The following is a 72,089-nucleotide window of genomic DNA, read 5'->3' on the forward strand; positions in this document are numbered from 1 at the left end:
CCAGCGCACCGCCTCATGTGTCTTATTCGTGTGCTTGAAATATCTTAGCAAGGTGGCTCTTCTGTCCCCTTTGCAGAGTCCCCCAGCCGTCATATAAGCACCTAAAGAACTGGCTGGATTCCAGCCCCAGTACCTTCTGCCTTTGCTCACACTCAGCCTCACAGTGTCAGCTCGTGTGGTTATTTCCAAAGAAAAGTATGACAAGAAGATAGACTTGTTTGGCGGCTTAACAGGAGGTGAGCTGAAGGCGGTGAGTGTTTAAATTAGGATCCTGCCTCTATATCTGTGCTTTCAGGGAGCAATTATCCTTAATTATTATCAGCAGACCGTCTCTCATTTCATCTAGGTACAGAAACCCCACACTCCAGGCACGGCAGTGTCTCAGTCATGCCAAACCTGCCTTGAGAGCCAGGATGTAGGTGTTCTGGGATCTTCGCCGTTTATTCTTGTCCAGGGCAGTCTGCCAAATGAGTCCTGCCGTGACTGCCACGCCTTCCGATACGCCTCCCAGGCCTGGTGACCTGGAGCTGGACATGGGCTGCTCTTGCCTATCCACTGCTACGTCAGCAACGCCCACTGGAAGAGTGACCTTGTAGGTACTACAGTAGGAGACACCCTTTGAAACCGCTCCTCTCCCGTTCTCCCTCCCCCGCCCCCCGCCCCCCTGCCCCCGAGAGCCAGGTTAAAACCATCAGCCCTAAAACCATCAGCCCCACGTCCTGAGTACAAGCCTTTCCGAACCTGCTGCCAAAGAGCTAGAGACCTCACTCACTGGCATGGCAGCTGTGATCTCGGAGAACCGACTCCTGAGCAGAAAATTCTCAGACTTTGGGCAGGTAAGCCTGGTGGGCTTCCGCTGCTGGGAGAGAATTGCCCCCCAGCCCCAGATGGGAAAGAAGTCTGGGAAATACTGGTATTTCCTAGTTTCCTAAGAAATATTAATTTATTTAGAGATGATGAAAATGCTCAGGATGTCTACTAATGGCACTGTTCTCCGCCCCCCTGCCCCCCACACCCCCCCCCCGCCGCCTTTTTACATTTTTTGTTGCGTTTGGAGGGTGTGGGTGTGACCAGACTTTCAGAGTCCTGGTTGATTTCAGCCAGGCTGGCCTCGAATTCACAGAGATCTGCCTGCCTCTGCACTCCCCCAAGTGCTGAGATTACAGGCGTGCACCATCGCGCCTGGTGAGACTGTCCTTACCAAGTAGCGGGACATCTGTCCTTTGAGGATGCAGAAGTTGGGGATCAGAGCTGCTACCAACACCTGTGTGTCTTTGGATGACTCGTTGGCTCCCTCTTCTGCTCTCTGCTTTATCTTCTGTACCCATCCGGGGGTAGGAGTCCAACCGCATCCCTTTGGTGATATTTTGACAATCTTTTCTTCCGGGTATAGAAACGGCAAGAGTGTAAGGAACTGTCCTTCCTTAACTTCCGGGAGATGATCTAGCATGAAGAGAATTTGGGAGCCTTGCTCAGATCTAAGGAGGGAGAAGATAAGCAGAGAGGAAGGGGTTTTCCCTGAGCCTGAACGTGCCTTGAGGATCATGCTAGAGGTGGAAGTGGTCCACCCTCTCAAGCATCTGCTGTCCTCTCCAGGAAGCTCTCTCAGAACACAGTCTTTGCTGGGATGTATGTTCTTACCCCAAGATGGGCATCATAGTTTGTACACTGAGACTCAGACATGGGTCTGAGGGGACATGGGTGTGCAGGCAGCTGCTGCATGCATCCCTAGAGAAAGGCACAGTCTCCGGAAAGCTCAGCAGTTCAGCACATCAGGAGAGAGGAGATGTCAGAGTCACAATAACTAGACAGTCGGCCGAAATCTGTAGTTGGCAGCACACCCTGGACTAGGGGAGATGCCTCTTTAAGCACCTCTTCTGACAGGCTGGGCGGCTGAGGGGTGGCTGGAGTCAGAGGCTCCGGTGTTGAAGAAGTTTGGTATGAGGGGCAGGCAGGTCGGTCCATAGATCCTGGCTCCAACCTATTCTAGGTTTCTCTGTTGCTGGCAGCATAGGCCCTTGGCCATCTGGGGGGAGCTTAAGCCAGTGATCTCTGGGGTGGGGACCTAGGGGAGGCGCTTACAGCTTTATTTATAAAACATTTAGGTGTTTGTGAATCCATAGATTGTCCCTACCAATAACAGGAGCACTTGAAGAGGGTCCAAACATGCCCTGGGACAGCCTCAGCATCAGAAGCAGAACATTTTCCTTTGAAAAATCAGAATCACACCCCCCCACTCCCATCCATATTCTAGGCTTAAGATGAAAAAAATTTTTAAATGTCTATAAGCATCTTACTACAGCTTCTCCAACATTTGAAACTGTCAGTGTGCGTTTGGCCAAAGCTGATTTGTTTGTTCAACAGAATGTGAGCAGGAGAGACAGACAAAAGGCAGATGCTGTGCCTGGTGTAGCTTGACACACACACACACACACACACACACACACACACACACACACACGGGGGGGGGGGGAGACAGAGACAGAGACAGAGACAGAGAGAGACAGAGACAGAGACAGAGAGAGACAGAGACAGAGAGAGACAGAGACAGAGACAGAGAGATAGAGACAGAGACAGAGATAGAGACAGACAGAGAGTGACAGAGAGAGGTGTCACCTGGCTGAGGATGCTAGAACGCACTAGTATATAGAGTGTCTTCTAGCTCTGTCTGTCTGCAGAAGAGCCGCATTTATGTGTTCTTACGTGTTAAAATGATGTGTGTGAGGAGGTGGGTGTGTGCCATGGCACGTGTGGAGGTCAGAGGACAATTTGGAGAGTGAGCTTCCTCCTTTCAACTGTTTGGCTCCTGGGTATTAGATTCAAGTTTTCAGGCTTGACCACTGAGCTGTCTTGCCAGGCCTGTTTGCATCGCCTAAAAACTTCTAAGCCAGAGAGACAACAGGTATTTGATTGAATGCTAATAAGAGGGACACTGAGGGAAGGAGCCACCGTTTGCGGAAGGCATATAACATGTCAAGGCTGTACCCACATAACCAGCCTGTGGGCGTGAGTGATTTAGCACCTTCATTCACCCAACGGATCAAGAAGCACCTACTGTGTGCCCAGCACGGCAGTGTTTTTCTCTGGTAAAACTACTTTAGTTCAGGAGATAAATGATAAAGGGATTAACAAAATAAAAGCAGACTGTGGTTTCTTACAGAGACAAGTGCTGAGAAGAAAACTCAGGCAGAGTTGATGGATCGGTGAGGAGCCTCTGAGTTAACAAACAGGAGGACAGTGAGGAGCTCAGAGCTAACTAACCAACAGGAGGGACAGGGCGGCCAGCATTGAAATGCAACCTGCTTCCTACCACTGAGCAAGCACATTGCTTTCCTGTAACACTTCCTCCTGTGGGAAAATGCTAAAATGTAGAGACGTGTATCTAAATCCTGCCGTGCAGAGACATCTTGTTTTTCAATAGTTCTTCAATATAGACGTATGCAAGGGAGTTGTGACCACATATATAAAGGCATACGTCTTCTGTAAGCACCAGATCACCAGTATTGGCCTTAAAAACATTTTTGAAAGAGCATATTTCTTGTAAATGTGAAATGTAATTATTTCCAGAGATAGCAGAAGGCATTTGCGTTCACCGCACAGCTAAAGAGAGCAAGCAGCCTGTGTTTGTTGCTGAATGCATTTGCTCGATAATCAAAGTTCCCCCACTCTCTGGTTCCTAGTTCTTTTCCCTGCATGGTTTCTTCCTAAACAGTTTTGGAGCTACAAGTCCATCCATATCCAAGCCAATAAAAATACGTTAAGAAAGAGATTTGCTCAAGGGCCCGAGAACGGCTCAGTGAGCCTGGAATTCAGATCTACCAGGGTCCACAGCGTCTCACAAACACGGAGCTTCCTTGCTTCACGCTTTGAAAAGAAGGAGCTATCGTGTCACTTGAGCCAGAGGAATCGGGACCTGGGTTCAAGCCCAGGCTTTGTTACATGTTGGCTGGATTGCCTAGAACAAAGCCACTTGACCTTGTTAACTCGGTCTTCATTTTCTAAACGGCAGCGGCAGCAGCAGCAGCAGCAGCCCCACAGCCTTTGTGAGGACCGAGTGGTCTCTTCCAGGTAGACTATGGACTGCTGCCAATGATAATAAGCATTGAGCATGAAAGACCCTCATTCGCTTCCTGTAAATAAGTGAACTCGGAACTGCCCTCGTCTAAGGTGGCATGCATTGACATGTATGAAGAACGTCTCACTTTTTCTGCAGGTCAACAAGAGAAAAGTGACCTAGAAACAGGGAAGTCCTTTGTTGTTGTCTCAAGGAAACCAGAACAGACTAGAGGCTCAGTGCTCTCTTCTGGGAGAGGAGACCGAAGCCAGGCTCATCTGCGCATGTCTGGTGGCTTTAGGGGAGAGAGACTTCATGTGATTGCAGTTTGTACAAGTGTGTACGGGCCAGTGGACAACTTTGAGAATCATTTCTTGGGCATCTTCTACCTTATTTATCAAGACAGGTGTCTCACTGTCCTGGAACTTGCCACACAGCTAGCCTGGCTGGCCAGGGATCCACCTCTCCAGTCCTGGGATTAAAAATCATATAGCTGAGCTACCTCTACAGCCCTAGTTAGCCTCTCTAAGCCTGAATCTTTGCCATCAGTGAAAGGCGAGGGGTTGGTGCACAATGAAACCTATTTCCTGGATTGTTTTCAAAGTTAAATGAGATGGCCCAAATCAAGTTCTGGACATGGAGTATTAAAATATATTTTTAAGTAATACGATTTTTTTCTTTTAAAATATTTATTTATTTTACGTGCCTGAGTTCAGAGGCTTTAGATCCCATGGAACTGGAGGTAGAGATGGTTGCAAGCCACCATGTAGATATCAGGAATTGAACCCGGGTCTTTTGTAACAGCAATAGATACCCTTAGACACTGAGCCATCTCTCCAGTGCCAATACATTATTATTTTTCAGAAGATAAAGGACAACACGGTCCAGATAGGGACACATAGTAAGACAATCCTCTAATTTATTTGGAGCATCCTATAAACGAACTTGCTGACAGATTTGGTATTTCCAGCTTCATATAAGATTCTGAAGCTACAGATCTTTTGTCCTAAGAGTCTCCAGTGTTGACAAGCTGATTTTTCTGAATCACCGACAAGAATCTCCGCACCACTGCCTGCTGTCCCTGAGAGGATGGATTATCCACACCGTTACCGTAATTAACTTGCTTACGAGAGAGAATAATTGCTCTTCACGTTTCCTTCTCCTCTTTAGGGATGTGCTGTGTGCTGGCGGGTACACGCAGAGCCTTGTATAATCATTTAAACCTTTAAAAAAAAAACCTGTCTTGGCAAACCCTAGAATGCCGCACTTACTGCAGCCTCGCTGGTTCCTTCCTTGAAGGCAACCATCATCTGATAGCTCAGTACCTTTCTCTCTGTTCTGGTGACTCGCTTCAGCAATGACCTAGCACAGATCCCTGCACATGGGGCAGCTTGATGCTTCTTGCCCAAACCCAAAAGGCCACTGACGTATGTGCACTGATGTTGTCATCACTTTACATTAAACTCTACTATCCTACTTAAAGTTACGTCTTCTTTTTTTTTTTTTAACAGTTGATGTTAATCGGCCAGTACTTATTCTTACTATTATTTTGTAGGTGAGGGAGCAAGGCAAAGGGATCTGCTCAAAATGGTTCAGGTGCTAAATGGATAAGTGAGGAGAACACCCAAGTCTTGGGCCCACAGATGACAGATGTCCCATTTTTAATGTTTTCCCCCTCCACACTGTGTTTCCTGGTGGTTTTTAAAAAGAGATTCTCTCTCCTCCCTCACCTGATCTTCCTCTGAGAATCTCCTGGCTTCTTGTGTCTGCTACTCTGAATTTTGGCCCTGAAAGGATAGTTATATTTATTATAATTCAGATCTATATCTCTCAAAGATACAGGGTAGGGTCTGGTACTAGGTGGGTACACATTAAAAGATGTGGAATTTTTTTGCCGGTGACTAGTGACATCAATGAGTAATTTAAGCTTCTAAAAATTGAAAGCCAACCCAGGAGTGACATTCAGTCTGTCGTTGTCCTCAACTTACTTATTTCTGACCACACTGCCATCTGTGTAGAATACACATAGCTCACTGTGTTCCAAGGCTTAACGAGAAAAGAAAGTTTATGCTTGCGTCTTCTTTGCACGTTTTAAGGGAGTAGTTGCTAGGCTGTGAAAACATTTTAATGAAGTGATCTACTATGCAGGAAACAAGTTATATCGAAGATAACTCCAATCAAAATGGTGCCGTATCACTGATATTCTCACTCAAAGAGGAAGTGGGAGCTCTAGCCAAGGTCCTGCGCTTATTTGAGGTAAGTGCCGTGTTCTTGTGTGTCCTTGGCAATGGCATAGTCAGAACCTTGATGTGTGTGTGTGTGTATGTACATACACACACACACACATATATACATATATTATATATAATTTCTTTCTTGTTAATTCTTTGAAAATTCCATGTAAAGTATTTTGTTGTTGTTGTTTTTGAGACAGGGTCTCACTATGTAACCTTGGCTGTCATGGACTCACTTTGTAGACCAGGCTGGCCTCGAACTCACAGAGATCTGCCTATCTCTGCCTACTAGAGTGCTGGGATTACAAGGCATGTGCCACTGGACTCAGCTTCCTGTGAGAATTTTGATCATATTCACCCTTTTTTGTACTTCACTTAATTCTACACTCCTTTCTTTACCCTTACCACCCACTTTTTTGGCTTACCAGGGCCGTACCCTTAAAAAATCCAACTCTCCCTCTTCTCCCAGCATCCTCAGCTCAGGGTGGGACTTCTGGTCTACCTCCCCTTTCTATGCTGTTATTTTGTCTGGCTTGGGCTTGCCCAGGTCTTGCGCCTGCTATCACAACTGTTTTTGGCTTTGTACGCATAACTGCATGGCTGTGTCTGGAAAACACTGTTCTGTTTTAGTCCATCCATTACCTTTGGCTCTTACAGTTTTCTCATTCCTTCTGCAGTGACTGCTCAGCCATGGAAGGGGCGGTGCAATACAGTTGCCTCATTTAGCCTGAGCATTCTAGTCTCTTATTCTCTGCACCTGGACCAGTGGTGGGTCTCTGCTAATCAGCATCTACCACAAAACAGACGCTTCTCTGATGAGGGTTGAGAGGGGTATTGATCTATGGGTATTAACAACGATAAGTTATTGGAAGTTAGTTTAATATTATGTCAACTTAGCTGAAGAACAGTAGCAGGTCTCCCCTCCACCTCCAGCCCCCCCTCCACCCCGAGCCTATGACTTGCTGACGTACCTTCACAAACACAGCCAGATGCCTGTCCTCTGAGTGAAATAAATACAATTAGTCTGATAATGAGTATTAGCCATCATTGTGAGTAAATGATATTATATACAAGTTAATCAATTATCAATAACAATGGCCTGGTGCAAGGTATGACATCTAGAGTGTTGCACATGCCAGGCAAGGGCTCTAATACTTCAGCCCTATTAGCCCATTTTGAACATCTTAAATTACTCTAGAAAAGTGTAGCATATTTAAAATGTAAAACCTGATTTTCTAAAGTGGTGGTGGTTGCTGGGGGCAGGTGAATGCTCAAGAGCAAGCAGACGAACTGCTCCTGAAAAGGACGATTCTACAAATTACTCCAGTGCACCTACTTAGCCTTTGTGTTAGACAGTCACGTGTTCTTCTTGAGCAGTTACCCCTTGGGACCTAGTCAGAGTTAATGGATTAAATAATAATAAACGAAGAGGCTGTTTACCATCTAATAAATAAACCACAAGCAACAGATTAACAGAACTAGACGGAAAGAACCTGGCGTGCACTCGTGCTTGTGTGTGTGCGTGCGTGTGCATGTGTGCCCGTGTGCGTGTATACACACTCTGGGTGGATTCTTTGATGTATTATCCAAATCTCAATTCCTTGGCGATGTCACTGTACCCATCCTGCAGAGGATGATATGGAACTCAATGTGCTGATTGGTTGGAAGAAGGTTGTTGTTAGTACATATTGATCTCCCACACACAGCCCCCCTGCGTATTGATCCCCCCTCCCCCTGCTGCAAATACCTCCAGCAGTTACCATGGAACACCCATGCCCCATCCTAGCACAGATTTTTTTTTTAATCTGGTAAAAGCATATAGTTAATGTATAGTCCCTCGAAGTAGTGAGTTAAGGGAGAAAGCAAATTCTTTTGCTCATGGCACTACACATATAAGTCAGGCATGAAAGATTCTTTTTTTTTTTTTTTGAAAGATTCTTAGTTTCGTGTTCATGCAGTGCAGAGATGGACGCCATTCTTTTATTGTACGGGTGAGGGAACTGAGGCTCAGCGAGGGGCCGAGTAATTCACTCAAGATCACACAGGGGATGTGTAGGTGGAGGTGGGTGTGAATCCTGGCAAGATCACACAGGAGATGGGGAGGTGGAGGTGGGTGTGAATCCTGGGTCTCAGGCTTCCAAGCCGGTGATCTCTCTGTGACACCACACTTCTGCCAAACAAAACGAGCTTGGCTGATGAGGGAGAGGAGGAAGGAGCTGAGGTCAGAGGGCGGGTGTGAGCTTGTATCCTTTTAAAAAAAGATTTATTTATTGTATATGAGTGCTTTATCTGCAGAAGAGGGCATCAGAGCACATTATAAATGGTTTTGAGGCACCATGTGGTTGCTGGGAATCGAACTCAGGACCTCTGGAAGAGCAGGCTCTTAACCATTGAGCCATCTCTCTAGCCCCCAAGCTTGTATCTTTTATGTACCTTTGTGCTGTGGCAGAGTTTCTGGACATAAAAAGTGAAATCAGAAGGAGCAAATGACGACACAAAAGAAAGGATCTCAAGTACATTAAGGGGGTATTTTATTTTAAAAAAAATTGCAGCAAATTGTATATTGTTAGAAGAGAAAGCCCTTCTATCTCTGGATTTTGGAGAGCGGTAGTGCACACCGACACGCGAAGGGCTGGGAAGCCTGCAGTGCGGTAGACCTAGTCAACATTGTCACACTTTTTACTTCTTAAAAACATTTGACCTTGGTACCTTTTTTTTTTTTTTTTTTTTTAGCAGAGATCTATTATCTTCTAGGTTCTTTAGATGCACAGTGGCTTAAGCTTTGAGCTTGAAACTGTCAGCAACAGCATGTGTTGTGTGAAAGACTTTCCCTGGGGACAGACAACACACCTCCACAACAGACCAAAATAATGATGGCAACAGAGTCCAAGCCAGTGGACCAGTGAGTTTTGACCGGGGTCATTATAAGAAGAATACATGGGGTGTTATTGACAGGAGCAGGAAAATAGGGATGGCATCTCCCACCCCTCACCCCCAACCAGGACTAGAACCAAGTTAAAGTGTTTACTGTTTAGAGCCAAAACTCAGTTGTTCGGCCTGTAACTGAGATGGCTGTAAGTCAGTTGTTCAACCTCCTGGCTCAGTTCCCTCATTTTCAAGGTGAAGGTAAAATACGCCTATTATAGGGTTTCCACAAAAATCAAGCCAATTCATTTCCAAAAACTAATTAGAACAGTAACTGTCATAGAGTAATACCTCAATAAATGTTAAAAAAAAGAAACTTATTTCTGTGTAAAAAGAAAGTACAGGCTAGCAGCTTCCAAAATGAAAACAAAACAAAACAAAAAATATCAGAGACAATTTGCTACCTGAGCAGTCACTCAAAACTGCTCACATATCTATAATGTTAGATATGTCAATGTCATCACTCCATGGGATAGTTAGCTCCAAGCCAACGCCCCATCAAAGAATCACTTTGCCTGTCACTGGCCTTACAGACCTCAGCTGTTAAATACATCAGAATGCAAGCCAGTGCAACCCATGTTTATAAAAGAGACATAGATTGCTGTGTTGGTGTATGCTTGTTGTTGAGTGATGGTTAGAAATGAGGTAGATGTTCTGGTAATTTATTGTCTAAACAGGAACATGCTCAAACCTCTGCTTACTGGCCTATGATCGACCACTGTCCTCGGTAAATTGTTCCCACTCTTCTAATTCTTTATGCATTAATCTAAACATTTTCCACAGCACTCTGTTTTTAGCCCCTCTAGCCTGTATCCCATGTGTCTTACCAAAACAGCCTTACTCACAAGACGCTTAGTAGTGAATCATAAAGTCAGACGCAGTTTCCTTTGGGGGAAGGTGCAAAGAAGGCAGTTTTCCTTTCTTTTCACCTGCCCATGAATTCCCAGGGAAGTGACTAGGCAAACAAACAAACAAACAAACAAACAAAAAAACAACAACAACAACAACAAAAAAAACAGGAGAACCAAGCTCTGAGTTCTGAGGCCACCTCAGACATTCTCTACAAGCCCCAACTAGACTGTTCAACTGGTGGAGACGAAGTTCTTCAGGATAAGCAAGCTGCCCACACCTGGATAGGCACAGCTGGATATGTCTTCCGAATTTATACTCCACTTTCAGGAATATGCTTCATCTTTTAGAAACAACGGAAACTGTCTACTTTTGTTACATCCCCTTTCTGTGCCCTACCTTGGCCTGGGGAACACGTTCTTCCCACTCACCCACTGTTCTGTGACCTCATGCTCTCTCACTACTGTCTTTGGGGTAAATACTCCTGTTAGGGCCTATACAGATGATGGAGACACCGAAGTGAGCTAGGCAGCCATCCTCTGCGGCTATAGAACTCGTAGGCTCTTTGCTACCAGGCAAGTAAAACAGAATTATTGTTGATATCTTGCATTACGAAAGCTGTGACCATCTTGCTTTATAGGATTTCACTGGATGACTGTGCTACCATCCGTTTAACCATTCCCCTGCTGAGGGTATTTAGCTGGCTTACAAGTTTTGGTGAGAGACTTTGTGAATTTTTTATCCTAAGTTAGATTTCCAGTATTATTAAAAATAAATGGCGTCATGGCATATAAACTGTTCCGTGGTTATTCCCAAAGCAAGGACCTGAAACTGCATCCCTCTCCTTCTCCTCTTCTTCTGCTCCCGATTCCTCTCTCCTCTTCCTTCTCTCCTTCCTCCTTCGGCTTTTTTAGTGGGATGGTATCTCATTATTTAGCCTTAGCTGTCTTGGAGCTCAGGATTGGACCAGGCTGGCCTCAAACTCACAGAGATCCTCCTGCCTCTGCTTTCCTAGTGTGCCAACACTTCTGGAGAGCAAGGGGGCTTCTTGGAGAAAGTGGTTACTTGCAGGAGGGGCTGTTCTGTGGATGGGTGATCAGTCCCCCTGAAGTGTGGGTTGCATTTTGGCATTTTCTTCACCCTGTGCATATACCTCCTTGCTCTTCTGTCTTGTCCGTACCTTCTCAAATTGTTAGGTAAATACATGCTCTCATCTTGGCTTTACTATATTCTTCATTTTTTTTTTTTTGGCCACATAAGTGAACTCTCTTGCCTTTATTTATTAAAGTTTTCATGCAATCTATTTTGATCGTGCTTTCCCCTCCCCTAACTCCTCCCTGATCCTCCCCACTTTGCTCTCTTTCTCTTGAATTTCAACAGAGGTAGATAGCAGGGAGGGATTACACATTCTCTTTCTTCCCGAGCCAAGAAACATGACCTTGCTTTTTTGCTTTGTTTAGAAAATGACCTCTGTTTGCCTGGGAAACCTTCGGAGTTCCTGCTGTCCCTCTGGTCTGCCCTCCTGCAGGACTTTTCTCTTCTTCTACTCTGGGCTTTCCTGTGGGCTTACCTGGGTGACTTGTTCTCTGTGGCTGATGCCGTGACCAGTGGAAGCATCTGAGGACCCCAGGGCTTATGGAGAAAAGTCAGCATGGAGAAAGCCTGTGTTGGGTTCCTTAGCCTGTTCCTTGTACTCAAAGATTCTGATTCTTTTGTGTTTGACATAATATTAATGATAATGAAAAAGCTGACATTTTAAGAGTACTTACTCTATCCCTGAATGACAAGGCAGTGTTTACAAAAAACAAAAACAAAAACAAAAACCAATGAATTTGCCACAGAAAATTGTGCTTTCTGCATTTCTTTTTCACACCAAAGCATTTTCATCTATGCTTTTAGTGTTTCTCTTTCTTAATTTCCTCAAGGACTAAAGAGAAGGGCCCATAAAAAACACCCTTAACCCAGAAAGTAGTATTTGAAAGCAGAAGCTGTCATCATTGTACTAACATTTGTTCTCTTCAGCAGTGTCTCACTTATACCTGGGCATGCATTGCTTTAGCCACAAAATTGGTGAATTTAATTTTCATTTTAAATTTTAGAGCTGTTCAAGTTACTGCATCTGCAGGACAAGTTTTGTCCATTTACTTTCTGTTTTCCTGCATCCTTTGAGACTATTGAGAAAATTTCTTGCGTGAAGATAATTAGAAATCGACAAGGATAATATTATCTCGCAAAAGTAATACACAACAGATTTAATATAAATTTGTAAATAAATACAACTGATCAGAAAAGGTATTATGAAAATGTCATGAGTCACAAAGGAAAAAAATGACTAACAACCACAAGAAAAAGATGTTTAGTTTTATCAGCAATTGAGTAAAATGAATTATAAACTATTTTCACATATCAGGTTAAAAAAAAAAACACACTGGGAGTCCTGATAGTTGGTAAAGAATGTAGGCTCTCTCGTGGAAGGTAGAACAGATGAGTGTAGCCCTTTTTGAGAGCAGTGGGGTAAGACACATACAGCGGCTTCAGAGGGTGAGTACTTTTTGGTTCACTCATGAGGCCTCAAGGCATTTATGCTGGAAAATCATCTAGGCAACTGGGGAAAGCATATAGATAATGCCAGCCATTATTTCTAGTGGCAAAACATAAGAGGGAGCTCACGTGCCTGTCACTAAAACACTGGCAGTAGAAATAAAGGCACTCCCAAACAATGTGCTCTAGTAAGTGCTGAGAAATGGCAAGACGGGGCCTGGCACACTGCATCAGAGGCAGAAGGTGTTCGCTGGCAAGGCTGATGACTTGTCTTTCTCTGGGATCCACAGGATAGAGGGAGAGCACTGGCTCTTGTAAGTTGGCCTCTCACCTCACACATGCCTTATGGCAACTGTACTCAAGCGTGCTTACACACACACCACACACTACATACCACACACACACATACACAAACACACACACACACTACATATAAATAAATAACTCAGAAATGGTGTGATTAAAAACAGATATGGTAGGAGTGGCTAATGTCCAATGAGAACTTCCTTGTTCATCTCTCTAGCTTTGCTGTAATATTTTATCAAAGAAGAAACTCTAGGGAGAGTGTGCGCGCGTGTGCGCGCGCATGCGCATGTGTGTGATGAACTCTCAGCCGCACAGTGTGTCAAATTGGAGGGTGGAATGGAGTCTTATGATTCCATTTTTATTTTGCTATCCACCAACTCCTCTCTTGGTCCTTATGATTTTGATCACTGGGGCCATTACATGACGTAGCAGCTTGTGACTCTTCCTGCCATTTTTTACACTCGTCACCATGGCTACCACTACTACCACATCCCACTGTGATTTCAGCAGTGACTGACTTCTCTGCTGGACTTGGCTGCTCTGTCAGGTCTACAAGGTTTAGTTTCAACTTGGAAGTCAGGTCCATCATGCTAAGACTGTGAGATCAGGTTGTTTGTCACCTCAAAACCTCATAAAGACCCCTGTGTCTTTCAGAATCAAGGCCACCACTCCTTAAAATAATTTGCATAGCTGTCTTTGATCTTTGTGGCTATTCTGACTTATTAGAGTTTTCTTTTTATATATTAAAAAAAACCCCTTCTTCTAGGCTGATCACACCATCCCCATGGTCTCTTTATGTCTATCAACTCCTTTAGGATGTTCATATGTTTTGTTTTCTCAAGGAAGCCTCATGTGCAGAACCTGTTAAGTACTAGAATGTACCCTAGCCCTACCCCAGGACAGATCATCCATTTCATCTGCTCTGCCTTGTGTTTATTTTTATCCCTATCATTATAAAATCATGGATAAATTAGTTGTTTTTTACAGCTGTTACCTTTATTCCCTCAACTTGAATGTAAGCTTTAAAAAGAAAAGTATCTAGATTCATTTTGTTCATTTAAAGAGTGTTTGGCATCTAATGAATATTACATATATATATTTATAAGGTTATATATGCATATGTAATAAAAGTATTATGCATACCTTTATATATAGCACAAATTATATATTTATACACAGTCATTGAGTGACTTAAGGGAACATATGATGATATTAATAGCAGTTCTGCACATTATGTCTGACTCACCGGAGTGTATGTACATGTTAACTTGTCCATGATGCCCAAAGAGCTCATGGAGCAGGTGTCACTAAGACCACCCAGGTGTAGATGGGGAAAACAGAAGGATGTGGAAGCATGAAAGGAGACCATCTAGCATTTCACAGCTGATGTAATCTAGAGCTTATAAATGCAGGGCCCATGTCCTGGGGGCCAATAGTCAAGGAAGAGAAAGGTTGTGTCTATATTATTTATTGAGATGCTATGGTATCTTGTTGGGTGAAAGGGGGGCTTTCCCGTGTTCATATCATTACAACTGTTATCTTAGACATTTCTTCCAAACCCAAGGCCTACACAGGCAGCTCTAGGCTGTTAGTAGATTTCCACGTGATTAAGTTCAGAGGCATTTGACTTGCTCATCCTACTGAAAATTTAAGGGCTTCCTTATGCTCATGTTTTTAAACAAATCCCTGCTCTTCACCTCTAGCTTGTTGTCTTAGGTTCTGTTCTGGCTCTGAATATTTGGGTTGTGGTAGTAACCTATAATTTTCTCTTTTAGGAGAATGATATCAACCTGACGCACATTGAATCCAGACCATCTCGTTTAAACAAAGACGAGTATGAGTTTTTCACCTATCTGGATAAACGTAGCATGCCTGCCCTGGGCAGCATCATCAAGAGCCTGAGGCACGACATTGGTGCCACTGTCCACGAGCTTTCCAGAGACAAGGAAAAGGACACAGGTGAGAGTCTGAAGAAGCCTGTGACCTAAACAATAACACAACGTCTCCATTTAATAATAGCAGGGATAACAACCTAAAGGCAGGCACAACAGAGAGAAACAGAGAGGAAGTAAGCCAAGGATCTGTACTCACGTCTAGCATACCATGCAGACAATTGTCAGCTCCTTTCCCCTTTCTAAGTGTAGCTGTTTCTTACACTCTTATTCTTAAAAGACAAGATATTACATAGACCAGAGTGGTCTCAAACTCAGGAAGTAACTGAGGTTGGTCTTGAACTTCTGACCTTCCCGCTTCCACCCGCCAAGTGCTTGGATTACAGGTGTGCTCCACCATGCCTAGTTTATACAGAACTGCTGCAGAGTCGGGGAGGTATCAAATCCAGTTCATTGTCCACGTAATTTTTATGTATATATTTAAAATATCTGGGTTACCATGCTCTGTGCCGGTGGCATGGCCAGGGTATCAGCCTCATTTCCTTTCTATTGCTAAGATAAAATGATGTGAGAAAAAGCAGCTTAGGGGAGAAATGATTTAACTTACTGTCCCAGGTTGCTGCCCATCCTTGTGGGAAGTTAAGGTGACAGGAACGTGAAGAAATTAGTCATCTAGTCAAGAGCAGAGAGGAAGGAAGTGCACGCATGCCTGCTGCTTTCTCTACTCTTCTACAAACCAGAATCTAAGCCTAAGGGATGGCGCTGCCCACTTTTAAGATGGACTTTTCCACATCAGTTAGCATAACCAGGACAATACCTCCTTTAAGATGTGTCTACAGGCCAACCTGACCTAGAAAGACCCTCACCAAGACACCCTTTCCCAAGTGAGTCAAGTCGATAATTAACCATTTCATACAGTGTGGATTCTATATGGATGTAAAGTTAAAACAAGATGCTTAATTATCTCAACCCCCCCCCCCAACCAATGAGCGTTCCCCCAAATTCTTATAACGTGCCAAACCTTAGATCAGGGGGCACTTAGTTTTTGATCCCGGTGCTTTCGTTGTCATCAGTCATCCATTTATCTTTCCCTTCCACCAAACCACAAGCTCTTGTGTACAGGTAGTCGTTTTTACTCCTGTCAATATCCCCAGGTTATAGGGCAATATGTGGCACATAGCAAACGACTGATGAGTGAGCTAACATAGGCATTGTTAAAAACCTGCTGCATTTCACTACCCTACAGGGTTGGCGTTGGATCGGTTTGGTTTCAAGGCATTCCTTCGGCTTCTGACTCTGAGATCCCTTCTTTGTGTTTTCCTAGAGCCCTTGTTATGAATAAGATCCTAGCAGAAATGCTGCTTAGCATAGTGCCTAGCATATTATAGGGGACTGGCTCAAAGGCAATATGGGGTTGTTACACTTAGCTGTAGCCTACAAAGAATAAGGACAAGCAAGATGCTTGACTGGTTTTCAGGATGCAAAAGTATATTCAGGCGAACTACCTTTAATAGTCATTACTTCTAATTGTACGGAGAAGTTAGCAAAATGTACAGAGAATTCTTATATATCTTATTATCCCTGTTACCCATCTGCAATAATACAGTGCAATTATTTTTTAAAAATGATGACGACCCAGTCGTGATTTATTTCTAGGAAGTAAAAGTCCATAGTTCACATTGAAAACCTGCTCTGTGTTGTGGAGTTTTATTGGCTTTAACCAATGCATGTTGCTCTGTACCTGCCACCACAGCGCATACAGAATAGTGCCAGTGTTAAAACTGCCTGCACTGTCCACCCCTCCTTCATACCTCTTCTCTCTTCTTTAGAGTATATTCCAGAAGCAACATTTTAGATGGGCCTTGTTCACTTTTGACTTTGTATAGCATTTCATTTTTATCCTTGAATAATATGCCATTGTGCTAACTCAGCCCATTCACTTATTTTAAGGACATCTTGGTTGACTCCTATCTGGGGGTTATTATGAGCAAACATATTACGCAATTCATGTATAGGTTTTTGTGTGGACATGTTTTCAACTCATCTCATAGACACTTCAGAACATGCTAGTTGAGGTGAGCTCAGTTTCAGTGAACTATTTTTCCGCTGCAGAATCCAAAGCAGCTTCTCAGAACACCCCATGCTTTGGGTCAAGAACACTGGTACTGAATGGGTCCACAGGTACAGGTCCTAAGCACTAGTAAGATACAAGAAACAAGTCCCTGTGCTCTGGTACAGAAAGATGGCTCTGACAATAATAAACTCTATTCTTTAAAATAAAAGGTCAATGAAATAGAAATGTTTTTAAACATTTGCTAACAAAAATTGATCAATGTTTGAGGGTGGTAAGTACTATTACCCCAACTTCAGCATTATATAATTTACACGTGTATGAAAATAGCACATCGTACTGTCTGAATTCACCACCCAGTCTTCCCTCCCTCTTCTGAGTACCAAGTTCATACTCTTGAGTGTTTTGAGAACCGGTAGGGTTCTTAAGTGCCAATGGAAAGCAGTTTATAAATTCTTCGCTGAAGAGGCAGAGATTCTTTAAAATAAGACAAGATGGCATGTTGTAAAGCAGGCAACAGAAACGTCTCCTGAAAGACAGCTCCAAGACTCTCTGGCAATGTCGTCTGTACCCTCCCCTCTCCTGGGTGTAACTCTGACTGGAAGCCCCATCCCTGGCCTGCCTTTGCCCAGAGTGGTCAGATGGGCTCAGGGCTTGGGAGGGACACTTGTTATTCCTCCTCCTTCAGATCTCTTTGGCTCCTCCTCTTTGATGACTCCTCCTCTTTGATGACTGATTGAGCTCTCCTTCATTTCGGGCCACCTGCTCCCAACAGGAACTTGCAGGCCCATCTGGACAAAAGAAAGGGCCTGCTGGATCCTGGGGCAAGTTTTGCCTCTGGTTAGAGCAGGTGGAGTCTGGACCAGCTGGACTCTGGGGTCGGAAATCAAAGCAATTGACAGGCAGGCAGACAGGCAGGCAGGCAGGCGAGCAGGCGCCACTTGGAGGACTAGGAAGATATATGGAGGTCAGTCGGAAGGCTGTGGCCCATGCTGGAGGTCTTGGAGAGGAGAGAGAGAGAGAGAGAGAGAGAGAGAGAGAGAGAGAGAGAGAGAGAGAGAGAGAGAGAGAGAGAGAGAGAGAGAGTTAAGAGTCCAGTTGCTTGAGCCGAGATATAGCACACTTGCTGTGACTTTGAACAAATTGCTGATGTGGACCATCTCAAACTGCATCCAGAGGGAGAAGCAAGAGTTCCTGGCATTACGGGGTTAGTGAAATGACATCAGCAGACACAGGAAAGTAGAGCGGAGGATGTTCAGGGGTTTCACAAATGTTCTATATTTTTGCCATCATTACCAGTTATAAACATGGCACAGCTACAGGCGCTACAACCAATCCAGCTTGTACAAATACTTTTTCCTCACGGATTTCAAGGGCTGCAATATGATCTCAGAGGTCATGTGGCCCTACAGGCTCCCAAATTTTGCATTGTGAGAACGAAGGCTGCGGCTTGCCTTTTAAGGCAGGGAGGGAATTCTGTGTAGTCATGGGCAACAGTGTGTTAAGTACAACTGAGCTATGTTGGGTACTGTGTTCTGATGGAGAGAAGATAAGAAGAGTCAAGTGCTTGTTCCTAAGTAGCTCACAGTCTGGCAAAGGACACAAGACACTCAGGTAAACACAGGAGAGAGAGTGTCACTGTAAGGAGACAGATGCTATCTATCCCTTGCAACTCTCGGGGCCTGAGAAAGTGAAAAAGCTAATGCTTTCCTCCAGAGGAAGGAAGGTCAGCCGAGCTTCTAAGATGTGAAAAGTAGCACAAACTCAGTATCTTAGGAGGCTGCTCGCTTTATTGCTCAGGGCGTCAGGATGCTAATGTTTGACGTGGGTATGGGCGTGCAGGGGGGTTTGGGAACCACATAGCAAAGAAGAGATAGTCACTACTAACTATTTGAAACTTCTGCCTTGTGACTCTGGTCCCTCACTCACTGGGATGGCTGTTTCCACATGGACTGAACTTATCTGTGACCCAACAGCTGCTGGGGATATGGCAGATGCTGTGGTGACACCTGCAGGGAGAGACTGGCCATCAGGGCTCCAGTGGTAGATTTGTGAGCCCGGAAGTGTACCTTCTGAATGACGCAAGGGTTGCTGTGGGCAGTTGCTCTTTTCTATCAGCCTCACTGGGGGAATGACGAGAGGAAGAAAACCTAGGAATAGACCGGAACCTTTGATTCTTTCTCCGGACAAAAAAATGCCCTTTTTGATGAGGGGCTCAGATCTCAGGGGCAAGTCTGACAGCAGGTTCAAGTGAGAGAGACCTGAACCCCTCAAATCAATTAAGCTAAACCACTTCGCACTCTGGTCTCCAAAGCATTCAACAGCCCGTGGGTGAGAGAAAATGAAAGTCTCTCTGTTTCTTAATTGCCAACGATCCCCACCCAAAACAGCTTGAGGAAAGGTTAATTATGGTGACAGGTTAAAGAAGCCCCAACCTCCTCAAACGCCTCCTGGAGAAGTTGATGGGAACTTAATAGGATTTTAATCCAGAGAGCCTTTTGAATACTTAGTCTATTCTCCTGCTGCCTTCTCTCCTGATGACCTCAAATCCTTCTTCAACCCAACATGAAAGAGCATTAATATCGGCCATCGATCCATCTACTAATCCGTTTACCTTTCCCTTTGAGTCTTCTGCATGACATTGCATTTAGTGGGGGTGGGTGGGAAATGCCTGCATGGAGACAGATTGCAGCCAGGGGAAGCAGACGGACACGGACACAGTGTCTTAGGTAGTCAGAGGGTAGGGGCATGGCCCTTTGAGAGACTTGTCTCTTTGTAGATGCTTCTTAAAAGCAAATGGACATTTATTAGACTTTCTCCAAATGGGGGTTGGTTAACAGGATACTGTGTGGAAACAGTAAGCCCATTTCCATCACTTTCTATTTTGTGTAAAACAGAAAGACTGGCTGACCACTGTCTATCTGTCTGTCTGTGTGTCTTTCATCCATTGACCTGTTTCCCATATGTCTATGTATATAAACAAGTACATATGTATTTATATATGAATGTATCATCTATATATCTATCTATCTATCCATTCATCTGTTTACTCATCTGTCTATGTATATACACAAGTACATATGTTATACACACATATACACACACAAAATATACATGTGTCATCCATCATTTATCTATCTATATACCTACATATTTGCCTCTCCAAATACCTATTATCTATCTATCTATCTATCTATCTATCTATCTATCTATCTATCTATCATCTATTGATTTATTTACATATCTCTGTACTATCTCTCATTTATCTGTCTATCCTAGACCTAAAATTATTGATAGAAGACAAAAACATTATTACACACATTTCTTCCCTCTTAGTCCAATCCCTTATAGAGACTTCTCCTTTCTTCTTCAGCATTGCTACTCTGAAGAGCCATACTGGGTAGGACAGATGCTTTAGGTTCATTTAAGTTTTCTGTGATCAGTGACAGGATCCCTTAAAAGGCTCCTGCTTTCTCCTGCCAGGACTCGGCAAAATGGTGCACATGTCTGCACGCCTATTTGTTTTTAAGACAAGATGAATTTTCAAAGGAGTCATGGTTTCCAAGGTGTTAAGAGCCTTTGGAAGAAAGCTGCTTAGGGCTGAGTGGTCCAGATGGCTGGAGTGTCTTTAGTCTCACCACCTGCACCTCTGTGTCTTCTGTCCCTTTCTCTGTCTATGCATTTGGTTTCCAGCTTCTTCCCCTGTCGATTGGAAACTTTCTCCCATGCATTCTGCTTGGCCCTGTGTGTGGCTTTCACAGCTGTATCTGTAATGTTATGGCTATAGCTACAGATGTATAGCTATATGTACACCAATCTTTGGATTGGTGGGAACTCACAGCTGCATCGTTATTTAAGTCTTCATGTAGATGCTCACTGGATGCACTGATGTTGCTGTTACGTCTTGGTAGCTAGGAAGATGGCTCTTATGTCGCCTTCAGACTGGCCTGCTGAGACAAGCTGGCCCCGTCTGGGTGGATAAGCACACCTAGGAGGAGGGGAGAAATTTTGGGAATCTATGCAGAACCACTTAATGCTGTTGATATTCTGCTTGCTCCCTCAGTTCTCTCAATAATTCATTGGCAAAGAAAAATCTGATCTAGTTGGCCAGGCCACTGAATTCCCCATGTGTACTCCAGACCCAGCTCCTAAAATTCTTCCTCATTTTACTTGTCTCGTTTAATCTTGGCAATAGCTAGAGCAGCCAGAGAAAACAACATGTTTGCCATCTTTAAGCCTCCTGCGTCTCGATTGCAAAGGGAAGGCATTTAATGCTAATGTGTTTGTGTGGGTTACATGATACAATTTTGGGAGAGGTGCCAACATGAAGGGCTTATGCTGTCAATAAACTAATACTTGAATCTTTTTTTTTTAATACTTGAATCTTTTAACAGGATATGAAATGATTCTTATAACTGTTCAGGTCCGGAGTCCCCAACCTCTTTGTAAAATAAAGTGTTCTGCCACATACTATTTGGGCTAAAACTGGGAAAGTTAGAAGGAACAGGCTGAGAACACCTTCTCTCCATGTGACACGTATGGTCCTTAAGGTGAAGGAGGGAATAAGAGGATTCAAAACGATTGTAACTAAATGCCAATTCAACATTCATGCTGGGTCAAGGAAACCTCATAGTGACCCAGAAAGAGCAATACTTTTAAAGTCAAGAACCAATGCTTGGTTCTCTACTTCCCACATGGCCATGTGTCCCCTTTCAGAGGACAGTCCCACTAGCCTTTTCTTCTTCATCTATGAAATACAACTAAGCTCTTCTTAGCATCTGACAAGCTTGGTCCTCGATAGAGAGATCCTGCTGAAACCCACAACCCGAGCCATGCAAATAAGTCCCCATTCCCAAGCCTTCCCGTGTGGCTGTGCCATCTGGTTATATGTTTAGTTAGGAGTAGCAGGGTAAGAGAGACAGGAAGCCAGTCTCTCGTTCCTCCTCTTGTTCTGTTTTCTTTCCTTCTTCTGTTCTTATCCCCTGGCTTTTTCCTATGTATTCCTCCTTCCTTCCTCTTCCTCTTCCCTTTCCTACCAATTCTCACAGCCACTCATCACCCAAACGATGTCTTCTGAGGGAGTGTTTTCATCATCTTTGACATCTTTGCATCATTTGGTACCTTTATCTCTTGTTCTCTAGCATTCTACAGATTATATGACCTTTTCTTTTTAAAATTTCACATATTGTGTCTTTCTTCCCTTCACTACTGTTCTTGACCTTGACTCAAGTTAATGTTCCCACTCTTTTCTCTTTCTTTCTCATCTACCCTCTGACGTTCCTTCATTCATGCCATTCGGGGTTAGCAGTAGGAGGAAAAGCAGATGTGGTACCCAGCATGGTGTGGAGTTATTGCTATACGGCATGATATATGGCAGTTATGGGGAGATATGCTATTCCCAAGGAGTCTCCTTTTGAGTACACCGAACTCGATGTTTGGTTCAGCAGACAAGAGGAGATGAAGTGGGGTCAGCCAAGACCTGGGGTTAGATAAGACATTATATGTATTATGTTTGACCTTAACTTAATTTTTTAAGTGACAGGTCACTTGATCTCTCTGTGAGCACTTAAAAGGCAGGATTGGATATGTGGGGCGATGCAACGGACAACTTGCCACTATAAACCCTCAAGAGACAATTTGTACCTTTGGGGCTGGAAAGAGAGATGGCTCACAGTTTAAAACACCTCTTTCCCTTTCTGAGGTTGGGAGTTGGGTGTCCAGCACTAGGTGGCTCCCAGCTTCCTGTATGTAACTCCAGCTCTAAGGGGATCTGATGCCCTGCCCTCTTCTGGCTTTGGCGCTCACATGTTAAAAATAAAACAAATCCTAAAAAAAAAAAAAAAAAAAAAAAAGAGGTGCAATGCATGCTGGGAGGGACAGTGGGAGAGGAGCTCCGGTTTAGGGACAGGCTGTAGTAAAGGGCCCTACAGACTTTTATTTATTTATAATTTCAATATTCCATTGACATTTCTACTCTTCCTTAATTCATTTATCTGATTCTAAGAAGTTGCTCCTAATGAGCAAACAGAGAAGAGATGCTCTGCTCGGATCCCATCCTTGCCAATGCTGCTCGGTCCAGGGTGCAAAGCCGGGGTGGGGTGGGGGTGCGAGATAGCTTATAAATGCCAGCCAGGCTTTGCTTCCTTCATTCTTGTCAAGACCTTCCTGATGGTTTGTCTTTCCCTAGAAACAAACATACAAGTTCCTTAAAGGAAGAATAAGAGCCCCGAGGTCTTCACCTGCAAGATCTGGCAGCCATCCCCTCTCCCTTTTCAGGGGCTCCTGTAACTCACACAGTAGCTGCTGGGGACCATTGCTTCAGAGGAGACATGGGGGAGCCTGAGTTGGGGTGAAAACACCCTTCTGTTCTGGGTCTCTCAATTGGAGGATTTATTACTCTTCATGAGACAGGCTGGTCCCAGTCCTGGGTGCCTTGTTGACTCAGCCCCCGGGGGCTGCAGAATGTCCCATGGGGGGGTGAGAGCTACAGATTGGGATCTCTCTGCCTTAAACTACTGTGAATTTAATGGGCTTGCACTGACCCACCAGGCAGGAAGTAGGTAGGCTCTTGCCTGTAGGCCGTTTTCTTTGGGAGCACTCTGGAGCCAGTGTGCTGTTGGTGTCTGGGTAGAACAGTTGACCCCGACTTAATGGGACCACAACGTGGGTGTCCAGGGCCTGCTTTTCTGGCAGGCTGCTTCCTTTGGAGCCAAATCAATATTTATTAATGATCTGCACCCCCTCCCGGGTGCCAGTGGCTTCACAGAGGGCCTCTGTTGCACCAGTCGCCTCAGTAATTCATTAACCCCCAAGCCCAGAGCCTGTGGAGGGGCGTGCAGAGCTTGACCCTCCACTGGGGTATTTGGCAAGGTCATTAATGAGCTAATCTGATTTCAGTTTTCAAAATGAAGGCCTGGGGTCACTGGGGGTCAGTGCCTATTGCCAGCATTGTGAGTGAGACCCGTGTGTGTGTGTGTGTGTGTGTGTGTGTGTGTGTGTGTGTGTGCGCGCGCGCGCAACCCTACCGAAGTGGAGAAAGCATGTGGAAGACAACACAGGTTTTGTGAAGTTACCGCTGGTATCCAGGAAGGTTTGAATGGAAGAAGACGGGAAGGAATTCTTCAAGGCCCCGTGGGGTCCTGCTTTATCTCCTAAAAAGAAAAAAGATAACTAGAACCTTTTGGCTGAAAAAAAAAAATTGGTCAGGCCTATAGGCTGGAGGCACAACAGTGAGTGTGAGCTCTGCCGCCCGTGCCCCGAGTCACCATATTTACTTAGCCAGACAAGCACCTCCAGATTTTGTTATGCATTTCAAACGCAATGGCTGATGACAGATCTACCTGCTATAGGTTAGTTGCTTCCTATACCAAAGAAGGCAGACTCTTGGGGGAAGCAAGAAACTTGCTCAGACTCCCACGGTTTATGCTTAGGAAGACGCGCTTGCGCACACGGAGAGATGGCAGCTTCCGGTCTCGGGTGCTGTACCTTCCGTGCACAGCGTCAGGGCAGATGTGCCTGCAGCTGAGCGGGACAGGAGCACCTCTTTGGGCCCCCCTCTTTTTAACTCTGAGGAGTCCACGGACTGCTTGCTTGTCCTTTGCACTCTGAAGAGAAAGGAAGCCATGCGCCTCAGGAGACTATTAAGCCCTGTGCTGGGAACCTGTCTCCCCAGATTCTCAAGTCTCGTCTTCCAAGGTGAACTCTTAATTGACCGGGATCCTTTCATCCCACAGGACATGGGCTTCTGCCTTCCAAAAGCAGTGCCTTGGAGGGGGTAGGGGCTTGGGTCCAGGTAGAGCTGGGCAACTGCCAACAGTGAGTCCCAGGCCCGTCGCTTTTACCCTTTGGCCATTAAACAGCAGAGAGAATGGAGATACTACCAAACGCCTTAAAACCCCTCATCGTGTGTTGAACACTGTTGTAAGCCCTCTTGGCGGGCTTATACACAGCTCGTCATTTTAAATCTGGTTTTGTTTTGTTTTCCTCCTCCTAGTTTCTCTTTGTTTCACCTCTGTGTACACCAGACTAGCTGGCCCCATGAGCTCCTGTCCTTGTCTCCTACCACTTCCCTTCTTCCCCACATGCACGCCCTCTCCCCGCCCCCGTCCAGGGACATCAACCAAAGAAGGCATAACAAGATAAAAGTTCTGGTTCTTGGGGGCCTGGAGAGATGGCTCAGAGTTTAAAAAGCACTGGCTACTCTTCCAAAGGTCCTGAGTTCAAGTCCCAGCAACCACACCCTGTAATGAGGTCTGATGCCCTCCTATGGCCTGCAGGCATTACATGCAGGGAGAATACTGTCATTAGAGGCTCCTGCACTTCGGTGGACATCCCATAATCTTGTAGAGCTGCTTGGTGTCTCGTGCAGTCTCTAAACCAGGCCCTGAACTCAAAGGATTGGCGCTTACATGCTTACATGGCTGTTTTGTTTTCTTATACCTTGAAGTCTTTGTAATTCTCTCAATTTATCTGATTTATTTATTTATGATAATTAGATAAGTAATTAACTCATTTCTTTTCTACTAAGAGGCCTGAACTAAGCCATATGAGCCCAGCTAGATTGTTTTCCCTTTGAGGGAAGAACCCAGCAGAGCCAGGACTGGCTGGCTTTGCTGCCCTCTGGTGTTCAGTTGGGAAATAGCACAACGCAGTTCCTGGGGCCCTTGTGTGGAGGAGGGGTGCTATGGAGGGAACCTTGGGGGACTGAAGGTGTAGTGGCCACACTCCCAGAAGACAAATGCAGCTGCTGTGATGATTGAGGTGAGAGCATCCTTTCCTGTGTCCTCTGGCCAGCCTCTCCCAGCATTCCACACATCTCAGAACACAAAACTCACTAAGGACCGCAGCATAAAGTAAACACGCACAGCTTATGGGGGAAACTGAGGCGCAGTATCAGGAAGGATATTATTATCAGAGCTGAATGGAGAAGCGGCTCTTTACTCCGACCTCTTGTTCTACCCTTATTACGAAGTCTGGTGTCGTAGTAAACACGAATAGACCCCACTGGACCATGGGGCTAAGATGTGTTATGTCTGCTATAGCATTCGGTTTAGTTAACAGAGAAGAAAGATGATTTCAATCCATTTTGTGGATCCAGAAGACAAAACACAAGTGTGTGTAGTTATAATTATAATTATATTATAATACAAGTGAAGCGACATGCTTACTAGTTTTGTTTGATTATTTTTTTGAGACAGGGTTTCTCTGTGTAGCCCTGGCTGTCCTGGACTCCATATATAGACCAGGCTGGCCTCGAACTCACAGAGACCCACCTCCCTCTGCCTCCCATGTGTTGGGATTAAAGGGATGTGCCACCATGCTCAGCTGTTTTCCTGGAAATTTTACTCTGTTCTTCGTATGATAAGGAACCCATCTCTCTCTCTCTCTCTCTCTCTCTCTCTCTCTCTCTCTCTCTCTCTCTCTCTCTCTCTCCATGTGTATACATGTGTGAAAATAGACACAATCAGGCCCACCTAAAGATGTTTCAGAGAACAGTGAGCCCCATATAATGACTGTCCCATAAGATGCTAGTGCTTAGTGATGTAGACATCTGAGCTTGCATGAGTACTCCCTGGATCAACAAGATGAAATCATGCATTTCTCAGAATGTATTTGGCAAACAATGCGTGTGTGTGTGTGTGTGTGTGTGTGTGTGTGTGTGTGTGTGTGTGTTTACAATTGACAAATAATACTCTTCATTATGTGCCACGACTTTTCAGAAAAAGCATGTGTATTGACTCACTTAAGCACACACTGTCCTGATGAAGGTGTGCTCTGTAGGAAGTCTCCCATTACCACTTCACAGAAGGAACACCAAGGCCCAAGAGGTTTAGTCACTTTCCTGGTCCCTTAGACAGTAGCAGCAGAGACAGGATGCAAACCCAGGCAGTCTGGCTCCACTTGTGGGTCTCTTTGCCGTTGCTAGACTGACTGTCCCCAGAAGATACAGAGAACCAGGGGAAGCAGGCACGAGCTCTGGCTGTCCTAGATCCCGCTGAGCTCGGCCAGAGTAGGGCTGAGTCACCAGGCTCTCCAGGAACTGGAGGCAGAGATATCCTTTACATAGCATCCTATGACTCACAAAGTGCATAAGAGGCGATAGTGCTGGTGAGGGCGTGGGAAAAAGAGAATCCTTGTGCACTGCTGAATGCACAGTAAATTGGTTCAGCCTTGTGGAACTCAGTATGTGGTTGCCCCTCATATTAAAATAGAACCAACATATGACCCAGTTATACCGCTTATGCGTGTACATCTAAAGAATATGAATTCAGCACCTTAAAAACACACCAGCACTTCCTTGGTCACTGTGGAGCAATGTCCATAGATATATGAATACATACAGGAAATGTAGGGTATATATAAAATATATTATCTATATGCACATATATATAATGCACATATATGTATACACACATATACTGAAATATCATTCAGTTATGATAGGCAACATGTCTATTTGCTGCCATTTGAATGGGGGCCTTTTGCTAAGGAAAATAAGCTCATTGTAGGAAAACAAATGCTGCAGGCCCAGAAAGTCAAATTCATAGGGACAGAGAATGGTGCTTGCCAGGTGCTGGGGGAGGGAGACAGAGGGAAATATTGGTTAAATGGTACACAGTTTAAGTTGTAGGATGAATAAGCTCTGGAGATCTAACACACATATGATAGTATATGTGTGTTATATAATAATCATGCACACATAACCATAATGATATATTATTATAAATAATAATGATATATTATGATCTATAAAAATTATGATAATGAAATACAGTGTATACTTGAAATTGATGAGAGTCGGTTTGTGTCCTCAACACACACACATGCACACATACAGACATACATACTTTACACGCATATGCACACATACACACAGTGGTAACCCTATAAGGCAACAGATGAGTTCATTAACCTGACTGTGGTAACCATTTCACAATCCAGGAGATAACCGAGCAATAAGTAACAAGTTGGGCTGCTAATGGCTTCAGGTAGAGGGGAGGGGCAGGTCACATTGTTCAGACCAGGGCCATTCAGAGAGGCCCTTTGGTGGCAACACCTGCAGAGACAGGTGAGGTCCCACAGGAGACCTCATCTCTCCTTGGCACTTTTGAATCTGACTGGGAAACAGATTCCAGTGCTAATGCTGATACCAGAGTTTCGTTATGCCAGGAAAACACTGGGCTCGAGGGGAAAGGACAGCTTGGGGCAATGCTTAGGGGACGGAGCTGGACAACAATTCTCATGGCTCTGTGTGTGTGCGCGCGTGCACGTGTGTGTGTGTGTGTGTGTGTGCGCGCGCGCGCGCGTGCGTATGTGTGTGCATGTGTGCTTGGGTGTGTGCGTGAATGCGTGCGTGAGCATGAGTGAAAGCTGAACTCTTGTGACCCATGTAACTCTGAAATTGAGTGTACTGAGATATTCCAGATACTAGCCAGAAATAAAGGGCAGGTTTTTTGGATAAGTTCCTCAGCAAAGGCTGGGGGACGCTTGAAAGCCTTAAAACTCAGAGCTCTTTGCAGTCACATAGCCTTTGGGCACCTCTGTGCCATATTTATGCGGAGCTACCAAAGAGTTCACAGGTAAGACTATCCAGAACCGCACTTAGGGCTGCTTTGCACTGCCGATGTAACAAGCGGAAAGCTCGAGCCTATTGGATACACAAAAACCAGGCTCTGACTTCGTTTTATGAGCTTAGTTTGGGGAAATCCTTGCTGATTTTTTTTTGTTTTGTTTTGTTTTAATCTTTTAATCTAGTGCCTGCTTAGATTTAGATTTTCAGGGGATGCAGTTCCTCCTCTTGACCACGAGGTGGCACAAGTGTTCTTTCTTATGCTACTTGAGCCAGTAGGTGGCAGAACCTTACCCAGAACTGTACCCATTGTTTCCTTCTGTCCTTCCTCACTGCAGCTTCAGGTTAAAGGACACTTTCCGCCCCCAAATGCTAACACCAGTGCCTAGCACGCGTTAAAGGCTCCAGAAAACATTTGCTGCCCTTTCTATTGCTACCGTTGCCATTTTCACAGAGAAGGGCGTGGACGCTGATCGTCTGAAGCTTGGGGCTGCTTGCAAATTCAGCCTTGGGTTCTCCCGCCTCGCCTCGTTTGAGGGGGTCGGGATGGGTGTGGGTGGGGTGCAGTGTGTATGTGTGTACAGCCGCTGCCTTGGCTCACTCACTGCATGGACTGTGCCATGTCTATCTGCTCGTATCCTCCCTGTGCGATCTTAAGCCAATTATTTTGCTTTTCAGACATTGAAATACTGTCTTTCATCTGTAAGGTTGGGGCTGTTGAGACTATTGCCTTACATATTCTGTTCCTATAATTAGAGACCTCTCTCTACTCCCTTCCCTTCAACCTCTCCACAGCCGTGCCGCATTCATGGCTTCCGCACTCACGGCATTTAGACTTCACGTTTTCCTAGTCTCTGTCCATACACAGGGCACTTGGACCCAATCTGTCTCTTCCTCATAAGCCACAAGGATTTGGGTGGTGTGTGTCATCGTGCTCTTCGCTCTGGTCCCTTCCTAGGAAGGACGCCGTTATTGCAGACACAAAACTCATGCACCTTGTCCGCTCTCGTAATGTTCCTTTGGAAAACGAGCTTCAAGCTCCCTGACTCTGTGGCTTTCACAGGGGCTGCAACTGGCTTTGAGATAAAAAGGTTTGTAGGAGTGCCCAAGGCACTCAGGAGGGAGTCACGTGGTAGGAAGTTGGAGTCTAGGGGCTCATCTTCCTTTGGTTGATTTTTGTCTAACTTATATTTGGGGCTATGTATACTATTTTGCTATCAAAGAAAATCGCTGGTGACAGGCATTATAAAGGGTGGGCAGGGGATGAGTCTGAGACAATTCAGGAAAACCTTCTGGCATGAGACGGAGCTGGGGTTTCAGTCAGAGATCCAAAGGTCTGAACTTCCTCAGCGCAGAACTTGACATTGCCCTGTGTTCTGGGGGCAGGCAAAGGGTCCTTTCACGCAGGAATGGAAGACCTTTGCATTCCTTATTTTCTGAACCAGAGGGTCCCAAAGAAGACCAGCCTAGACCGACGCTCAGTCTGGCGGCCTCTTTGGGATGTGCAGGTTACCAAGAAGAGACTCGATACCCTATGAGCATATATAGGGGGAGGAGGTCCCCCTCAGTCACAGTCATAGGGGAGGGGAGTAAGGGGGAAGCAGGAGGGAGGGAGGAATGGGAGGAAACAAGGGATGGGCTAACAATTGAGATGTATTATGAATAAATTAATAAAATAAAAAATTAAAACAATCACTTATCCCCAAGAAAATGGAATTTAAATGTTTAGCTTTAATAATTTAGGAGTGATGCAGGATCCCATTTGCCTTGAGTATCAACGTGACTAGCTGGGGCTCGGAGAGGCCATCAGCCATGTGCCCTGCAACCTGCACTCACGACTTGGCCCCTTTCTATGTTGCAGTGCCCTGGTTCCCAAGGACCATTCAAGAGCTGGACAGATTTGCCAATCAGATTCTCAGCTACGGAGCCGAGCTGGATGCAGACCACCCAGTGAGTCCAGGATGAGAGTCCTCCAACCTTCTCCCCACTTTCCCCCCCTTCCACCCATCTTCTCTGCCCCCTCCCCCTCCTCCTATGACCTCAACTTGGAGCAGTATGTTCGTTTATTTAGTCAGTTTCATCTTAACTGAGTTCCTACCTATGCCAGGACTGGGAAAGCAAAGATTAACAAGCCCATGGGACCTCATGACCGCCATTACCGTTGAAGTGAATGTGAGCCAATGGGCCGAGAATGATGCCCCTGTACAGTTGCGTGCATTTGTCTTTCTGCGCATATACATTTTATGGGCGTTTCCATCAAGCATAGCTAGGGGACAGAGGGGTGACACTGGACCTTCAGGGAGCTGAGTAGAAGTCTCTAGACAGAAGAGGGGGGCATTTGGCTGCAAGAATCCCAGCTGCCAAGAGCTCTGCCCGGGATGGAGATGGGTGAGCAGTACCTCGGGCATGACAGCGAGAAAGCTAGCGGACGCGCAGGTCGGGTCTGATTTTCCAAAGTCTTATATACAAGAGTGGGGACTCTGCATCTCGCGTGCAGAGGACAGTTGCTGTTGTTTAATGGGTTCTCACTAGAGGAATGGAACAGGGTGGGTGTGGAGGAGATCTTCTCATTCCTCCTTCTTCTCTCGGGAGTGAACAGCTCCTTGGGCGGGCAGTGCTATTATGACCTCGTGTTCTCTACTGTCTGCCAGGCAGTGGGCTCTCTGGCCTTTCAGAACAAGGAAGCTGTTTGAACGAACGGGGTGTTAGCGTTGCTGACTCTAGGGCACAGTCTGCCTCCTAGTCTGTCTCCTCGCTACCTTGGTGGGGTCCCATAGCTGACAGGAGGCTTGCTGCTCCCGGAGGCAGAGGCTTCCCCTCCCACACAGGCCATTTCTTCTCCAATGTCCTCTGCTGCTCGAAACTTCACTCCTTGGATGTTACCCCAGGGCTCAGGGTAGCTGAAGGCACAGGCCTGGCTGGTGGCAAAAACTCAACGAATGGGGGAGGCGCGGGCTAGCCTTTTCAAACAGGGCCCACCTGGCACCTGCTGCAACTAGGGCAGTAAACCCTGTGAGCAGACTTGAAGTGCGTGAGGAAGTCAGTGAAGACAGGCCCCAGCAACCTCAGGTATCCAGAGTTTTCTGTGGGTGTGTTTTTAAAAATCTATTTCTATTTTTGTTTATTTTTGTTTCGTATATCTTGTTTTCCTTTCTCCACCCCAATCCTTCCCAACACCCCAACACCAGGTAGGAGAGAAAGGAGGTTAGTGGGGAGAAGGGGCGTGGTTCTCTTTGGCTACTTCCTGCTGGCTAGAGTCACTGGGTCTTGGGGGGGGGGGGCAATGCAAATCTCTGTTGTCAGGATATTAAGCCCTCAGCAGCAAACAGGACAGCAGCCTTCTCTTCCTCCTCCTCCCGCCTCTGTCTCCTTCCGGTGCTCTTGTCCCCCATTCCTCTTCCTCTCTGGGTTTTCATATTTTTTTTTCTAACTCCCAAAGACCACGCCTTCTCACTACACTGTTATCAGCTGTGGGCAAACTGGAGCAGCCCCCCCCCCCCCATATCCCCCACCTGGGATTAAAACAGAAACATGTTTACATAACAAAGCTGAGTTTTTTAAAGAAAACAAAACGTCCACAACTGTTTCCTCTTTATCCCATCTTTCAATTACAAAAAAGAAAGAAAGAAAAGAAAAGAAAGGAAGAAAGGAAAGTATTTTAAAAACAGAAACAAGGTGAATTGATCCACCCTCTACACTTCAGAGCAGGGAAAAAAAACTATTTCACACTTTTCTAAAATAATATTGATGTCTGGGAGAGTTCCCTTACATGCACATCATCCACACATATGTGTGCATATATACATATATATATGTACATACATGTGTGTGTCAATCCAGTACTGTCACTCACTAGGCATTGGCAACCACCAGCCCATCTTCCCTGTTACACTGAGCAAAGCCCTCTGCCTGACATCTCTGTATGAACTCATAATGACTTTCCTGAATCTTAGTTGTGACATTAGAATAATCCCAGCTCTCGGGAGGCAGAGGCAGGCGTATCGCTGTGAGTTCGAGGCCAGTCTGGTCTACAAAGAGAGTCCAGGACAGCCAGGGCTACACAGAGAAACTCTGTCTTGAAAAACCAAAACCAGCCAACCAAACAAACAAAAAAAATCATCCTAAATTAAGGGGAGCAACTGCGTTGAAGCATGCTATTTATGCTTTACACACTCTGTTTCACAGGCGTGGTGGTGAGCACTGGTAAGTCTCAAGCAGGAAGCTCATGGATTCTAAGACAGTCTGTACTATGTAGTGAGACTGTCTCTAAAACCAGACCAGGCCAGACCAGACCAGACCAAAACTAGGTCAAACCAAATGAAATCAAACCAAACTGAAAACAAAGCATAAACACCAACTCTGAAGACAGAGTCTCTGTTTTCTTCCTGTATATGACACGGCCCATTTTATGAAGCCCAGAGGTGACAAAAGCCACACTGGTGACACACCGGTGTCCCCTTTAATAAGCTTCTGCCTGTGTCTCGCAGCTGTGGGCCAGGCAAACAAAAACATCTCCAGAGATCCCCTGCCCCCCCCCCCCCCCCCCCCCCGCCCACCAGGAAAGCAAGTGTGACCTGATTCGTCCACCAGGGTGCACACATTGGGACTTGTCCTCTTTCACCAGCCCCCACCGTGCTGCCTTGACCCTCTGTTCTTCTCACTGGCCTCAGTCCTAATCATTTGGGTGGGTGGGAGAGGCCAGCCCAGAGAGAAGGGGACATGTCCTTCCCTTTAGTCTCAGGTCCCCCTCAGAAGCCAAAGCTGGCTTTAAAACTCTCTGGAATTCATTTCGCTCTGCCAACCCAGGCCACATCTTTGGCTTCCCAGCCTCTCAGTGTCATGAATTTTATCATAAAAACACAACATATCAGGTACATAGTCCCCCTGTCGGGGAGGCGCCAGGCTCTCTCTGTTCTCTTGGTCTTTCATCAGATGCTGGGAACAGGGGCCAAGCACAGAGCAAAACCCTGGGTGTTTTCCCTGCAGCTGCCGGGAGGCCCCACAGGCCTGGCCTCAAGGTGCGAACTGCGAGCAGACACCAGCCTAGCCATGAAGGGGCTGTTCTTCCCCGAGGACCTGTTGTTCCACTCTGTCCTTTGCAGTCTGTGTAATCCCTTCCTCCCCTGACCCTCTGCCCTTGGCAGGGTGCATTTGCGTTTGACCTGGTGCTTCAGAGCCTTCCAGACAGCCGCTTTGTGAAATGAGGGAAAGGAAGGATTGTTCTAGAAATCTAGGGCAACGGCATGTTTGAGCCTCGGCTGCAGCTGTGATGTGAGGAAACGGTGAACAAGACATGTCAGTTCTAGAAGGTTCCTCAGAAGGCCTGTCGTAAACACCCTTAAGTAATAAAATTTCTGAGACTGACTGAGATGGGGGGCATTGCATATAGACTCTGGGTGCTGTCATAACTTCGTATCTTACAGACTTGTCGTTCCTCCTTCTGACCCCTTTCCTTCCGCTGTCCTTCCCTGACGACAGGCTTCCCTATCAAGATGTACTTAGCTAAACTCAGGGCAACCCAAACCACCACTATTAGCTTAATTGAGACAGGGTGATTATAAGTAAATTACACACCGGTGCTGGTGAAAGCGCTGCTGTTAGTCTACCTTGAGACGGGGTGATCAGGCAACACCAATTACAGCTTAATCCCAGATGTAAGCTCCTGGGGATGGCCTCAGAGGCCATGGGGCCACTTGGCAACCTAAAAAAAAAAAGGAAAGCCAAGTCCCCAAAGGGATGAGCTTCAAGGTCACCTGCGAGGGACATTGGTTAGAGTCAGGTGTATCTCTTTCATCATTTCCCTCCACACAGGAAGCAACAACTACATGTGCAGTTTTGTGCTGAGCTTTTATTTTTACAGGTGGAAAAAAATCCCTAAAGGGCCCCAGACAAGGCAGATCAATGACTGATAATGGTTGAGTCGAGGGCGGAGAAGAGAATTAGACGTAGGCATCCCTTTCCTGGCGGCCAAGTGAAATAGGAATCTTTCCACCCAATGAGTTTTCTTTCACGTCCCACTCTCCTTCTTCGCCTCCTAAATCTCAACTTGCCAGTATGGTTAGGATTGGAAAATCTTAAGGAAAATGTTGTGTTTTATATCTATGTTATATCTGTGTTTCCCCGATGGCATGCTGGCGATGCTTGGAAATGTAACTAGTTTTCTTCCTAGAATGCCCAAAGACACTCATCTTTGATTAGCATAAATGAACCCAACGCTAATTGTAAGGTCTTAGGTTCCTGGAGCCGAGTGTGGTTGGTTTATGCCTATGATTCTGACATGCAGGAGGCTGGTGCAGGATGACTGTAAGCCAGCCCAAGCTACAGAGTGAGACCCCGTGTCTCAAAGACTGACAGCCAGCAAACACACAGAAACTCCCAAGTTCCCTATTTGGTTTATTTTACTTATGTATCGGGGTGTGTGTGTGTGTGTGTGTGTGTGTGTGTGTGTGTGTGTGTGTGTGTCAGAGTGTATGGCTCATGTGTCTGAGAGCCCATGGTATCCCCTGGAGTTGGAGTTCCAGGTGGTTGTGAGCCACCTTATGTGGGTGCTGCAAACCCAAAGTGAATCCGCTGGACGAGGCGCAAGACCTCTTAACTGCTGAGCCATCTCTCCAGTGCCCCCATTTGCAATTAGTGATTTCAACCCAGCCAGTGCTTTTAGGGACAACAACAGCTTGTACTTTGTAACAACCAAGTCGTAGAATCTTTAAACTGAATAATGTTTGCTGTAATTGGTATTTGAGTTTGGAATAACTATATGGTAATTTTAATTTACTGGGGGATTTTAAAAAAATTTCTCAAAATGCATCCTGGTAAAAGCCTAGATGTCTTTCTATCCACATCTTTCTTAATGTCCCTCCCTCTCTCCCTCCCTCAGTCCCTCCTTCCCTCCCTCCCTCCTTCCCTCTGTCCCTCCCTCCCTCCCTATGTCTAGCTCTCCCGCTTTTTTTTTCTTTCTGTGCCCTCATGCTCCAGGTTCTCATATAAGATAAAATTACCTTATAGAAATTGCCTTATTACTTTTTGACACTGCTGCCTGGCCCTGATATAAACAAACAAACAAACAAACAAACAAAATCCAATAAGCCAGTCAAGCAAGAAAACAAAAGCAACATTTGAAAATCAGGGGATACTGAATCTCTTCGAAGGCATCCTTAAATACCGCCTAGGACCCAAGCTCAGTTTTCGAGTTATTCAGTCTATGGTTTGGAGGACCAGAGAGACAGATAAATTGCAAGCTGAAGTGCTTTCTGGAAGGGCTTGCTGGGAAATGTTTGCAGGGAACAAAGAAGACTTCTATGGCGATGGCCCAGTCTCTTGTCTCCCCAAAACTCAGACCACAATGAGGATTTCTGTAAAATAGCCTTTCATTAGCTGGAACACTTCCAACTCATGATGAGCGTCCACCCCACCCTGAACACTCAAAAGACACACTGGGCCTCTTTTCACTTGTTAATGTGCTGCTTGGCAGGCCTGCGAAGAAGACTGCCTGCTAGTCAGCCTCAGAGAAGAAGTCACTGTCACCCCCTCTGTCTGGGGTGACTCGCTCAGGCTGTGTGGAGCGCCTGCCAGGGCAGAGAGGTTCACGATCACTGGTGTAGTAAAAAGAGAGCAGAGGACAGGATGACCCTCTCCACTGTGGGTCCCTTCCCTGAGGCTCTGTTGATCCTGGAAGAAGACACAAACTGACCTAACCCGGCTGAGTTTGTGCCTAAAGCTGCCACAGGTGTGGAGACTTGGAGAATGACATTTTCAAACATTTGCCAGCAGGGTGTGGTGGCCCAGGCTTGTAACCCCGGCACTTGGGAGGCCAAGGCAGGAGAACTGGAGCCAGTTTGCGCTATCCCAAAATACTCTGGCTCCAGAGTGTAGAATGCAAGACGTAAAACTGCCGTAGCATTTGTCTGCCAAGGAATGAAGGGGGAACCGCCATACTAATTTCCATAGTGGTTGTTTTTTTTTTTTTAAATGGAAACTTCTGTGATACCTCAGTTAGCAAGGCATGATGACCCAAGTTCTGTCCCCAGCATCCATGTAAAGAGCCGGGCATGGCGTCACATCCACGTCTCACGAAACAGTAAAGCAAGGTGGAAGGTTCCTGAGAATTCACACCTGAGCTTGACTTTTGGATTCATCATGCTCCTAACTTCTAACCCCACACAAATATACATACATCTCAACACACACACACACACACACACACACAACATATGCATACACACATACACACACACTCATAGGCACACACACAGGCATACACACATACATACACATGCACATAGGAACACACACATGCATACACACACATGCACACAAGCACACAGACATGCACACACAAAGAAGCACTCACATGCACACACACATGCATACACACACACTCACATGCACACAGGCACACATACACATGCATACACACACACATGCACACAGGCACACAGACATGCACACACAAAGAAGCACTCACATGCACACACACATGCATACACACACACTCACATGCACACAGGCACACATACACATGCATACACACACACATGCACACAGGCACGCACACATAGGCACGCACACATGAGGAGGCATTACCTACCAGACACCACTTGCCAGAAATTGAGTGAGTGTCTTATGCCATCGTCACAGACATCGGACTCGGCTACACCAAGTTGGTTTAGAAGCTGAGGGTGGTGTGGACGGAACTTCTTTACAACCTGAGTAAACCTGTAGACACTGGAATCTCAGGGCAGAGAACACTTCACTGACTTGAAGGTGTGGCCAAGCATATGTCATGCACAACAATTGGAAAACTCCCCCTGTGTTTCAGAGCATCATCAAGGCAACATGTACCATCACAGCTCAAGAGCGTCCACTGAGCTCACTGGCAGCGGTGCCAGGCCGCTCCCTCTGAAGACCTGAGTCATCGAGTGTCCTCTCTCTCTCTCTTAGGGCTTTAAGGATCCTGTGTACCGGGCACGACGAAAGCAGTTTGCTGACATTGCCTACAATTACCGCCAGTAAGTGTCCCTGTCAGACACCTCACTCTAGGTTGGAAACAATTGGTCTAAAATGCCCTGCAGTGTGTGTGTGTGTGTGTGTGTGTGTGTGTGTGTGTCTGTCTGTCTGTCTGTGTCTGTATGTATGCTTGTGTGCATATGCATGTATGTGTGTATATGTATATGTGTGTGCATGTGTATGTGTGTATGTGTGTGTCTATCTGTGTGTATGCTTGTGTGCATATGCATGTATGTGTGTATATGTATATGTGTGTATATGCGTGTGTGTGTGCATGTGCCTATGTGTCTGTGCATGTGTATGTGTGTATGTGTGTGTGTCTGTGTGTTTATGTGTATGCCTCTGTACATATGCATGTATGTGTGTATATGTGTGTATGTGTGTGCATGTGTATGTGTGTGCATGTGTGTTTGTGTGTGTGTGTGTGTCTTTGTGCAACATATGTTTTAAAAAGTTGACTCTAGATCGAACACTGTGCTGCAGTCTAGGTCCCTCCCAGGCTTTGATGGCTAATTATTTATTGTGTCTGAAATGATTGGAAAGGCTTTTTCCATCACGAATGAAACTGCTTCTGGTCCTGTCCACGTTAGACCAGGGAGAATACAGCTGACCAGGGAGAATACAGCTGGCCGCTCCAGTGAGGTAACAAGTCACTGGAGCCTTCGGACCAGCCACACCCTGTGTGCTCTGCATCTGGTCTGACCCAGCCGTGTAGGGCCGATAACAGATGGGATGCTTTTTTTTTTTTTTCTGTTAGGAATTCTATTTTATTTTAGCCAAAAGAAAATGGCCATATCAAATGTGTTGTTTGGGAACATAATGACTTTGCTGTTGTGAGTCCTCAGGGAATATATAAATTGTGACTTGGGAAACTTGATGTTTTGGGGGGCATCAGTTTCTGAGTTAAGGGAATTAAAAAAAAAAAAGATATGCGTGAAAAGAGATTCCAGAGCTGTTCTGGAGACTGAGGTGCTGGTACTTATTAGCTTTGGTAGGATGTCAGTGGCATAAGGAAACACTGAGGCTTTATGTGGTGAATACAAATCTACCTGCAAGTGTAGTGACATCCAGGACACTGCCTTCTCTGCAGTGTGTGTATGTGTGTGTATCTGTGTGCTCTGTGTGTGTGTCTGTGGTTGTGTGTGTATCTGTGTGCTGTGTGTATGTGTGTGTCTGTGATTGTGTGTGTATCTGTGTGCTGTGTGTGTGTGTGTGATTGTGTGTGTATCTGTGTGCTGTGTGTATGTGTGTGTCTGTGATTGTGTGTATCTGTGTGCTCTGTGTGTGTGTTGTAATGAATCCTCATTTTTCAGATGAGGAAACTGAAGCTGAAAGAATTTAAAGAATTTATCAAAGCCAAACAACTAGTAGGTGACAAAGGCAGGTTTTTAACTTTATCTGTCCCAAGAATCACTTTCACTGTTTCCACTGTGTCTAGTAAACCCTGGGCCTCGGCAGATCCAGGACTCATGTGTCCTTCTGGCTCAAGTCCTCAGTACTGTTCATGTTTTCAGGCTTGGTCTCGTCCATCTCAGAGACAGGTTCCATGTGATGTCTCAGCTCAGAAGCTTGGACTCTCTCCTACAAAGAGTGCCACGGTTCTGGGATTCGGCCTGGTTAGTTCTGAGACGTGGACCCACTTGCTAGCCAATCACTGTGGTCAGGATAAAGAGGCTTTCTGATTGGACAGCCCTGGCCACATGCCCACCTGCAGAGGTCACACTGAGTGTCCTCTTTCTCAAGCTCCACACAAGGACTGAGGCGGGAGGTGCTTCACTGGAAGAAGGGGAAAGAGATGCTGGGTCCCTGGAAGAGGAAATGCTAACCAGGAGGATCACTGCAGGCGCGACATGTCACCACTCCTGAAATTCTGTAGCAAAAAACCAGCTGTCTTTCTTGTCTTTCTTTGCATCTATTTACGTATTTATTTACTTATTATTTATTGGGGTGTGTGTGTGTGTGTGTGTGTGTGTGTGTGTGTGTGTGTATATGTTTGTGTGTGTGTGTGTATGACTGTGTGTGTGTATGTGTGTGTCTGTGACTGTGTATCTGTGGTGTGTGTGAATGTGTGTGTATGTTTGTGTGTGTGTATGTGTGTATGTGTCTGTGTCTGTGGTGTGTGCATGTGTGTGTGTGTGCACCTGCCACAACTCATGTGTGGAAGTCACAGGACCACTTGTGTGAATCAGCTATCTCTGCCATGTGGATTCTGGGTAGGCTTGGTAGCAAGTGCCCTTAACCACAGAGCGGCACAGCTGGTCCCATCAAGGCCCGCCTTTGAAATGAGAACTCATTATTTTAATGATCAATGGTTATTGCCAGTTCCAATATTAGGAATACACATTAGGATATATATAGAGAGAGGTGGATACATATATGTGTACATAAAGTAACATATGCATATATATAATATATTGCTTTATGCATACACTTCATATAATCTTGTCCACATTAAGAGTGCTTGTTATCTGCAGGGTGAATGCTCATGGCAGAGCCGGGTTTTGGTCAGTTTTTATTTAAAAAAGGCCTTTTCTTTTCTTTCTTCACCGCTTAACCCCAGATTAAGGAATAGTCTTAGGCTAATGCTCACCTGACACTGCTTTGCAGTCCCTGCCAGGGAACCAGAAGATTCTCTGAGCTTGAGTCCCTTCTTAACCAACAATCTGTCTTTTCTCCCCAAACCCCTGACCACCTTTCTGTAGAAAATAACAGTCTCTGCTCTAATGTCCTTGGATGAGGTACAATTTTGAAAGTGCAGGAGGAACTTCATTTGGAGCCAGACACACAGTTCCAAGGCAAACAGTCCCACTTTGTCCCAGACTCTATGTCCCTGGTGAGGGGAGCAGGCCTGCAGCCCAGGGAACAGTCCCCGGTCCGAGAGGTCAGGCTTTGTTTGGTTTTCATTGTTTTCAGGACATAGCCCAGAAGCTTCCAAACTAATGACTCTTAAAGTGCAGCTTGTATCAGTCACCTAGGGAGATTATTCATATCCACTCGCCCTTGGCATTCTGTCCCCCAGTGCATTCAGGACAGTGGGACAGGGTCCCATGTGGGTGCTTTGACAAACATGGCACATTATAGGCATGTCTTATACCTTAGCGTGGGCTTGCTCATTTGTTCCTCCATACTAATATTTATAAATTTCTTACCTTTGGTTCAGAACTTTGTTTACTGACAAATCTGTGTACTTAGGATATGTAGCAACACACACACACACACACACACACACCCCACACACACACACACCCCACACACACCTTAAGATATATACACTGTGAGACCTTAGCTTACATTTAAATAGCTTCAAAATTTCCCAGGATAAGAAGCAGGCTCACCAGGTGCAAATTCTACAGACAAGTTTCAAATACATACTCTATCTATCAAACTCTGCTTGGCCGGAATTGATTGCATTACTGGAAATAATTCAAGACACTATGGTGTTTTTCAAAGAACTTGGGTATCTTTGTTTGGAAAGAGGCTGTACTGTCTACTTGTCTCAGCTCCCACTCTTTGTACTGCCCTGTACATCCTGCCTGTACAGTTATATGTCACCAGCCTAGGCCCTGAAAACAAGTCTCTATCTTGAACAAACTGTCTGGAGTAATGGTTCTCAACTTGTGGGTCGTGACCTCTTTGGGGATCAAATGACTCTTTCATAGAGATCGCATATCAGGTATCCAGCATATTAGATATTTACACTGTGATTCATAATTGTAGCAACATTATAGTTATGAAGTAGCAATGAAAATAAGTTTATAATTGGGGGAGTCACCACAACATGAGAAACTGTATAAAAGGTCATGGCATTAGGAAGGTTGAGAAAATCCAGGCGTGGTGGCGCACGCCTTTAATCCCAGCACTTGGGAGGCAGAGATAGGTGGAGCTCTGTGAGTTCGACGCCAGCCTGGTCTACAATGGGAGTCTAGGGAAGCCAAGGCTACACAGAGAAACTTTGTCTTAAAACAAAACAAAACAAAACAAAACAAAACCAAAAAACCAAAAACACAAACAAGCCAAAAAAAACACAAAAGCAAAACCAGACACAACAACAACAACAACAACAACAACAACAGAATGAAGGTTGAGAACCATTGAGTTAGGCTGTGAGAAGAGCAGAAAGGGCAAATGGAATGGCTTCCCAGAATGAGAGAGAATCCTTAACCACACCATGTTTTCCATGCGGGAATCAACACAGTAGTGTTTCCCATGAGACTTTCCTCTTTCAAACAACGCTTGAAGTCCAGGCCGGGTCAGTGGCAGCACCTCACAGACTCCGGAGCCCGACCCCCTTACACTGACCTCACTGCATTGTGCACCCTGATCCCTCCCTGCTGGAGAAACCTATTCCATGCTTGTCTTCTAGTGGGCAGCCCATCCCCCGGGTGGAGTACACTGAGGAGGAGAAGAACACCTGGGGAATGGTGTTCAGGACCCTGAAGGCCTTGTACAGAACACACGCCTGCTACGAGCACAACCACATCTTCCCACTTCTGGAAAAGTACTGTGGTTTCCGCGAAGACAACATCCCCCAGCTGGAAGACGTTTCTCAGTTTCTGCAGAGTAAGTCCACACCAGGGTCAAAGACCTGCAGGCAGTGGAGCGGGGGGGGGGGGGGGGGGGGGGGGAGGGAAGATGGGGGAGGAAGGGGAGTTGGGGGGGGAGCAAATGGAGGCTGAGTCTCCCAGGAAGAACCCAGCTGCGTCCTCTCCTGCCTACTCTCTCCTCTCCGTCACTGAACCTCTTCCATCCAAGCAAGAATGCCAGGTGCGGGGTTTTTTTTTTTTTGCCATACAGCTGTCTCTGAAAGGCTTTTCTTTTATAGTCAAAGCCTGAGGTGCCCAGTCACTGTTTGCCCTGCACCTCCCACTGTCAGGAAATGGCTGCAATGCCAGTTCAAGGGAAAAAAAATGCTTTCTGTGAGCCACTGCCAAGAGTCTCTCGCTCCAAGTCTACGCATCTGGGATGGATCCTGCCTTTGACCTTTTCTGGTTGTGTAAAGCTGCCTTCATGGTGTCATTTGTCACATAGACACTGTCACCTCGTTGGCATGCCTCATAGGGAAATTACGAGAACAGAGTGAGATGTTGCATATGAAAGCACCCTGCCGACGTAGTGTAGAGCTGGGTTCAAGGTCGGTCAGTCAGTGTTCAGTGAGTCTCGGGATAATGGTCACGTGAGACTCAGGGTTACATTGTCTGGGTGATGAGCCTCCGTGTGGCCGTTCCAAGGGAGGGCAGGGTTTCTTTCCCGACAATAGGGTGTTCATTTAGCAAAACCCCAAACAATTAACTCGCTCATATTGAAAACCTCCTCTATGCTAGGTAGAACAGGGAGAGACGTGGGGAGACAAAACGCAGTCGCGTAGAAAGGAAAAATCTTTCTATGCATCAGAACCCCGAAGAGACGAACTAGAAACGCATATGGCAGGGAGGGAGGTTAGGATGGGGGCAGACCAGGTGAGGGGAGCTTCGAGGTCTCTCCCACTTCCAGGATAAAGCAAGGAGCAAGAGTTCACATAGCAATTAAACAGCCTGAGAATGTAAAAGTGAAAAGGGGGAAAGACAGCCCCCAGCTTTACCCCCAAAGCCGTGGCCAGTAGTGAGAGTGGTAAACACCAATGTTAGCAGTTGGGAAGTTATGTAATTGTAACCAATGGGCTTTGAAGCCATGTGGCCTGTGGCTTGTGGCTTAAGCCAAGTCTCAGCCTCCCCATCTTTAAAGTGGGGATGACAAAGTGTCTTCCCCGCAGTCGTTGCCAGGGTTACCTTGCGCAAGATGCTCAGAGCTGCACCTGATATATATTAGGTAGTATGTAGTGTTAGCTACTGTCGTTTGCAGGGCTGCTAGTCTACTTCTCAGTGTAGAGTAGATTGAGAAACAGACAGAGGAAGCAGAGGATGGCTACCAACTGGCAGCTTTCAAGGAAAGCTATTTAGAGGGTGTGGTACAGATGTGTGCTCAAAACCTTCCAAACACTTTACTCCTTGATTAGGGAAACATCTACCAGATTGCTGCTGTGCATCCTTCATTGGTGATCTAAGAGAGACCAGCACACAATTGCTTTATGGATAGGAAAGGGGGGGGGGAGAGAAACAGACAGACAGACACAGAGACAGAGAGACACAGAGAGAGACAGAGAGAGAGACACACACAGAGACACAGAGAGAGACAGAGAGACAGAGAGAGACAGAGAGAGAGAGACAGAGAGACAGAGAGACAAAGACAGACAAGACAGAGAGATATGCAAATTCTTTCTTTTCCATTTCCCAGGCAGGCAGGACATTTCCCTTCCCAGGACGGGCTGTGTGTGTGGCATGGTGGAACATCTGGATGTGCTCCTTGCACTCTCTACTCCTGATGTTGCTCATACATCTCCTTGCTCCTCCCGAAACGTGACAAGTAGTGGGAGGTGTTTGGTCCTGACAATCAGTAACAAAGGGGGAATTTACTGGATCTCTGCAGTGGGCTAGGCTCTGCTGAGTAACTTTTGGGCATCATTGTCTCGATGCTTACAGTATCCCTCAATAGCACCCAGCTATATTTTTCAGGAGAAAAAAAAAACCCTGAGGTTTGGTAAAATAAGTTTAGTTGATCCAAAGCAACCAAGGGAGCAGAGACCAGAAGCAAAGTCTCCTTGGTAGCAAAGCCTACATTCTTTTTTTTTTTTTTTTTTTGGTTTTTCGAGACAGGGTTTCTCTGTGTTAGTGTTGGCCGTCCTGGACTCACTTTGTAGACCAGGCTGGCCTCGAACTCACAGTGATCCGCCAGCCTCTGCCTCCCGAGTGCTGGGATTAAAGGCGTGCGCCACGACGCCTGGCTGCAAAGCCTACATTCTTAGGTGTTGGCTTTCTCTCAGGGCGGGGGCAGGGGCAGTTTCCTAGCCTCTCTGGCTTCACCATAAGGCTGATGTCTCTCAACCTTCCTAATGCTATGACCATTTAAGACAGTTCTTCATATTGTGGTGACCATCCTGCCCCCCTAAAATTATCTCACTGCTACTTCATAACTGTAATTTTGTTAGTATTGTCACCATAACATCTGCTTCCCCCCCGATGTGCAGGATATCAGGTTGAGAACCTCTTATGATGACCTTTTGAGTGTTAGAGGTTTCTTTTTCTGCTTTGCAGCTTGTACTGGCTTCCGCCTCCGACCTGTTGCTGGTTTACTGTCCTCTCGAGATTTCTTAGGTGGCCTGGCCTTCCGAGTCTTCCACTGCACACAATACATTAGGCATGGATCTAAGCCCATGTACACACCTGAGCCGTGAGTATCACTCTTCAGTGACCACTGCCAGCCACAGTGGATACTATCTCTACTTGCTCTAAGTATGCTGCTTGGGTTCACTGCAGGCTGGTCCACGTGATTCATCACCTGTTTTATTAAGTCATAGTTCTAAGAGAAACTCATGATCTGTGGACTGTCTTTGTCCAGATAGATGAAATTTATACGCACAGACTGGGATATTCTGTGGTTCAAGGTTTTGGACCACCTTGGGCAGCAGGAAAAGAGGTTCCATCAACCTCCAAAGTCAGATTTCTGACATTCCAAATAGGACAGGAACGGAGTGATCTTGGCAGTGATCTCAGTATCTCCTAAATGTGCCACTAGATGATTCCACTTCTTTGCCTAGAGCATTGGCTAGAAGGAGAGAATGGGCAGCCACTGTGCTTCCTACTTGGGATTTTAGCCATCTTTTTAGTCACCTAGAAATTGATTCAAATAGATCAGGATGATGGCCCCTTTTATGTCCCCTCCTCATTATGCTAATGGCTGCTAATTAGAAAGGACATGTTGCAATGAACCTCTAGTGTTTTAGATAAATGTAGCCTTTCCTTTTTGACTGCTGACCTACTCTGGGCCAAGAGAAGAGCAACACTATTTTTCTTTAAAGTCCTGATTGGAAAAACTGTGCACATTTTCCATCTCCAGGTAACTGGGTGACAAGGAGACTTGGGGTGGGTGGAATCTGGGACCCACAACTCATTCAGGTGTCTGAGAAGGGACCCGTAGGAATTCTGGCTCCTGAGCTCTGCACCTCAACCTCTCCTGCCTCCCAGGACTCCTGAGGGTTCTGTCCCTCCTTCCTTTTCTTTCTCTTTCTTCCTTTTCTTTCATACTTTATTTCAAGGGATTCCTTGCTTTCTATAGGGCTTGTTCTAGAGAGTGACATCCCAGGTCCCAATGCGTTATTTCTTCCTGCCCACTCTTTGTATAAAAGCCATCAAGTCTAGCTTGGTTTAACCTGCCCCTCCTCTAAGCACTGTTGTGTCTGTGTTTTAGTGACATCTGCCATGAACTGTTGGGACATGTGCCCTTATTTTCAGATCGCAGCTTTGCCCAGTTTTCTCAGGTAAGGAACCAAGATTTGGATGGAACTGCACTGCTAGAGTGAGTTAAGCCCTCATAGAGGGGCTGTCACACGCACTTTAAGAGTGGAAACAAGATACGGTTATATGATGCTACCTGCGAAGAATAGCCGGGCCATGGGTGTGTCATTCCGTGGGCCACTCATTCTAAGAACTGCAGCCTCGGTTTGATTGACTGCTCATCTTCTGACATGCCTATGGTTAATTTGCTAGTCTCAATGATCATGACAGATGTACTTTAGGAGCCTTCTCACTGATGAGAGCATCTCTGATCTCTATGCAGATGTCACCTCATACTGTCCATCCAGTACTCTCCTTAGAGACTTTTGACACTTTCCATCTTGTCCGGTAGCCGTCTGTTTGTATACTTGAACTAGATAAGATGACCTTTGCCAAGAATCCAATGTCAACGCTCTTATGCCTAGTTGACTAAAGAAAGAAGGGAACCAAGGAAAAAAGATAAAAGAAAGAGCCAAGTGCTTTGTTGCCACTGTCAAAACAGCACCGTGGCCTCAACTCATCTTTTACAGTAACGAGAAAGCTCAAAACTGTCTCCTGATGAATTAAAAAGTAGACTAACTCTCTCTCATCACTTGGGGGGCGTCTAAAATATGTTTGTGTGGGGTGGAGGGCAGGGGGTGGATGTACGGAGATGAATCAGTAGGTAGAAGAGTATATTTCTTTTGCACAGGAGCACACATTCTGTAAAGCACTCACCTCAGGTGGCTAAGGGGCACCTGTAAGTCCAGCTCCAAGGGATCTGACAGCAATGATCTCTGCAGGCACCTGCACTCATGTGAACATACCCACACGTAGACACACAGGCATACAAATAAGTACAAAAACTTATACAAATATTTTAAAACACAGTTGGGTAGCTGGGGGTCACAGAAGATTGATTGACAGCTCTCAGGTACTTACAGGCCCAACCCAGAACACTGATGACCTGCAGCTGTGTGAACTAGGGCAGGCTGTGAGGCCATCCTGTGCCTCAGTTTCCACAGATCTGGATGAGTGAAATGCCTTCCTTATTAGTCTTTTTCTTCATTAGAAAGAATGAGTATCCAAGGATGACTTCATGAGAAAATGCTGCTCCAAGTAGGAATTTCAGAGTAATGGCATTTACTCTGTGTGTTAATTTGTAAGCATTTCCCATTAGCTACAGGAAGTTATTTCTACTGTGGACCAATGAAGTTGCTACCGGGTATCTTAAACAAACCAAATAAAAAGTCCAACGGCTTCCTTGACTGCTTAGAAGACATAGGCTCCCCAAACAAAACCACCTGCTACTTCCACGTGAGGTTTTGGGAACTATGGAGCCCAGAAATCATTGGACTGTAGACATGGGAGTGTCTGGTTGAACTTTAACTGTGGGAGTGTTATTGCCAATAGTGTAGTTAAAGTTGCCAAGATGGCGCTGATTGCTCAAGACAGTTCGAAAACACGGGCTTGTTACTGCGAAAGCAGAATTAGAGGCTTTCTCCTTGGGGAATAGGAACTTTGGAATTTTGACACCAGAGATACTCTGTCTAGCTGAAGGGCAATTGGCAGTCTCCCTTATGTCATTTGCATTTTGGGGTAACCCTGGAGGAGAGGAGTGCATGGTTAATGTGTCAACTGACATTGTAGGATCTCTGTTTGACACACTCTGAGCTTTGACATGGATGGTCCCAAGGCAGTGAGTGGGTTGTTCTATAAGAACATTTTTCTTTTTATTTAAAAGGGCACAATTTCTTACCACTACAGGGCAGTATGGGGTGGTAGTGGATACTGGGGCCCTTGTTTTCACCAAGCTCTTGGATTTCAAAGAATGATGATAAGATATTAGGTGTTGTGGTCCATACCTGTAATTCCAGCACTTGGGAGATAGAGGCTGGAAGATCAGGATTTTGAGCCTATCCTTGCCTATATAGTCAGTTTGAGGATATCTTGAAAGATATGAGACCCTATCTTAAAAACTGATGTCAATTCTGTTCCTCTGGGGGAAAAAAAAAACTGGCATCAAGAGAAAAGGACAGGGATTTGACTTTAGTTTGTCAATGGAATCTGTTAAACTCAGAACTGGCATTATCTACGGAGGTAGGTAGTGCAGACACAAGGTTACTGTGTGAGTCAAATGCTGATTTCTGTTACCCTCCCATGTATGGTTGCAATCCTTGTTCTGAGAATCTCCTCTCTCGATGTTGTATAAACACTGCTCCCCAGCTGTTCCCTGATATGCCAATGACACAGCTTATAGGCAGTCACTGAGCAGGGGAGAGAATAGGGCTGAACTTCCTGCCAGCCAGGAGAGGAGGAGTTAGGAGAGGAAGGAGGGGATTCACTCATGGGAGAGGCCTAAGAGACAGAAGGAGCCGGAGTATGAAAGCTACAAAGCACAAATATCCCTGGGGATGTAAACTGGGAGGAAAGCCAAATTAGCTTAGAGGGTTAAGAACAGAACACTAACTGCTCAGTTCTTGTGCTGTGCAGCTTGTTTAAATAATATAATAGAGTCTCAGTTATTTGTGTGATATTTAGGTTAAGAAAGAAACTGAGAAACAAACACAGTTTTCTAAAAATAACATTAACAGGGTAGAGTAGTGATGGAGGAGAGATGGCCTACTAGAGCCAGGTTAGGAGCTATCTGAGTTTGGTTTACCTTAAATCAGACAGTACTTTCCATAAGGATGCTGTAGGCCAGCCTTCGGACCCAGAGGATGGGTACAGTGACACAGAGCATGTAGCCTTTTGTTTCAAGGTAGACAAAAACCCCTAGTCCTCCTCTATGTCCACACACACACAGATTATTTTGGTTATTTTAGCCAATCTTATGGCTTTGAATATTAGCTCTAATATAATAATGAACATTCATGTCTTGTCTTCAATGCCGAATTCAGGCTTATACATGACCTTATCGCCTTAGGAATCTCCACTTTGATGTCAAGCAGACATCTCGATATTCCTGTTCAAAGTTGAATTTCGAATCTTCTTCAAAGCTTCTCTACCCATTTGTTTCCTTGTGTGAGTCCGTGGCAACTCCTTCCTTTGGTTCACTCAAGCCAAAATCATATCTGGGGGTTGCCATTGACTCCTTGTTTTGAAACAGCCAAGATTTATGAAAATTGTATGGTCTCTACTCTCAAAGTGTATAGAAACTGATTACTTTCCGTCATATCCACTGATAGGAATATGGTCTCAGCCACTACCACTGCCACCTGTTTTCTGTAGCTTCCTCCCTGGCATCCTGCCTTTGTCCTTGACCTTGATAGTCTATTCTCACAGAGTATTGGAGCAGTCTTTGATGACGTACATTAGATCATGTCCACTCCAGAATAATTTATGTACATGTATGAAGTTACCAAGAAGAACACTAACAAAAGCTGTTTTAAAAATCCTAGAATGGATTTTCATTTCAGTAAAAAGAAAAAGCTAAGTCCTGGAATGACTTTTTTTTAAAGCCCACTTGATCCCGTGTAGGGTCTTTAGCATTACCTACCAATACTCTCGCTCACTCTAGCCATGCTTGTCTCTCTTTGTTCCTTAAAGTAGTCTGCATTCCCCTCCCTTCGAGAGTGTTCTCATCAGATGCTGGCTTGCTGTTTGCTCTGCAGTGTCCCTCCTTCCGTCAGCAGCAGCAGAGCCAATAACATTCAAGTATTTCTCCAAGTGCCACCTTCTTGATGATGCTTCCCAGGAACCCAAATTAATAATGCAGCCTCCTCAAGATTACTTGCATCTGTCTCCTTCTCCTTATGTTTCTCTCTGCCCCTCCCCGAGACCTTGCTAACCTTTTACACGTCTATACACTTATTTACAATTATCTGTTTTTCTTTACTATAAACTACAAGGTCAAGGGTATTTGCCAATTTTGTGTATGTCCTGACACATAGCAAGCATTTGGTGCACACTTCTGGAGTGGATGGGTGCGTATGTTTGGGAGGACACGCACAGAAAGAAATAGGGGGAGTTATCGAAGAGACAAAGAGGCCACTAGAGGAATGTTGTAGGGATCGATGGCATTTCATCCTCTCCTGCTATGTGTAGGACTGGAATGGTGGAATCACTCCCCTGCAGTCTTTTGTGGTGTTTTCAAGGTGCCTTATTAAGTTTCATTCCCTAATCCCAGAACTATCTGCCTCATGCTGTGTGGGGGGCAGTCGCTGGGCTGCTGTTTAGAGGTGATGCGTTAGATGCTAGCTGTTGAGACCGGGCATAGGCCACCTTATTACTCCTTTTTGTAAAGTGAATACAAAGGACCCAAGCATTGGTGATGCATTTTCTCTGCTCTTGAGGTCTGTGCCTCTGTGCTATGTGGTCTGGCCAGGGCAGATGTCTAGGAATATTCAGGGTCTAGCTGGGTCCTTCAGAAAGTACTGAGTCACACACTACCTGCCCACGGTTGGGTGCCAGGTTGGCACTGAGGGTCAAGTTTTCACATGGGCTGTACCACTGTCTCTGTTTCTCCACCCACAGGAAATTGGGCTCGCTTCTCTGGGGGCACCTGATGAGTACATCGAGAAACTAGCCACAGTAAGCCTCTCTTGTCCGTTGGGGGAGGGAGGGATTATTGAGAATGCTATGGGCTGTGACCTTCAGGTCTTTGAAGATTTATTCTCTCTCTGGCAGCTGGGCCATTTGAAATAATAAGAATGTTGCAAGTTACACTCACATGAATGAAATGTCACATTTTGATTTTTCTTTCAAGCTGAGTTTTAGCGCAAGCTTGCACATGGATATTCCCACATATTTGTTAATAGGATCTTCTTGAAACCACCAACAAGCTATAGTAAAAGCCCTGGCAATCCTTTGGTCCAAAGTGTGTCAGAAGTTGACTGGATTTACAACTTTGTTCAGGAAGTGGCCACCTCTCTACCTCTGCACTAGGACCAGCCTTAGGATGGTTCTTGGACAGATGGTAAAAGTGGGGCTGGGATTCACAGTCTTGCCAAACATGCCTTCCTCTCAAGAAAACCAGAGTCTGCATACACGAGCGCTATGAAACTCCAGAGTGGCACCATTGGCAATTTCCTTCCTTGTATTTTCCCAGTTTCAGCATATCTCTCTCCAGCCACAGAACAACATTTCTTATCATATGCCCAGCCTGGAAGATTAAAAAAAAAAAACCCAAAATTTTACATTGAATTAAAAACTACAATGTATGCAAGACTAACATGGAGATGTGTCTGGCTAGAAGTTTGTGAATTCATTTCTCAGAAAGGCTAGAAACGTCTAGATTTTGGTCACTGACTATCAGATCTGAGATTCAGAGTAAGTGATTTTTCATTATTCATCTCTAAAAATGGGCATAAAAGTCTGTTGCTCATCTCAAAATATTTCATGAGAGCCTAAATAGTTAAATCTGTGTGAACACGAGTTTTCACATTTTAGATATTTTAGATAAGCAGATTTTGAAGGGGCTTGAGAAAGTGGATAAGTTAATTATTTATAGGAAGTGAGGTCTTAGAATTTAGAACACCTCATTATGCCCCACTGTTTGACACACTGGACTGAGAACAGACCCGTGTCTTTTCTGTGCCTTTAATCTTGTGTGTCACGGTAAACATGTTGCTTTAACCTCCTTGGCTGAAGACTTGCTGTATATGATGAAGTCATACCAACTGGGTTCTGATGATCTTTTTGTTTTTAATGCTTCTTAGTATATAACAAGGAAACTTAATTGCTAACACACTCCTAATTCTTCAAGAGGTTGACCATTACCAGCAGGTAACTGAGCCCTGGTCTTCTCTTGGTGCCAGGACTCCAAGAGTGTTATCTGAACCAGCTATCAAAGACATGTTAGAAAAGGATGTTCTGGAAGAAGAAGGTGTGATTATGTGGGAAGATACATGTAGAGGTTGACTTCAACAGCACCTCCCACACCATATTTTTGCATAACAGATGGAGTGCACACCTCACTGACTCTCTCACTATCCAATCCCTTAACCACTCACATCATAGCCTGGTAAAATTACCAAAGGTGCCCTACCAGTGTAAGAGCATCTTAGGAATCTCTTGTTCTAGCTTGTGCCATGGACAGAAAGGCAAAAAAGCATGGAGGAGTTTCTCTCACACAGTGAGGAGTTCCTGTCACACAGAGAGGAGCTTACTTACTGTGGATGTCTTGGCGAGATCCTAGTGCACTTTAACATGTCTCACCACACTGCGATTCATCCATCACTGGTTCAACAGGTGACTGGGTAGAACAAGACACAGGGCACAGAAGTGATGCTAGGTCACCTTGCTTCAAAGAACATTATCTGCACAGACTCCTCCCTGCCAGATCTGAGCTGGTGTCTTTGGGTACCCGATTCCTTGCTCCTCCCTGACATGTGTCCTTTGTTTGCTTTCTGTTCCAGATCTACTGGTTTACTGTGGAGTTTGGGCTCTGCAAGGAAGGAGATTCCATAAAGGCCTATGGTGCTGGCCTCCTGTCATCGTTTGGAGAGCTACAGGTATGAGTCTAACAGAAACAAAGCATGCAGGGGTGTGGCAGATCGTCCTCGTCCTTTATCCTTGTGACTTGGCTGAAGCGCTATTAGCAGATAATCGGAGGTGCACTTCTTCAGACAATTGGTACCTTAGCAACTATGGTCACACAGACATGTTGTTAGAGATAGAAATTCAAGTTCAAGTTTACAGGTGGAGCAGAGACCTCGTAAGCCCAAGGCTGACCTAGGACTACAACTTTGTAAGCATGCAAACATATGCCAAGGAATATGGCCGGTTCTTACAACATGCATCGAACTCCCTATTAGAAAGTGCTTGAAGTGAATTGATACCTTCTAGTTAACCGTAGGTTTTAGACGATCTACGAAGAGGTGACTCCAGTCTGTGCTAAATAACGAGAGAAGCTTTTGCAGATGGACTGTGGGATGCAGGAGGGAGGGGCACAGGCCCTCAGTTAACTGAAAACTTTCCCACTGGGTCCCTGCAGTACTGTTTATCAGATAAGCCGAAGCTCCTGCCCCTGGAGCTGGAGAAGACAGCCTGCCAGGAGTACAACGTCACAGAGTTCCAGCCCCTGTACTATGTGGCCGAGAGCTTCAATGATGCCAAGGAGAAAGTGAGGTGAGAAGGTTGCCAAAGAGGGTCACTGGCTTTCTGGGTCTCCTGGACCAGGATGGCAGTGCTATCTGGACTCCAGTGTCCACAGCAACGGTGCGCAGCACGTAGTGCCCCTGCTCCACACTCATCCTTTCCACTTCGTTGGGAGTTTGGATGGACTGACCCCTGCAGAAAACCTTGCTTCCCACTCAACACAGACACAAAGTCTAATCACTGAACGCTTCCGTGCGCAGAGCAGCTATGGAAGTTCACCACACCAAACCAGCCAGATGCCTTCAAATCTTGGGAAAATACCTTCTCCCTTTTATTCTCTCAGAAGCTTCCTTACCTCTTCACATCTTCACAGAAACTCATCTTTTTTTTTTTTTCGGTATCTTTTGCCAACCAAATGTATTCGTGCATAAAAACGACAGAGCTATTTCTGAGAAGCAGGCTATTAGGTGACTTCAACATTGAGTGAATATCATAGCATATTACATACACAAACATGCATGGTAGTATCACATAGTAGATACACATGGTAGGTACACATAGATTGTATCACATGTGAATTGGAAGGCCTAAGGATCCATGGTGAACCAAATAAGACATGAAATGACCCATAAGAGGAAAATGACACAAAAGACATAATAAATTCAAGATGTATGAAGTATTGTAGGCATAATATGGCATATTATTTTAAAGCAAAATTATATCTTTATAAGCAGAACATCAGAATTAAAATATGGCCAGTATATAAGCCAGTAACACAGTCACTTTTTAGCATTACCAAGTACTAAGTATGCATAATTATAACTGCAACACCTTTGTACAGCTGGTAATGCAATGGGTTGCTGACCCTCACACCAACACAAACTCGTGACTACCAAGTTACAACATGACATTGCATGGCTGGGTAATGCTGTCTCTTGGAGATAATAATCTTGCAATTTTATCATAGTCATATGGCATTGTGTCTGTACGTCATTAGCTAAAATGGAATTATGTGACACATGACTACTTAAGATGATAAACCCACCCTGTCATCTTTTTAGTCATTACTGACTTCCAATATATAATTTAGAAGTGCACCATAAGTAGAAGATAACTTCTTTGAACTTCTAGGACTGTCTTGGGTTCCTCTTCACAGTGCCTGGCATATAGTGAGCACTTCATAGCTAACTGATGGAGGAACGGTCTCAGATCACATCAGAGGAGGGTGACAATGGTACCCCAGGCTCTGAGACGCTCATCTCTCTCAACTGAGGACCCTATCTATGAGCTATCCAGACTTTCATTCAGGCAGGAGACAGTCTACATGGAGCTCTACCTGGGCACGGATGTCCTGATGATGCGACTACTCTTAGAAAAATCACTTTATTGATGGTGGATGATGGACAGAGGTTGCGTGGGTCTCTGGAAAGTCAGCTTTTATTCGCTTGCCTTAAGAAATTAAAGTACTGGCCCACAAGTCCACTTGGTGTGGCCTATAGTGGTCCTCTTTCTCCTCTCACCGAGGCCCTGCTGATTTTTGATATTATCTTTCTGCTCTGGAGTTTCTTCTTCATCCCGTCCCAAAGACTCCCCGTCTGTACCTCAGTGCAACCGGAAGAGTCCATTTGGTGTGGTTCTTATATATGTGTGTTTAGGGCTGACTGTTTGTGATTGCACCAACAACGAGGGGCCAGTCCCTGGAGAAGACTGTTCCTCTTTCACCACAGCAGGAGCCATTGATTGCCTGTAGCTTTTCTTTTCATCCCTGCAAGCTGCCCCTCAGCAGAATGGAGCAAAATGGGTGTCCTCTCCTGGAACCTGGCACTGGTGGCACCCACAGCTGAGACTTTAAAGGTCTGACAAAGCTGTGTGCCGGCAACCTTTCTCCTCCTGTTGCAGACTGATCATTTGTTGGCTAGGACGCTTGTCTCTGGAGGAGCCCATCTTGAAAGCTCCTTTCAGAGAGGGTTGGTGGGGGAGTAGACGTAATGAACTCACAAGCCCACAGCCACTAATAAAAGGCAACGATTGACCCTAACTTAGTCTTGCCCTTCTGATCTGAAGACTGGTACTACCCTGACCTTACAGAAGAGTAAGGGAAATGAGGAACTGAGGGGGTGAGCCTGCTGCCTGTGATCACAAGGGTTATAACGGATAAGAAAGAAACCCAGAAGCCTGGCTTGGGGACTTTGGATGTTGCTCTTGCCAAACCTGGGATGACTTACTGTCTGGATGGATAATTGTCCTTTTCAAAACAGTAGCCTTCATCATGGGCTAACCTAGAAATACTATCTGAGATGCTCGTGGAGTGTTCTGTTAATATTATGGATTGATGTCCCTCCTGAGAGGTCCCTCCAGAATTGGGGGTCATGTAGAAACAGGCTGCCTGGCATAGCAACATTACTTCATCCTTCTTCTGCCTTGGGGTCACGGCATTACTTCATTCTTAGGGCTTTTATAAATGGTAACTTAAGAGTGATGTTTTTAAGGGGCTAGAGCAGTTAGAATTCAATATGGTCCTCAGTTCACAGCAGGACCCCTGAGCTATGCTACTTTCACTGTCACTACCATGCTTCATTCGATTGTCCAGAGCTCTGTTTCTGTTTGCATTGACTGTTGCATTGACCTTAGAGGTTTTTGTTGTTGTTGTTGTTTTAAATAATATTCTTTGGCTAGGTTTCATTTCCTTTTTAAAAATCTTATTTAATAAGTGTCTGTGGCTTCGTTGTATTTTGTGCTTTTCTACACACATACAAACAAAGGCTTCCCTGGATGACCTAATTCAGTTGTATTCTGTGTCACAGCCCCAGCTTGTGAGCCTCTGCTCTAGGAAGTTTCAGGGCTCAAGGCAAAGCAAAAGCCACTCAGAGCTCTTTCAGAGTAACCTATTTCTAAATGGTGTCCTTCACGAGAGCCCTTTGTCTTGGCTTCAGGGCTTTTGCTGCCACGATCCCGCGGCCCTTCTCGGTTCGCTATGATCCCTACACCCAAAGGGTTGAGGTCCTGGACAACACTCAGCAGTTGAAGATTTTGGCCGACTCCATCAATAGTAAGTAGCTCACACCCGCCCGGGACTACCTTCTTTCCTGGAAATTGAGGCTGTGTAGCCTCCTTACATTTCCTATAGGGGCAAAAAGAGATGTCATAAGCATTGAACTAAGGCGAAAGTATCTCCACATGTGCCTTAGGTTCCCGGGGCTGAGGGAAGAACTATGAAAATTGACTCATATGCCTGCCCCCTTTCCTTTGACCCTCTGACATCCCATCTCTTACCCCTATACCAGTTTCCCACGCCCAGCCTGTCACCCCCAGGTTTCTCTTTCATCATTTGCTTTCCTGCCTCTTTTCTTCTAAATGGCTGTCGATATCACCCAGCCTGGAATCTCATCCACTGAGAGCTACCTTCGGTCTGCTTCTTTGGCCACCCATTACCCAACTCATCTACTGCTGCTGGTCTTTTGCTCTTCCTTGGTGGTGGGTGGAATCATTGTTCCTCTTGACACACTGCTGGGTTACCTTGCTCACATCTGATTCTCTAGAGCCTTTGAAAGTAGGGGAGGGGAATAAGGGGAAAATGGGAGCGAGGGAAGAATGGGTGGATACAAGGGATGGGATAACCATTGAGATGTAACAAGAATAAATTAATAATAAAAAATGAGGTCAACACATGAATCTAGAGGACAGAAACATTCACACCATAGCAGGACCCTATGCTTAAATTCCCAAGGCACCCTCTAAAACTATAGCTCATAAATAAATACGTATCTTATAAAAAAAAAGAAGAAGAAGAAGAAAAGAAAGTAGCGTCTAGCAACACGGAGCAGCTTCTGGCCCCCCTGTGTTCTCTCCTGGTTTTTGCCGCTGCTGCCATTTTTTTTGTTTGTTTAAAATACTCCTCTTCCGTGCCTATGTGAGATGTCCAAAGCCAGTTAGTTCATCTCACATGTCTTGTATAGACATCTCTTCTTATAGGAATGCTGGTTTGTATGCATGCCCTTCCTATGTCTTTACATCCTTACAGTGCTCTCTCTCTCTCTTTCTCTCCCTCCCTCCCTCCCTCCCTCCCTCCCTCCCTCTCCCTCTCTCTGTGCACTGTTCTTATGTAACCTCTCTTTCTGTCCTGTTCTTGTGAGAGTTGGGCATATCCTATCCCTGACTCATTCTGTCAGATCTTTCTTTGATTCATCACCTTGTCTGCCCCTCAATTAGACACCACTTTCAAACATGGCTGCTTCCTTCTATAAACTAACCTTACCTTCATTGTTTGGGATTAAAGGTGTGTACTAAGGGTGTGTCTGTGCTCCAGCCAGGTCATAGTGTAAGCCAGAGTGTGTCTGTATTCCAGCTGGGTCACATGGTCCTAGAAGGTATTTGGATGTGATCCCTTGCCAGAGCAGCCTCTACAGGATTCACCATTGTATTATTTAAAAATTGCATACTTTGTGTCCCTAATTAGACCTGAGCATAGCTCAGTATCAGGCTCTTTGTTAAGTCCCTAGAACCTAGCCTTGTTCGTAAGGATTATATTAGACACTTAAGAGCTTTTGAATGAATGGGTGAGGAATGACTGCAGGGGGAAAACTAAAAGTTGTTTTTTTTTTAAATCATTAAATCATATGTTTCTATAAGAGCAGAAAACTTTTTATGTACCATTAAAACACTTGCAATTCCTAATATACAATGGTCCTATATATAAACCCAGCTACTTCAGGCAGAGTTTGTGGTGTTGTGTGGCACAGTACCAAGTACGCATCTTGTGTGCTGCAGTGAGGTGGCATCTCATGACAAAGGCAAGCGCTGCCCAAACCACATTGGGTTCACTGTGCATCCAATTTTCAATTAGTTCTTCATTGTTGCACGTTCAGGAGCATTTTATGATTGATTATCGACATGTTCACAGTCCCAGCACTCAATTACACAAAACTGGCTCTAAAGGTCTAACAACCTAGGCCGGGTTTTCTTGTGCAAACTTTGGTGTGTATCGGAACCATCGGAGAGCTGTCTTAGTCATCGTTTCAATCTATGAAGAGACACTATGACCCCTGTTACTCTGTTTGCTTGTTTGTTTTAAAGGATATAGATCTAGGTGATTGCTTAGAAGATCTGTTGCTTAGAAAAACTCCCTAAGCTCTAGGAAACGGCTTGTGAAAGGAGGAAGCACATCACACAGGCAGCCCTGGTGCTCATCACATGTCCACTGGGCTAGTGTTGTCTCCATAACTAAGTTGTATATGTCGTGACATTTAGGGTGATGCAGCCCAGAGACCCTATTGGGCTTTGCTCTTATTAATGAGCCATTAATTAATGGCTTGCCTTTGTGCTGTTTTTCTTTGTAGGTGAGGTTGGAATCCTTTGCGGTGCCTTACAGAAGATAAAGTCATGAACGGAAAGTGATATCATGGGCAGAACTTGGGAGGTCAACCAAAAATCTGTTGATAGAAATAATAATAACTGTCTCTTTCCTCCAAAGACAAAAGCTTTAGTTTGAAATGTCAGCTGTTGTTACTTTTTCTAACACACTGTAACATCACCCAGTGAATAAAAGCTCTCTGAAATGAAAGTGTATTACCCCCACAGTGGTAGCTCTTTTAGAGTCATGTTTGATTTAAACATCTCATACCTTCAATTGAGTTAAAATGTAACTTCTCACCTCTCATTAACATTCATCAGATTTGTGACCCGTATCATTCAGGCTTCATCAACTCATTTTTGCCTTCCAGGCAAGCCCTAATGGAATACATATGGCTGAGTGTAAAACATAACTCATCAGGAATGAATTGTTCAGTTCAGTACAGATCTTAATCTACAAATCTTAGGTTCTACTTTCATTCACTATGGCTCTGAGGACTGCTTTGCTATCCTGCCTATGTAAATCTCCTCTGATTTGAGAATCTATCCAGAGAGTTACAAGCAATAAAGTTTAAGAGCATATATAAAACACTCTGTGTGATTTATTATACAGCTACATATTGTTGGGAGACAAAGACCTACCCACCTGATCCCACAACTTCTGACATCATTTTCATGTCATTTTTTCAAGTATGTTTGAGAAATATTTTGAAAGCACTTGTGATCCAGCAGCTATTAGATAAAGACAGAGTAGATGCTCATTAAACACTGGGAAGGTAGCTGGATACATTTAAAAATAATAAATCCACCAAAAAGTAGAAAAGTATTAATGTCATAAAAATTTTAATTTCAAATGCTTTTTTTGAATAAAACATTTCTCTTACTGCTTTAGAAATCCATTAGCTGGAAAATCCTGTGACACAAGTTAGAGGCTCAGGGGCCTAGCATGTTGCATGGATCATTATGATAACTGAAGCCAGTTGTTGGGAATCAATAGACTTTGTTTTTGTTGGTTATGAATTTCATGATGAACACATGTAACATGTGTGATGCAATGGGGAGATGCCAGGATCTTTAATGGTGTGATTTAAAATTCTTACATGTTTTCCAACTGGTTAAGACAGTTAAGTCTTAGGGGATTTGCATGGTGATCCTTCAAGTGTATTTTTCAGACTAGTTGTAAAATCAGCACTAAACCTGGACCACTGTCCTATCTCTTCCCATTTAGAATTACTGGGCAAGTTGCTCAGAAAGCTATATTTTGAAGTACCCCCGGATATTATTTTCTTTTACATTAGCTAATTAATTAATTGACTAATTGATTAACTTGGTGTCTGTGCGCATGTGTAATGCATGCATGCATGTGCGTTTATGTGTGTATGCAATATCTGCATACACGGATATGTATGCCTGCTTGCTCATGTGAAGCTCAGAAACCAATGCTGTCTATCTCCCTCTAGTACTGTCTACCTTAGTTTTTGAGGCAGGGTCTCTCACTGAACCTTGAGCTCACTGATGGTCTATAATGGCCAGCCAATTATCCCATGATCCTGTAGTGCTGGGGCTACGAGTGGATGCAGTTGAACCTGCAGCTTTGCTTGGATGATGCGATCTGAATCAGGTCCTTGGGCTTACACAGCAAGAGATTTACCCACCGAGTTCTCCCTCTATCCTGCACCTCAAATGGAAAACTACTAAATCTGAAAAAAAAAATGGAAGAAGGCACACACAAATGTAGAGATATCCTACGGCAATAGATTAGAATAAGCAATACTGTTTAAAAAGTCAGTCGAAGGTTGTTTCCCGCCTCCACAGCCTTGAGTGCTTGGGCAGCACAAATGGACTTGATGGTGTATTAAAAATATAGAGAAGGCATGAATCTGAGAAGAGTTGGGGAGGTGAGGCTGGCTCAGGGAGAATTCAGGGAGAAGGGAGTGGGGTGAGTAAGATTAAAATACATTGTATGAAACCGACAAAAATTAATTTAAAGTGTTCGTATAATATAAAACAATTAACAGATGTAATGTAACCCCTGCCAAAATTCCACTAATCTTTTTTAACAGAAATGGAAAAGTAAATCCTAAAATTCATACAGACCGCCCCCCCCACACACACACCAAAGAGCCTTATTAGTGAAAATACTAAAGCCTGAGACATCATGCTACTTGGTCTCATGATGTCATATAAATAATTCATAATCAAAATACCATAGAATTGCCTTGTGGAACAAAATACATCTAGGCAAATGGGGCAGAATAGAAATCCCAGCAACAAATTCACATTTATGGTCAGTTGAAATTAGACAAATGTGCCATAGAGATACCAAAAGGAAAAAAACAAACCTACAAACACTGGTACTGGAAAAGTCAAATATACATATACAGAAGGACACAGGTAGGATTTTTATATGAAAATCAGTTCTAAATTGATTAAATACTTAAACATAACAAGGCAATCAGCAAAGTGAAACTGCAACCTGTGGAATAAAAACTCTTTCAAACCGTATATATGTCAATGCAGCCAAATTATAGAAAGAAAGAGCTAAGCTTAAAGGCAAGGGGGAAAATTGATTACAAAATATGCACTGGACGGAACTCAGGGGCTTCAGACTCCTTCCAGAGGTTTTCAGACAGAAGGACTGACCAGGGCCCTCAATACCCACTTGGCAATGCTGGCCAGGACCACGGACAGCTCCCACGCCCTGGTCCTTGTACTGTGACTTGGTCTCCAGTTTTAACCACCGGAATGAACATAGTGCTGATGGAACCATCTTTTGCTAGAGTATGTCTTCCTACCCACCCCTGAGTATTTTTTGAGCTACTGGAATCCACCCTTGAGCTAGGAGGCCCACAAAATTCCAAAGAACCGAAAAACGAATTCCCCACAAAGGACAATGTTTGCAGCTGGCTGGAGCTCACATGCCAAGTGACAGTCTACTGGTACATCCAACAGAGAGAGAGGAAGCCAGAGAACCAGAGATACTAGGCTCTAAGGTGCTGCATTTTTTTTTCAGGGGGTAATGGAGGTGGTGTGATGATTTGTTGAAAAGAGGCCAGGCCTGCTTCCTTTGTGGTCTTGCTCATTTCCAAGAAAGGAAAAGATGAAAAGAGAGACATGCCACACAGTAGGAAGAGACATCTCCACATGGTAGAGATTAGATATATACAGAGATAGGTAGATGAGTAGATAGATAGATAGATAGATAGATAGATAGATAGATAGATAATAGGCAGGCAGACAGACAAAATTAGTTTCATACGTCTGTGTGGCCATATGCATGTGTGTGTGCTCATGTGGGGGCAATAAGTCAATATTGAATGTTTTCTTCGATTGCTCTTTACCTTATTTTCTGAGGCAGGGTCTCTCCCTGAACCCAGAACTCACAGCCAGACTGTCTGACTGGCTCAGGATGGATCTGAGAAGGTCTGAATTGTCAGAACCCCCTCCTCGTCTCCCTCGCCCCGCTTACCTTGTCCTTCCCCTCCTGCCTGCTTGTGGTGAATGGCATGGCTATTTGACACTGCTCTTCTCAACGTCCATATTTCAGCAGCCACTGGAAGGTCTTCACAGCGGTGAACTCCCTTTCCTTTCCTTTAAAATGAATATTCTTTGAAAACATCGTATATGTATATAATGTACTTTGACCAGAGCTGCTACCTTCCTCTAACTACCTCTAGTGTTCTCAACCTTGTCAACTTCCTCACTTTGTGGCCTCTTTTTAAAAACTGTTATTAATAATAACCTGAGTCCAGACAGTATTACCCATAAGTGCATGGGTATGGACCCATAGACTAGGGCATGGACAACCTACGAGTAGCCACATCCTGGAAGGAGCGTGACTCTCCCTCCCTGTGCAGTCATCAGTTATCAATAACTCCTGCAGTAGGGGTGATTCCCCAAGGGCTCTGTCCCCATCTATTCTAGAACATTGACTGGCTTGATCTTGTTTGGGGTCTTGTGCAGGTAACCATGGCTGCTGTGAACTGGTGTGCCCAGCAGCCACATCATGTTCAGAAGTCAGAATTTCACAGCTCTCCTCCCAGCCTAGTTTTTATTGACAATGTGACACAACCTAGCATCATGTGGGAAGAGGGACACCCAAAGGAAGAATTCACTTCATCAGATTGGCCTGTGGACGTTACTGTGGGACATGGTCTTGACTTGCTGATTAATGGGGGAGGGCCCCTGCCCTAGGCAGGTGAACCTAGGTTGTCTTAGAAATTTAGCCAAGCACGCTAGAGAGCAACATTACTCCACCGGCTCTGCTGGGAGTTCCTGCGTAACTTTCTACACTGGCCACACTCAATGATTGATTACCTCGAAGTGTATGCTGGAATAAACCCTGCCTTTCCCAAGTGCCTTTTGGTTAAGATGTTTTTCATCACAGAAACAGAATGAAAGTAGAATGTGGCCTCATTCACTCGTTTTCATCTTTTTCTCTGCACTCTTTTGCTGTATTCTCTTGTAGGCTTTGACCTTTTTCCAAACCTACTTTATTTGGCATTCTTTAATGCTTATACCCCCTTTCAAACCCACCTACCCTAGTTTGGAGAGAAAAGAGGTTAATGGGAACAGGAGAAGTAGGCCTTTTGGGACTCAGTTCCTGGCAGTGAGTCCCCTGGCATAGTCAGCAGGATTTCAGCAGACCAACAATTCAATCAAAGTTGCTGCTGGAACCTGGAACAGCAGCCGGAACCCGGAGCCCCGAAGCGTTCTCTGGAGCAGTCTCTCTAGGAGCATCTCAAAGTGGAGCGATGAACAGCCAAACAATACCAAAACCCCAAAAAGCCCTGCCTCTTGTTTTGGCTATATATATAACTTCTCGGAGTCTGTACTGAGATGTGTTTCAGCTGGGAAAAAAACTCAAGCCCCTGCATGAGGTGGTTCATCTTCTGGTGGATAAACCTCACCTGTTCTCTCACAAATCTGGTCCCCATCTCACACTTGGGATCAAAACAAAAACATGTACATCCACTATATTCCCTGAGCTTCGAGCAGGGAGGAAGCTGATTTGGATGGCCCACCACAGCTGAGCACTCCCATTTCCTTACCATAAGTACTTTGATCAGTTACAAATCTCTGCATCAAACTACCACCCACAGCAAGAAGAAGCTTATGCGTTCTACTAGTAAGTATCTGCCAGGTGTCTGCCAGGAGGAGGCTGTTTAGACAAGTTATAGTCTAAGTAGTGAAATATTGTATGTAGAAATTCTAAGGAAGTCTAGTACATATTGTAAAATAAAGAAAAGGCCACCCTGTCAGTTTTTAAAAGGTAGCAATATCTTATATGTATAGTTCATAGGGGCAATAAAGTGTGGCAATGAGGAAAGTTGACAATGGATATTGCTGACACTGGGAACCGAGCAGAAAACTTTTTTTTTTCTTTACCGTATACTATCGTTTGTCTCTTTCACAATTCATGTTGATAATTAGTTCAAGTTATGAGATAGTAAGTGGTGGGAACAGGTAGTATCATATGAGGCGATTAGGGTTTTTGCTTTAATAGTTTCTGTGAATAATGAGTTAAATTGGTTTCTTCACAGATCTTGCTATAAGAACCAGTTTAGGTGGGTCTCTTAAGTGCTCTACCCTTGCCATGTGATATGTGTTTGCCTAAATAATCTTCTCCCTTTCTTACAGTGTGTGTGTGTTTATGTGTATTTATTTACAATTATATGTTTTAACTTAGTTTTTGGTGGTTGTGGTTTTAACCAGCAACAGAGGATGGAAACAGGCACTGTTTTAAAGAGAAAAAAGAGTCATGTGTTTGACATTAATTTGAATTTTGCTGTTGATTTGATTTTATTTATTTCAATGTCTTATATATTACAAGTACTGCTGAAATCAGAGAAGATACCAGTATGCAAAGATGCTGTTTATTGGTGTAGCACCCTATTTTAACCCCTTGGAGAAAGATTTGCCATCTGTAGGCCAGAACTGATTCCAAAACTGATTTGGCCTAGAGGAAACTCACAACAAAAAAAGACATTCCTAAGTCTAGTGCCAGCTTATGTATTATGTCATTTAAAAAAAAAAGGCCTAGATATGTGCAAGTTGGCCTCGGAGGAAAAGGTGTGCCTTGTGTCTCGGACTTTATAGGACAAAGCAGACTAGAAATGATGCTGTCAGTTGTCCTGGATTGGCTATACTCCCTAAGCTTGATTGATTTAAAAGGCACTTCTCTGCACTGCAGAGTGCTGCAGTCCACTCAGTAAGTATTCCATTTCAAACTTTGTTGACAGGGAGGCAGGCAGAACATAATAATTCAGCAAGTAAGCCACAGAGGAGGAACTTAGCTTTCTCAGTCACTGAGTATATGGCCTAGGGCAAGCATTTTTTCTTTTTTCTTTCTTTCTTTCTTTTTATTTTTATTTTTTAGTTACCTGTAGCTTGTCTTCTTCAGTGAAGAGAACTTGGCAGAGCCAACCACGTGGGTTGTGATGGGGGAGTGAGAAGATCTATACAGAGTTAGGAGAATGCTAACTGCCATCAGTTGTTATCCCTAGCCTTGCCCAGGAGAATTCGAGTCTGGTGGCAGAGGAAGCTATGAGGACCAGTCTGTATGTTTTTTTTCTGGGAAAAAAATTTTCCAGTGTGGACAAGAAATCTAGAGCTGGAGAAGGAGGCATGGAATAGGCAGCCAGACATTGTGGTCCATACCCAGTCTCTCAGCCCTTGAGAGATTGAGGCAGGCAGGAGAATAATCATTACTTTGAGGCCAGCTACAGTCCCTCATAAAGATGGATGGGATACCATGATGGATTTCAGAGTCAGGCTAACCGGCTTCAACTCCTGGCATGACCAAGTACCAGCTAGCCCTGCCCAGGCTGTCGTATTACATCTCTGTCCTTTTCCTAACTACAAAATGCCAACAAGGAATGGTACCTGCATTACATGGAATGGCACGTTCTATGCATCCAGGAAGTGTTACCTACTGTGTCTTGTCCTATTAAAGCAACTGGTTTCTGATGCTGTCAGTGGCCAGGTTATTTCTTGTGCTGTTCTTCTTTGGTGTGATGTGTCAGAGCTCAGGCTCTGAAAGGCTTAAACAGTTGTATTCTGAGGTAACTCACTTCTCCTTATGGTGAACCAGAAATGTATGACAGTGAACAACCACCCCCGGTGGTCCTCCACCAATGACTGGGAAGAATTGACAGGAACATTTTCTCACTGGCTCCCAAGTTTCCCTCATGAGACTGAGCTCAGTTGCCCATAATCATATCTGCTCGGCCATTCTGCATTTAACCATTGGCATCCTTTCCCTGTCTCTCTTTCCCTCTTTCCTCTCTTCCATAATAATAAACTATTTGCAGGACAATCCTTCCCTTAGTAGCCGCTTCTGGGAGAACTGACACTAAGACAGAGGCAGCAGTGATGACATTGTTGGTGACACTGATGATGGCATCCACGAGGATGACATCATATGCTGCTCCCACAAGCTTCAGAATGGTTTGCTTTCAGGATTCTTAGCCACGTGCTCTTGTCTAAGGAAATTGTCAATTTTTATGTTTCCTTTTCCATTCTACAGTTTAGATATATTCACAACTATTTTGTATCGTTCTGTGGGTTCCAAGGAAAACACAGGACTACACAACCACTAGCTGTTAACCAAGTACAAAATCACTATGGACTGCTAATCACTCTGTAAGCACACGTCTTGCCCACCATTCATCCCATCCTATAATTTATCGCTTCTCTCTCCAACAGTTAAGAAGAAGATTCCAAGTGATTGCTCATCTGTACCCCCAAATAAATACTGCCAAGGACTTAGTCATGTAGGATTTTGACAGGCAGACCCCTTATCTTTCCTAAGGGTGTGTGGCCTATGCACATGGATTCAGATCCGTACACATGCTACACCCCAATGAATAGATAGCTATAAATCGAGCTTTCCTGCTCATGTGTACCCTGGAAACATCATTCCACATACTAGCTTGGGTGATCTGGAGAAAGCTTAGGCTCGCATCCTGGCTATTTTGCTGCTGGGTATGTAACCAGTGATACATAAATAGACATATGCCAATATATATCCTGAGTTTTATTTTTGGTAAGAATTAAATAAGTCAACGCATTCTAAATACTTAAGTATCTAGAATGTGTTAGTCCTCACTTTCCCTATCAACATGGATAGCACCATTTCTGAGAGCATCATAAGGGGCCAGATAGCAAACAGAATTTATAGATCCTGAGGTCGAAAAACAACAGTGACATCTCAGAGCACAGCACTCCTGACTGGAGTCAGTTAAGAGGACACGATATAAGACATGATTCAACAAGCAGACCTTTCTTATGATTTTTTTGGTTCTAGGCTTATTACTGCAGCCACTGTAGGCAAAGGAGAGATAGCTTGTTAGAAAGCCACAAGGCTGTAGGTCTGTACAAATACCATGTATTGCCAGCAGGGGACCACAGGTGACACTAAACACCTGCTGAAAATAGAAGACCATTTCTATTGTCAGGGACCTGCTTACCTTAGGAAAGGAACTGGGTCTTACAATGTACAGTTTTCTAAAAGAAAACATGGTGCAACTGGATAAAACACAGAGCAGAGGAGGGTGGAAGCATGCCTTCCTTCTGTTTCAGTGTCCTCAGTGACTCATTATGTCCTGGTGTCTGGGAGAGAAAAATATCTACAGTGCACAGACTCTGTTGCTGCCAGGAGAAGACAACGTGAAATTCGCCTTAGGAAATTTCGGAACTCTCCTTAAAGCCTGCGCCTTGGAGGAACTATTCAAAGTGAGCTACTGGAATTCCTCAGAAATTTTTAGTGCAAACAAAGCCAGGTTGCCCCGTCCATGACTTTTTCTAGAGAGCTGTTATTGTGAGGCTGGTATGATGCCTCTGTTATTAAGAACACTTGCTGCTCTTTCAGAGGACCCACGTTCGGTTCTTAGAAGCCACATGGAAGTTTAAAACTACCCGTAACTCCACCTGCAGGGAATCTGACATCTTTTGCCTCCATGGGCACTGCATGCATGTGTTATACATATATACATGCAGGCAGACACTCATACACATAAAACAAAAAAAAATTAAGAAAGAACCATTATTCTCATGGAAAATTTACATTATTAAACAATGTATTATTTATTGGAATCTTGGAAAAGACATGACTATAGCAAGCTTTCTGTGGGGAGGTGCATGACACACACATCTACTTGCTCCAAAAAGCGACCCCCAAACACACACACACACACACACACACACACACACACACACACACACACACACGACCAATGATCACAACAAAGCAAACCTGGTGAAAGGATGAATTTTTTATTGGGGTTACTAACACGAGTGTGGGCTAAGGGTTGTTTCTAAGAGCAGAGATGACTTCAAACAGCACTTATATCACCAAAAAAGCCCACTTCAACATACCTAACAACTTATGAATGCTACAATCCCGGAACTGTCTACACAACTTTTAGGCAGCTACCCTAGTCGTTGAAAATCTTTCTGCAGCTCAGATGGTTGGAGTCCCTCGCTCCATTCCTGGCAGCTGCTTATTGGTACTATAAACCTGGGAAGGGGATCCTTGAGAATCTTCTGAGTTTCCACTTTCTGAGTCTCATGGACCCTACCTCCACTAGGAGATAGGAATTGGAAGCTACAGTGTGCCTTTGCTGTCCCGATGTCCTCAAAATAACCACTGTGTCTGGGAGACACTTCCTGTGGTGATGAATGAAACTAACATTAATAGACAAAGTGCTTCAGAAATTCTGCCTGGCACTGTTATTAATGAATTTAACATAACTAGGACTACAATTATTAACATCATCACTGAGAACATCAAATGGGACCATTCATAGGAAGTGCTTTAACACACTACTAGGCTTTCTCTGTTCTTCAGAGAGCTACTACTAAAATTGCAGAAGCTCTTGTTCCCTCAGGAGCAAATCACAAAAGGCTTTCCTCAAGGCTTAACCTTTAAGGTAATTTCTTATTTCTAGAATAGTAAACTCAGCCCTGAGAGGCATGGTCCAGTGTCACTGCTCTGAGCTATATCCCATCAGTGTGTTCCTTTGTGCTAACAATGTCTCTTACTTACAGAGTGGCTGAATGTATGTACTGAGGGCAAGTGCTTTCTTTGTCTTTCCAACTAACTGACCAACACTAATCAGGAGCTCATATCAGTATCGAACTATTTTTCCCTTCCTTTCCTTCCCTTCCCTTCCCTTCCCTTCCCTCCCCTCCCCTTCCTTTTTCTTCCCTCCTCTCCCCTCCCCTCCCTCCCTTCCTTCTTTCTCTTTTATTCTTTCTTTCTTTCTTTCCTTCCTTCCTTCCTTCTTTCTTCTTTCTTCTTTCATGACATGGTTTTGTGTGTGTGTGTGTGTGTGTGTGTGTGTGTGTGTGTGTGTGTGTGTGTGTGTCCCTGGCTGTTCTGGAATTCATTCTATAGATCAGGCTGGTCTTGAACTCAGAAATCCACCTCCCAAGTGCTGGGATTAAAGGCATGCACCACCACTGCCCACCCAAACTATTTTTTAATGGAGTGCCCCTACACTGACTGCCTTAACCTAGGTGTCTGAACTAATAACTGGTAACTGGGATAACGAAACTAGGGTACACTAATCATCACCCATCTCATAAAACTGACTCACACAATATCTTAGAGTCTTAGCAGGAAGCAGATAATGTGCTAAACATAGTAAAAGTAAGGAGAATTTAGGTGGTACAGAATCCATGGGCTGTGAACAACAGACAATTGGTGCTTTCCCGAGCTGGAGGAATGGGAAGTTGATGTTAGACATAGGTCCTAAGATCTGCATTTGTCCATTTCTAAAAGGAAGTCTGTGAGCCTAAGACTACTAGTCAAGGAGAAAGCTAGCAGGATGGATGCTGACATCACTCTGAAAGCCACAGTGCAAGGGAGCCGTTGATACAAGGCTATTCCCAGAACAGCCATTCAGAATGGGTTAAAGTAGAGAAGGACAAAAGTGCATTTGTAGGAGTAAAAGGACGTTGACACAAATGGGCGGGGTGCACAGGAAGAAGGGGATGTGCACATAAGATCATGACTTGGGAGGCAAGGGGGGAGGGGAGGAAGGTTCTGTGGACGGCCAGCAGGATTCACTGTGAGTATAAGTGGGTCAAAATAAAGTTATTTTTCTTCTTTTCCAAATATAAATTATCTGAAACTGCAGACATCTTTAATTTGTAAGTACAAATCCTCTTGGGAACAACACAAGACGATAACAAAAGGCTGAGCCATCACTACTTGATGAGGGATTCAGGGAAAGGCGGGTGCCCTGACCTTTCAGGGAAAACTGAAGAAATCTACTCCCAGGAGGAAGGTTTGCAAAGGGAAGTGGCTGTTCCCTCTATAAGGCCAGGGAGGGCAAGCTTGATGAGGAGTGAGCCAGTTACATGGTGTAATTTACTGAATGGGGTTGGCTGCCTTGCAATGTTTCAAGACAGTTTTTTTTTTCAATACATAATTAGCAGGAAAAAAGAGATTTGGATGTTGCCATTTTCCGAAGGAAATTTGACTACGGTCAGAAATAGGGAACAACATCCCCAAGAAGTCTCATATTTCTATGCAAAGTGGTGTCCCAACTCAGAATTTACACAACATGTTATTGCCTAGCCCGTGAAGATCATCTAATTAGTTGTGAACCAAATGCCAAGATAAACAAACTCAGTCCTTACAGAATTCCAAGAAGCCACGTGACTAAGAGGCACCTTCAGGGGCAGGGAGAGGGCACACCACTGGTTCACCGCTGGCTGTGCGTTAGAGTTGCGTGGGGCCTTTAAAACTCTATGCCAAGAGTGTACCCAGAGCAATGGATACAGAATTTCTGTCAGTGACGCTTAGGGTTTTTTTCTTTTTGAAAAGCAGCTATAGACAGCCATATGCTGTCAGAGTTGAGACCCTTTGGTCTGTAAGACGCCCCTACGTCTCTAATATATGTCACAGGCCTGAAGCCTCCAGATCAGTTGTTTTTCCGATTAACCCTTCCACCCCAAAAGCCATCTTGGCATGCAGAGCCTGTGGCTCTTCTCCCCCCATTGTCTTTTTTTTTTTTTTTTAACCCTATTTTGAGATAAGATGAAAGATGTGTTAAGAGTGGAGGCTCTGCAACCATACGGTGTCAGATGAACATCCGAGTCTACTTACGGGCGATGTGACTTCAGGCAAGTCATTTAGCCCTGGGTCCTACTTTTGTCATGTGGAGACTAGAGGCAATGGCAGGAGCTCTACCTAGGTCAGTGGTTCTCAACCATTCTGACGTTGTGACCCTTTGATACAGTGCCTCACGTCGTGGTGACTCCAACCATAAGATTATTTTCATTGCTGCTTCATAACAGTAATTTTGCCTCTGTTATGAATCGTAGTGTAGACATCGGTGGTTTCCGATGCTCTTAGGCGACCCCCTGCGAAAGGGTCATTCAACCCAGACCTACCAAAGGGGGTCAACAACCCACAGGTTGAAAAACCTCTGGCCCAGGCTGTTTTTATTTTTCTTGAATAAGAGCCTGCGAAATGGTCATGAAAGTGTCAGTGCAGTGCCCATCAGAGAGTGAGTCTCACCATTATCATGTGTCCAGACTGAAGCCAAGTAGAAGCAACAGTTGGGTCCTCACATTCTCCCCATCTGGCTTTACAATTCCTGGACATAGTAGTGGGCAGAGGATGCTGCGGAGGCCATTGGCTCTTTTGGCGTCTTCTCACTAAGCATCTGTAGATCTGTGAGGCGCTCTCTGTTCGTTCTGTGTTACAGACGAGGCCACTTACCAAGGAACTCTTCTACTTCTGCCATCAATAGACACTGTCGCTTGGGTGTGTCATGCGCTTTGGTAGACACATCTTCTCTTGGTTCTTAGGTGTACCCATAGCTACACGAAGTGTCCTACACTTTACTTAAATTCTTTCACCCAGAGAAGGTTAACAACTTTCTCCAGGTTATTCAGCTTGAGAACTGTATAGAGAGGTCAAACTTAGAAGCGTCTGTCTTTAGAGTTCATGCTTTGCCAATGAGGCCATGGCCTCGTCTTTTACGATGCTCTCAGTGTTAGAAGGGCCTTGTAGATTCTTCTTTAGGGGAAAAGAACAAAAGATCCTTTGCGAAGCACACGGGGCCATGTGACAGGTCCTCTCAGCAAGCCTGTCCTTCCTCATGTGAGGAGGAACTGGAGTGTGGGAGGGGAAAGGCAGGCACTGGGGAGCTCACTGGGTTCTAGAGAGTAAGTAGACCCCTCACAGGGTGGCGTTTTAATAAAGAACGCCTGGCGAGTTGTTTAAAAATCGCAGCAGAATCATAAACATCTGTGTTGTTTGACCTGCGAGCGCCTCTCTGTCTTTTGTCCAGCTGGGGGCAGCATACCCTTACATAGAAAAGTACCTTAGAGGAACCACTGCAATTTGAAAGCTCCTAGCTTTCAATCTGTTTCCCACTTGAAAAAAACAATCCTAACCTCAGGTGTGGCTGGGAAGCTGATGGTTAAGCGGGAATTCTCCTTAACATTTAATACTCTTCCATAGTACAAAAGATGGAAGAGCGGAAACATTTTCACCATGAAGACACAGTTACTTGAAACAAGTTTAACCAGATTTGAACATTACACAGTGAGTACAGGGCCCAGAAACACACACGGTATTCCACCAATGTGTGCAACTTTGATGGTTTTATGAGTCACTCGGAAGATAAATTTGGTGATGGGAAATCCCCAGCACGGCATGCTTCCTGCACTGCCCTATCACATCTCCATGGTAACACCCAAGGGACTCACCAGGAAGTATTATGCCGTGTTCTACAAATGGGGAAACCGAGGCATGAGGCTTAGAATGAGCAATGACTGAGTTTCGAATGGGGGGTGGGGAAGTCTTCTAGCTTCGGGACTTGTGTGTTTAACCATTACACACCATACTGTAGTGAAGACTCCAGGAGGAGTAACTGGACACTATT

General features: G+C 44.8%; 1 protein-coding gene across 1 annotated transcript; it reads left to right on the forward strand.

Annotated features, from left to right (window-relative positions):
• Positions 1–675: 675 nt before the first annotated feature.
• Positions 676–58,771, forward strand: PAH (phenylalanine hydroxylase). The gene is made up of 13 exons (XM_084794366.1): positions 676–836; positions 6,203–6,310; positions 14,685–14,868; positions 30,303–30,391; positions 37,382–37,449; positions 41,811–42,007; positions 44,575–44,710; positions 45,728–45,797; positions 50,269–50,325; positions 52,152–52,247; positions 52,730–52,863; positions 55,767–55,882; positions 58,170–58,771. The coding sequence occupies exons 1-13, from the start codon at positions 777–779 to the stop codon at positions 58,214–58,216; spliced, it is 1,362 nt and encodes a 453-aa protein (XP_084650492.1). The 5' UTR covers positions 676–776; the 3' UTR covers positions 58,217–58,771.
• Positions 58,772–72,089: the final 13,318 nt, after the last annotated feature.

Source organism: Acomys minous, assembly GCF_964271855.1.
Source record: "Acomys minous genome assembly, chromosome: 9".
NCBI lineage: Eukaryota > Metazoa > Chordata > Mammalia > Rodentia > Muridae > Acomys > Acomys minous.

Coding starts and splice junctions, on each gene's coding strand:
- PAH (XM_084794366.1), top strand. CDS start 777: ATGGCAGCTGTGATCTCGGAGAACCGACTCCTGAGCAGAAAATTCTCA. Junction 30,392..37,381: donor AGCTGGATGCAGACCACCCA/GTGAGTCCAGGA, acceptor TCTCTCTCTTAG/GGCTTTAAGGATCCTGTGTA. Junction 52,248..52,729: donor CATCGTTTGGAGAGCTACAG/GTATGAGTCTAA, acceptor GGGTCCCTGCAG/TACTGTTTATCAGATAAGCC.